At 34.2% G+C, this 72089-nt stretch overlaps 2 protein-coding genes and 2 long non-coding RNA genes across 4 annotated transcripts; all 4 read left to right on the top strand.

Annotated features, from left to right (window-relative positions):
- Positions 1-18809: 18809 nt before the first annotated feature.
- On the top strand, positions 18810-33327 carry LOC139487589 (uncharacterized). The gene is made up of 3 exons (XR_011655839.1): positions 18810-18900; positions 19621-19678; positions 32961-33327. It is a non-coding gene; the product is annotated as an uncharacterized lncRNA (long non-coding RNA).
- LOC139487588 (uncharacterized) lies at positions 22723-26889 on the top strand. Its single transcript, XR_011655838.1, has 2 exons — positions 22723-24106; positions 24545-26889. It is a non-coding gene; the product is annotated as an uncharacterized lncRNA (long non-coding RNA).
- Positions 33328-36386: 3059 nt separating the features above from the next.
- On the top strand, positions 36387-53194 carry LOC139487586 (uncharacterized). Its single transcript, XM_071272483.1, has 3 exons — positions 36387-36446; positions 49602-49697; positions 51405-53194. Exons 2-3 carry the CDS (start codon positions 49620-49622, stop codon positions 53172-53174), a joined length of 1848 nt encoding a protein of 615 aa, XP_071128584.1. The 5' UTR covers positions 36387-36446; positions 49602-49619; the 3' UTR covers positions 53175-53194.
- A 455-nt stretch (positions 53195-53649) lies between these two features.
- On the top strand, positions 53650-67361 carry LOC139487580 (uncharacterized). The gene is made up of 2 exons (XM_071272474.1): positions 53650-65523; positions 66734-67361. The coding sequence occupies exons 1-2, from the start codon at positions 53725-53727 to the stop codon at positions 66848-66850; spliced, it is 11916 nt and encodes a 3971-aa protein (XP_071128575.1). The 5' UTR covers positions 53650-53724; the 3' UTR covers positions 66851-67361.
- Positions 67362-72089: the final 4728 nt, after the last annotated feature.

Below are 72089 nucleotides of genomic sequence, written 5' to 3'. Positions count from 1 at the left end.
AAAGTTGAAAAGGGTTGCGTTACAATGTGGTCAATCAAAGAAGGATAGAAACAGTGTGCACAAAAGAAGGGAAATAAACATCTGTTCTACAATTCATATCACAGATAATTAAAGACTGAGAAAGACCAATCCCTATAACTGTGCCTATGAAATAGCTGTTTTCATTGGGGACAGCATTTTACTTAAAAATCAAGAGTTAGCATTATATTTATATAGAATGCATAAATAATATTCACTACGTGGACATCGAATATCTGACACGAGTACATATTGATTGCAACAAACAATTAATTTTCCTATATATATATAGGCGACACTGATAGCCTCTTTCAAGATGCAGATTTTAGAAGGAAAAAAATGTTTAACGAAACATTGCTCAGTTTCGTTAGAGCTAAGGAAATTTTGTCTTTAATATAATGTAGAGTGTACATAGTTTTCAATAATAAAAATAACGGTTGCACATATCGACCAATCAGGATTAGATATACTCTCTATAACTCTGAATACCATGATTGTTCCCTTAATTGTCACATACAAACCATGTATCTCTTTTGTTTGCCTGTAACTACCTTTATATGAATTCAAGTAAATTTTTCATTGATGTAGTGAGAATATCCCACCGTGGCAACTCTGCTTTTATAATGTAACTTTTGTAATGTTCACAACTAATATAATTAAGAATATATATGTAGTATGAATGCCAATGAGACAACTGTCCATCCAAGTCATAGTTTATAAAAGTTAACAATCATACTAGGTCAAAGTACGGTCTTCAACACGGAGCGTTGGCTCACACCGAACACCAAAAGGGCCACAAAAAGACTAGTGTAAAACCATTCAACAAAATTGGGTTTTGATGATGGTTATGTGTTTGTAGATCTAACTTTACTGAACATTCTTGCTGCTTACAATTATTGCTATCTAAAATTAACTTACAGTTGTCTCATTGGCAATCATACCAATTTGAAATCTTGTTTTTTATAAATTAGCCCATTAGTTTTAAATGAAAATATTTTGCAAAAATTAAACAAAAACTACAAAATGTATGATAATGGTTAAACATTGACTATAAAAGGCAATAACTCCTTAAGAGGTGAAAAAACCAGAGAAGTAGTCAAGTTAACATATATATAAATTCAATAACTTTTTTGTTATCCACAACGGAATATTCGGTATCATGTCATCCAATGAGAAGATTCCTTAACAACGTATTTGGCGGTATAAATACAAGATGAAAAATGGGTAATGGTTTAGGATGTGATATGAGAAGAAGCTCGATGTAATATTTTTACCAATTTGATCTTTCAGTCAGACTTACAAAATCACGACTAATAGTGAGTTATGATATGGAAAGCGATTTCATAATTATAGTACTCTGAACAAAATTGACATGGGGAATATTGACCACCCACCCTCTAAAAAATAGCTCCCCTACAGGTGGGGAAAATTGAACCCAATGGAAAAGGCAATCCCTGTTTATTCATTTAAGATACTTATTAGAACATAATAACATTGTACAAGTAGCTATCATGCTACTACACATTAGACTTATTACATCCGCTTTGGAGGTCAATATTATATGAAGAGGGTCAAAATACCAGATATATGAAATCATTTCAAACATACAGTTTTTTTTTAATATAAAACAGAAGATGTGGTATGATTGTCAATGAGACAACTCTCCACAAGAGACCAAATAACACAGAAATGAACAATTATATGTCACCGTACTGCCTTTAACAATGAGCAAATCCCTTACCGTATAGTCAGCTATAAGAGGCCCCAAAATTACCGTACTTTGACCTATTATTGTTAACTTTTTATAGCGGATGACCGTGAGGACATTTCGGTGTATTGCTATTGTCTATATTTCCATTACGCAATATTCGTTTTGGGATTTTTAACCGATCTATAAACATGATGAATACGAAGATATCATCAAGTGCAAACTAACATTCCTTATCGCTTGTAATGTAATAAATTCACTTTTTAAAGAAGATAAATAAATAATATTAAAATGTTTTGTTATATGTGTATACATATATAAGTAAACAATCATTATTATCGATGCACACGCATGCGGAAGAATATCTCAAGAACGGTTTGCAATCTCAAGGAACGATAACTCTGAATGGATGATTAAACATTTTTTGCCTGAAATTCGAATTCCTACTCAAATCCATTCTATTAGAAAAATCGAATTATTATAGAAGAAGAATAGAATGATATACAAATGCATGAAAATTATATATAAATGTAATTGTAATATACAAGTATCAATATTATATATAACAATAAACCAGAGTATACTGATTTGTATCACTACAATATAATAGTCATTACGGTGAGGACGAATTCCCTGTCATTAATTTATGATCTACGCAAGAACTTGTCCCAGAAAAAAATTATAACTGTACATTAACCCCACTTTCAGGTATAGAGATGTGTTTTTTTCTGGGACAAGAACTTGAGGTCATCCGATGTTCAGTACTTCTGTACTTTGATTATACATTATGACTGGGATAGAGAGTTATCACGATGGCAACCATACCACATCTTCTCATTTATTCCAGATACTTATTGGAACTTCCGTTTCTTGTGTGACAAAAATTCATTTACACCGCATTCAAAGATCTTAGTATAGGGTTGAATTGATAAATTTTATTAAGTTTCAGTACGTAAACATTGGTTGTATCTGAAAACACGATTTAACTTTTAAACAAGTTCACATCTTCGTAATAAATATGATTATGATATCCCGTTTATGATAAGGTTGCTACAGGTACAGTAAAGGTTCTGTGATGATGTCCAATCTCTACATATCAATAAAAGAAAAGGTTTTAGGTAATTTGAGTCAACGAAATCACAGCCTTAATAAATTTCCAGTTATACATAGATTACGCTCATCCAATGATTTTTCTATAAGAAATTCTTCACTAAGTTGAGAATAAGTAACAATAACCTTAAAAATAGATGGGAGTCGCTATTATAAAATTCCTAGAAAGGCCATGATAGTAATTATGTATATTGTGTCATTTGCTAATGCCCGCGTCACACTGTCCCGATTTTTACGCCGATAGCAACACGATTATGGAAATTTTCAAAATCGGGACTGATCGTATCCAGATCGGGCTATTCGTAATGCCATCTTTAACCATCGTAGAACCATCGGCGACTTTTTCTAGCCTTCGGGGAAAACTTCGGGAAGGGTTCTAAATTTTTTAACATGTTAAAAAATCCCCGAAGGTGCGTCCGATGTTGAGGGTTCGTATTGAGTTCGTATCACCATCCTCACCATCGTAATGTCACCGGGAATGCATCTTTGAACATCGTATTGCATTCGTGTTTCCATCGTTTCCATCGGGCAGTTTTGACATTACGATGTCTATACGAATGAGTCACGAAGCTACCAGAGGGTCTTACGATGGAAGCACGACTTCGTGAAGACCTCGTATTCCCGTCGTGTTGCCATCGAATACAAGTACGAAGGCGACAAGATGGAACTACGACGGCAATAAATCCAGCTAAGTGTAAGTTAAGTTTTGGCGCTAAATTATTTAAAGTGCAATGCGCGATAAAAACATGGACCTCATATCATATGATTCTATGAGAACAAGAAAGACGACAGCGTTGTTTCTATTAATTCAAATGGAACAAGAAGAGCAGCTATTACAGGCTCAGCATTTACTTTTACAAGTAAAATATTATCTTTTGTCAATTTTTCATATCAAGTAACATAATGAAAATCATAAAACGCGACTCATACACCAACACTGCATGTACACGTTTATATAGGGAAACCAACTTTTTCTTCATTATTCTGATTTTTTATGTATCGTATGAGTTGTTGTCACACGAATCTTTATTCCATAACCATTTTGTTTTCTATATGTCATATTTTGCCGCATTTGTTGCTTTCCCTACATCCTTCCTTTTGTCTATATTATTATGATATTCTACTGGAAAGAGCTCTTTTTAAATAAAAGGGATCAACGAACCCATTACCTTACTTTTAAGATAGATCAGTAAACATGGGCATAAATATGGGTGATTATTCAGACTAGTGCACACATTTTACAGTCCAAACAAGGCAATGCCGAGCGTGGCATCCCTCGTATGTAACATATTGGGGACAAATATGGACACTATATTTGTATATGACACATGCAGAAAATGGTAAATTGAATATGCATCTTTGATACATAAACTATTTAGAAATCAACCAAAACATTCAGTAACTGAAAATACCTTTTATATTGTCTTTAGAACCAGCAGGTAAAAAAATGAGCAACCAATTTCCTGTGTACTACTAGTATGCTATTTCAAGGAGAAAAAACAAGTCCATATGCATAACCTTGACATTTGGCCTTGAACGTAAAAAATGTCAGATCATTACAAGGAGGAACAATATACAAAATGTGGTTAAAATCTTTTGAAGCATATTGGTTTTAGAGTGTCCACAAGGGTGATATTGCCTTGTATGACAACTGCCACTGTGACCTTGACCTTTGAACTTTTAAGTTAATAGCGCTTAAGATATTCTTAACGAGTAACACCATACCAAGTTTTGAGCATTTTGTTTCTAGAGTGTCCATAACAACTCTATCTACACGCAACTTATATGTAGTAGGCGAGGGGATAATACACTAAGTTTTATAAGAATCGATTTTCCGCCATGCACGGCAGACTTGTACAGAAACAATATGTTGTCGAAATTCTGTTCGTATCATAAAAAAGTTCAAAACAGGTAGAACGCATTTTTAGATCGTTTGTATACTTATCGTAAGCTGTACACGACGTCTTTTATACATCGTATGGCCATCGCGCCATCATCGTAATCCATCGTGTAGCCTTCGTGATCCATCGTATCGGCTTCGGCTGAGTTATGAAGCTTAAATACCCTTCTTCGGTTAACTTTCGTATGTCCATCTTTTGCTTTCGTATATAATTTCGGCACCATCGTATAGACTTCGTTATTCATCGTATTTTCTTCGGTCACCTTTTGGTATTTTAACGAGATCGGGACCAACTTCGTACGAACTTACAATTTTCGTATTCGGGTGACCATCGTATATAAAAATCGGGACAGTGTGACGCGGGCATTATAAAAAAAAACTTCCTCCTTGAATGTAAAATCATCTCAGGTATAAATTATTTGAAAATGGTTTACCTTCTCATAATTTTTGTCTCTAACCTAAGAAACAAATCTTTACTCCTCTTTCATGGAACATGTTAAAAATATTGGATCTTTTATAAAACAGTCATTGAAACTGAGGGCAGACGTCTTATATTTATTTATTTTTTTTTGGGGGGGGGGGGGGTTGTAAAATTATAGATTTCCGGGTTAAATCTTGAAATTATACTATTTGTGGTCTACACTTTATTTATCTTAAGTAATTGACAGAACCCTTGACTATTTAAAGCAAAAATATCATGAAAAACGATGTATGTTTTAAACCTTTTTTAATCGTGGTTAAATCCACCATAGTCTACATTAAAAAAAATCAGGATATGACAGTTGTTATCCGTTCGTTTTGATCTACTTGAGCTTTTGATTTTGCCATTTAATTATGATTTTTCCGTTGTGAATTTTCCTCGGAGTTCAGTATTTTTGTGATTTTACTTTTTAGACGGATCTTCATTGAGTTTGGCCATAAGCTGTGATCCTGAACTATAGAGTTGTATTTGCGAAAAATACCAGTCAAGGGACTGGTATGTTCTATTATATACGATCACGAGATTTTTGTACTAGAAAAGTTGCATTTTTTCGTTGAAATTTTTAATATTTATATTCAAAGATTCAAAATGTCTGATATGATTTCTCTGAATGTATACCTACATTAAAATGTAATGTTAGTCAATCTCAATGACATGACGGTATATTTTCTTTGCATATTGTTAAAGTCCATATCAAATTGATTTTGTGTCAAAATGTGACGAAACTAAAACCAATTTTGGATTTGATAATTACATATTCCTTTTACTATTGATTTTGCACTGTTTACATAAGACAAAGATATTTAAACTTCTATCAGACAATCGTATAAAGATATTTCATAAATAATGTGCACAAACATAATATTTGATTAAGCACAATACAAGGAAGACCTAAAATTTCTAAAAAATGAATCTGATCTTATATATGGTCTCCTTGTGCAGTAGCATATACAAAAGACCATATAGTACTAGAATAGCTTCAATTCTAAATCTCAAAATACAACGAGTCCATGTAGATTGACTTTGCACCCTCTCCTGTGGTTTTTTTGACGACCACTGCCCCACTGAGCATACAGGACTATTACATGACGATGCTGTCAATTATTCAATAGATCCAAAGCAAATTAAAATAGATGACATCAAAACACATTTTTCCACCCATATGCCGCTCAAATTTTGATAAATTTCCGGTTAAAAATGACTTTCCTCAAATTCAACGTTGATTAACTTAGAAAAAATATTAAAAAGAAATACCTACGGTACAAACTTCATCACACAATACTGTTGGCAATGGTTTCGGCTATAATTTTGTATTCCCCACTTAAGGGCATTATGTTTTTCGGTCTGTTATTTCGTTCATCCTTCCGTCTGTCCCGCTTAAGGAAAATATTTTGGTCAAGGCATTTTTGATGAAGTTACAGTCCTATCAATTTGAAACTTAGTACACATGTTCCCTATGATGATCTTTCTAATTTTGATGTCAAATTAGAATTTGGCCTCCAATTTCACGGGCCACTGAACATGAACATGATAGTGCAACTGGGTAATCCTTGTACTATGGGCACATTCTTGTTTTAGGTTTCTTAAATACATCTTTTGATTTCAAGTTTTGAGCTTGATCAAGAAAAGTACTTTGAATGCACCAAATTTATATATAAAGTGATATTTTTTTCAGGTCTAAATCTGCATTTAGGATTATTTTATGTTTTATTTTTTAATTGAAATACTTGTAAATCAATCTACGCATATATGTTCTGAATGCCCCAATGTTGGTCATCAGGTGCAAAACGCGTCTTTTCTTTTGAACAAGAAGGCCCAGGGATACTGGTAACGGTATCCAGCTGTAGCCTGCATATAGAGTGGATCCTAATTAACAAATTGACCCCAATAGTTGTTAGGTGGGAGTGGATCTGATCTTGAGTCAATGGACGTCAAGTTGGTTACCTATTCCCTTTTCCCTATTCGTTACCTATTCCCTATTCCCTATTCGTTACCTATTCGTTACCTATTCCCTATTCCCTATTCGTTACCTATTCGTTACCTATTCCCTATTCCCTATTCGTTACCTATTCGTTACCTATTCCCTATTCCCTATTCGTTACCTATTCGTTACCTATTCCCTATTCCCTATTCGTTACCTATTCGTTACCTATTCGTTACCTATTCCCTATTCCCTATTCGTTACCTATTACCTATTCCCTATTCGTTACCTATTCGTTACTTATTTCCTATTCCTTATTCGTTACTTATTCGATTTTTATTATCCTTCCCCCTTTTTAATTAAGTCTACCAAACAAAGTTTGGAGACTTATTGTTTTTGCTCAGTTCTTCTTATTTTTATTATTCTTCTTCTTCCTCTTCTTCCTCTTCTTCTTCCTCCACTTTAAAAATGAACTTGTCCGCAGCATTTCTCCAAAACTACTTGTCAGATTTACTTAGGGTTTCATAAAATGTTAGAATAATATGTCAAGGTGAGCCATCAATCGTTCATTTGTGCATTGGGGTCTATTAAGGGGTATTTTTGGGGGCAGAAAGAAGGGAGGGGTTTACTATAGAACCCTATGGGATTTTATTCTCTAAAATTTTCAAATGAATATAACTTGAAAACTGTAAGTGATAGATACATGCAGTCTTCAGAAATGATTAAATGACAATAAAACAAATCACATGAAATATAGGGGAGTCCCTGCGGGGTCATCCCTACCCCCTTCAATTCGAGAATATGCTTTTAACTTGTAAACGGTCTAGATCCCCACCCCTAAACCATATATATTCTTGTATGGGACAATAAAACTAATCAAATGAAATTAAATAAAAGTCCCTAGGGGGTCACCCCCACCCCGTTCAATTTGAGAATGTACTATTATCTTGTAAACGGTCCAGATCCCCACCCCTAAACCATATATATTCTTGAATAGGACGATAAAACAAATCAAATGAAATTAAATGGAAGTCCCCAGGGGTCATCCCCACCCCGTTCAATTTTAGAATGTGCTATTACCTTGTAAACGGTCCAGATCCCCACCCCTAAACCATATATATTCTTGTATGGGACAATAAAACTAATCAAATGAAATTAAATAAAAGTCCCTAGGGGGTCACCCCACCCAGTTCAATTTGAAAATGTACTATTACCTTGTAAACGGTCCAGATCCCCACCCCTAAACCATATATATTCTTGTAGGGGACAATAAAACTAATCAAATGATATTAAATGGAAGTTCCTGGGGGTCACCCCCACCCCGTTCAATTTGAGAATGTACTATTATCTTGTAAATGGTCCAGATCCATCCCTAAACCATATATATTCTTGTAGGGGACAATAAAACAAATGAAATGAAATAAAAGGAAAGGAAAGTCCCTAGGGGGTCACCCCAACCCCTCATGTTTAAAAACTTATAAACGGTCAACATCCCCACCCCTAAACTATATATATTCTTGTAAGGGACAATAAAACTAATCAAATGAAATTAAATGGAAGTTCCTGGGGGTCACCCCACCCCGTTCAATTTGAGAATGTACTATTATCTTGTAAATGGTGCAGATCCCCACCCCTAAATCATATATATTCTTGTAGGGGACAATAAAACAAATGAAATGAAATAAAAGGAAAGTCCCTAGGGGGTCAGCCCACCCCCTCTTGTTTGAAAACTTGTAAACGGTCAACATCCCCACCCCTAAACTATATATTCTTGTAAGGGACAATAAAGCTAATCAAATGAAATTAAATGGAAGTTCCTTATGGTCACCCCCACCCCGTTCAATTTGAGAATGTACTATTAACTTGTAAATGGTCCAGATCCCCACCCCTAAACCATATATGTTCTTGTAGGGGACAATAAAACAAATAAAATGAGATAAAAGGGAAGTCCTGAGGGGGTCATCCCAGCCCTCTTGTTTGAAAACTTGTGAACGGTCAACATCCCCACTCCTAAACCATATATATTCTTGTAGGGGACAATAAAACAAATAAAATGAAATGTAGGTAAAGTCCCTGGGGGTCACCACCACCCCCTCCTGTCTGAATACTTGTAAATGGTGGAGATCCCCGCCAGTAAGCCATATATATTCTTGTATGGGACAAAAAATCAAATCAAATGAACATGGGACCATAGGAATTGCGAGTTATGGGAGCTTTGTTTGGGAGACTTCGTAACAGCATCCTGTTACAATTACTTCTTGTTGTTTATGCTCTTATATCTGGTAATAGTTCTAAATTTGTTGAGGTAAAATGATCTTTTTATGACCTATTTATATGTGTTTGTGCTCAACCGATCGTTTTACTTTATGTTCGATACACATTTGTTCCTTATTTGATTTTTATACGTTCTACCTTTAAACTGCTTTATGTCCGTATGTTTGAAGATGGATCTTGGTTCGAAGGGATGAAATCACCGTGTTAGCGCTTGCATAAAAAAAAAAGAAGATGTGGTATGATTGCCAATGAGACAACAACCCACAATAGACCAAAATGACACAGAAACTATCAAATATAGGGCAATGTACGGCCTTCAACAATGAGCATAGCCCAAACCGTGTAGTCACCTATAAAAGGCCCAGATATGACAATTTCAAACAACAAAACTAACGGCCGTATTTCATATACAAAAAAATTAACGGAAAACAAATATGTAACACAAAAACAAACGATAACTACTTAATTTCAGGCTCTTGTCTAGGGACAGGCACATACTAACATAATGTGGTGGGGTTAAACATGTTAACAGGGTGTACATCGTTTCGGAGCATGCTATTTCCTTGTTTAATTCGTTCCATCACTCGCTTATAATTCGCTTATTATACGTGTATCATACGTTGCACCTTTTAAACATGATTTTCAATTGTTTTGTTGTCTCTGGTGGTAGATTTGGGTTCTTAAAGGTGATATAACTCTATAAGCGCATATGTACCCGTTCCAGCGTTCGGATAATACCCTGTTAAATATTCGTTACTTATTCGCTTTTAATACGTTTCTTGTACGTTGCACCTTTTAGAAAAGGATTTTCAATTGTGTTAATATCTCTGGTGGTAATTATGTGTTCTTATAGATGAAAATCCCTATTAGCGCGTATGTACCCGTTCCAGCGCTCGGATAATACCCTGTTACTTATTCGTTCCTTTTTCGCTTTTAATGCGCGGGGTAAGTATACGTTGCACCTTGAAATAAATCGTTTTTTAATTGTGTTCATGTCTCTGGTGGTATCAATGTGTTCTTAGAGACGAAATGACCCTATTAGAGCGAATGTACCCGTTCCAGCGCTCGGTTAATACCCTGTTACCTATTCGTTACCTATTCACTTATAATACGTTTGTTGTACGTTGCACCTTTTAGAAAAGGATTTTCACTTGTGTTCATGTCTCTGGTGGTAACAATGTGTAATTAGAGATGAAATGACCCTATTAGCGTGCATGTACCCGTTCCAGCGCTCGTTTAATACCCTGTTACCTATTCGTTACTTATTCGCTTTTAATACGTTTGTTGTACGTTGCACCTTTAAAAAACGGATTTTCAATTGTGTTCATATCTTTTGTGGTAATAATGTGTTCTTATAGATGAAATACCCCTATTAGCGCATATTACCCGTTCCAGCGCTCGGATAATACCCGGTTACTTATTCGTTCCTTATTCGCTTTTAATGCGCAGGGTATACGTTGCACCTTGAAATAAATCGTTTTTTTAATTGTGTTCGTGTCTCTGGTGGTAACAATGTTTTCTTAGAGAAGAAATGACCCTATTTGCGCGCATGTACCCGTTCCAGCGCTCGGTTAATACCCTGTTACCTATTCGTTACCTATTCGTTACCTTTTCACTTATAATACGTTTGTTGTACGTTGCACCTTTTAGAAAAGGATTTTCACTTGTGTTCATGTCTCTGGTGGTAACAATGTGTAATTAAAGATGAAATGACCCTATTAGCGTGCATGTACCCGTTCCAGCGCTCGGTTAATACCCTGTTACCTATTCGTTACCTATTCGTTACTTATTCGTTTTTAATACGTTTGTTGTACGTTGCACCTTTAAGAAACGTATTTTCAATTGTGTTCATATCTCTTGTGGTAATAATGTGTTCTTATAGATGAAATACCCCTATTAACGCATATTACCCGTTCCAGCGCTCGGATAATACCCGGTTACTTATTCGTTCCTTATTCGCTTTTAATGCGCAGGGTATACGTTGCACCTTGAAATAAATCGTTTTTTAATTGTGTTCGTGTGTCTGATGGTAACAATGTGTTCTTAGAGATAAAATGACCCTATTAGCGCGCATGTACCCGTTCCAGCGCTCGGTTAATACCATGTTACCTATTCGTTACCTATTCGTTACCTATTCGTTACTTATTCACTTATAATACATTTGTTGTACGTTGCACCTTTTAGAAAAGGATTTTCACTTGTGTTCATGTCTCTTGTGGTAACAATGTGTAATTAGAGATGAAATGACCCTATTAGCGTGCATGTACCCGTTCCAGCGCTCGGTTAATACCCTGTTACCTATTCGTTACCTATTCATATTCACTTATAATACGTTTGTTGTACGTTGCACCTTTTAGAAAAGGATTTTCATTTGTGTGCATGTCTCTGGTGGTAATAATGTGTTCTTAGAGATGAAATGACCCTATTAGCGCGCATGTACCCGTTCCAGCGCTCAGTTAATATTCTGTTACCTATTCGTTACCTATTCGTTACCTAATCACTTATAATACGTTTGTTGTACGTTGCACCTTTTAGAAAAGGATTTTCAATTGTGTCCATGTCTCTGGTGGAAACAATGTCTTCTCAGAGATAAAATGACTCTATTAGCGTGCATGTACCCGTTCCAGCGGTCGGATAATACCCTGTTACTTATTCGTTCCTTATTCGCTTTTAATGCGCAGGGTAAGTATACGGTGCACCTTGAAATAAACCGTTTTTTAATTGTGTTCATGTCTCTGTTGGTAACAATATGTTCTTAGAGACGAAATGACCCTATTAGAGCGCATGTACCCGTTCCAGAGCTCGGTTAATACCCTGTTACCTATTTGTTACCTATTCGTTTTTAATACGTTTGTTGTACGTTGCACCTTTAAGAAACGGATTTTCAATTGTGTTCATATCTCTTGTGGTAATAATGTGTTCTTATAGATGAAATACCCCTATTAGCGCATATTAAGGGTAAGTATACGTTGCACCTTGAAATAGATCGTAAATGTCTTCTCAGAGATAAAATGACTCTATTAGCGTGCATGTACCCGTTCCAGCGCTCGGTTAATACCATGTTACCTATTCGTTACCTATTCGTTACCTATTCATATTCACTTACAATACGTTTGTTGTACGTTGCACATTTTAGAAAAGGATTTTAAATCGTGTCCCTGTCTCTGGTGGTAACAATGTGTTCTAAGAGATGAAATGACCCTATAAGCGCATGTACCCGTTCCAGCGCTCGGTTAATACCCCGTTACCTATTCGTTACCTATTCGTTACCTATTCACTTATAATACGTTTGTTTTACGTTGCACCTTTTTGAACAGGATTTTCAATTGTGTTCATGTCTCTGGTGGTTACAATGTGTTCTTAGAGATGAAATGACCCTATTAGCGCATATGTATCCGTTCCAGCGCTCGGTTAATACCCTGTTACCTATTCGTTACCTATTCGTTACTTATTCGCATTAAATACGTTTGTGGTACGTTGCACCTTTTAGAAAAGGATTTTCAATTGTGTTCATGTCTCTGGTGGTAACAATGTGTAATTAGAGATGAAATGACCCTATTAGCGTGCATGTACCCGTTCCAGCGCTCGGTTAATACCCTGTTACCTATTCGTTACCTATTCGTTACCTATTCGTTACCTATTCATATTCACTTATAATACGTTTGTTGTACGTTGCACCTTTTAGAAAAGGATTTTCATTTGTGTGAATGTCTCTGGTGGTAACAATGTGTTCTTAGAGATGAAATGACCCTATTAGCGCGCATGTACCCGTTCCTGCGCTCAGTTAATATCCTGTTACCTATTCGTTACCTATTCGTTACCTAATCACTTATAATACGTTTGTTGTACGTTGCACCTTTTAGAAAAGGATTTTCAATTGTGTCCATGTCTCTGGTGGAAACAATGTGGTCTCAGAGATAAAATGACTCTATTAGCGTGCATGTACCCGTTCCAGCGCTCGGTTAATACCCTGTTACCTATTCGTTACCTATTCGTTACCTATTCACTTATTATACGTTTGTTTTACGTTGCACCTTTTAGAAAAGGATTTTCAATTGTGTTCATGTTTCTGGTGGTAACAATGTGTTCTTAGAGATGAAATGACCCTATTAACGCATATGTACCCGTTCCAGCGCTCGGTTAATACCCTGTTACCTATTCGTTACCTCTTCGTTACTTATTCGCATTAAATACGTTTGTTGTAGGTGCACCTTTTAGAAAAGGATTTTCACTTGTTTTCATGTCTCTGGTGGTAACAATGTGTAATTAGAGATGAAATGACCCTATTAGCGTGCATGTACCCGTTCCAGCGCTCGGTTAATACCCTGTTACCTATTCGTTACCTATTCACTTATAATACGCGTGGTATACGTTGCACCTTCAAATAAATCGATTATCGATTGCTTTCACGTCTCTGGTGGTAATTATGTGTTCTCTGATCGGAGTTGAAAAAAACCCTATTAGCGCATATGTACCCATTTCACCGCTCAGTGATACCCTGTTACTTATTCGTTCCTTATTCGCTTTTAAAACCTGTGTAATGCGTTGCACTTTAAAAAGAAATATTTTTGTGTCTTTGGTGGTAAATGTCGGTTCTAAGAGGTGAAATAACTTTAATCGAACATATGTACCCGTTTCAGCGCTCGACTGATACCCTGTTACTTATTCATTCCTTACTCGCTTGAAATACGCGTGCTATGCGTTGCACCTTGAAATAAGAAGTAACGAATAGGTAACAAGGTATTAGCTCTGGAACGGGTACATACGCGCTAAAAGGGTTATTTCATCTCTAAGAACACATTGTTACCACCAGAGACATGAACACAAATGAATTTTTTTTTCTAAAAGGTGCAACGTACAACAAACGTATTATAAGCGAATAAGTAACGAATAGGTAACGAATATGTAACATGGTATTAACCGAGCGCTGGAACGGGAACATGCGTGCTAATAGGGTCATTTCATCTCTAAGAACACATTGTTACCACCAGAGACATGAACACAATTAAAAAACAATTTATTTCAAGGTGCAACGTATAACCTGCGCATTAAAAGCTAATAAGTAACCGGGTATTATCCGAGCGCTGGAACGGGTACATACGCGCTAATAGGGGTATTTTATCTATAAGAACACATTATTACCACCAGAGACATGAAAACAATTGAAAATCCTTTTCTGAAAGGTGCAACGTACAACAAACGTATTATAAGTGAATAGGTAACGAATAGGTAACGAATAGGTAACAGGGTATTAACCGAGCGCTGGAACGGGTACATTCACGCTAATAGAGTCATTTTATCTCTAAGAAGATATTGTTACCACCAGAGACATGGACACAATTGAAAATCCTTTTCTAAAAGGTGCAACGTACAACAAACGTATTATAAATTAATAGGTAACGAATAGGTAACGAATAAGTAACAGGGTATTAACCGAGCGCTTGAACGAGTACATGCGCGTTAATAGGGTCATTTCATCTCTAAAAACACATTGTTACCACCGGAGACATGAACACAATTAAAAAACGATTTATTTCAAGGTGCAACGAATACCCTGTGCATTAAAAGCAAATGAGGAACGAATAAGTAACCGGGTATTATCCGAGCGTTGGAACGGGTATATACGCGCTAATAGGGGTATTTCATCTATAAGAACACATTATTACAACCAGGGATATGAACACAATTGAAAATCTTTTTCTAAAAGGTGCAAGGTACAACAAACGTATTAAAAGCGAATAAGTAACGAACAGGTAACGAATAGGTAACAGGGTATTAACCGAGCGCTGGAACGGGTACATGCGCGCTAATCGGGTCATTTAATCTCTAAGAACACATTGTTACCACCAGAGACATGGACACAATTGAAAATCCTTTTCTAAAAGGTGCAACGTACAACAAACGTATTATAAGTGAATAGGTAACGAATAGGTAACGAATAGGTAACAGGGTATTAACCGAGCGCTGGAACGGGTACACGCGCGCTAATATGGTCATTTCATCTCTAAGAAGACATTGTTACCACCAGAGACACGAACACAATTAAAAAACGATTTATTTCAAGGTGCAACGTATACCCCGCGCATTAAAAGCGAATAAGGAATGAATAAGTAACCGGGTATTATCCGAGCGCTGGAACGGGTAATATGCGCTAATAGGGTATTTCATCTAAAAGAACACATTATTACCACAAGAGATATGAACACAATTGAAAATCCGTTTCTTAAAGGTGCAACGTACAACAAACGTATTAAAAGCGAATAAGTAACGAATAGGTAACGAATAGGTAACAGGGTATTAACCGAGCGCTGGAACGGGTACATGCGCTCTAATAGGGTCATTTCGTCTCTAAGAACACATTGTTACCACCAGAGACATGAACACAATTAAAAAACGATTTATTTCAAGGTGCAACGTATACTTACCCCGCGCATTAAAAGCGAATAAGGAACGAATAAGTAACAGGGTATTATCCGAGCGCTGAAACGGGTACATACGCGCTAATAGGGATATTTCATCTATAAGAACACATTATTACCACCAGAGATATGAACACAATTGAAAATTCTTTTCTAAAAGGTGCAACGTACAAGAAACGTATTGAAAGCGAAGAAGTAACGAATATTTAACAGGGTATTATCCGAACGCTGGAACGGGTATATATGCGCTTATAGAGTTATATCACCTATAAGAACCCAAATCTACCACCAGAGACAACAAAACAATTGAAAATCATGTTTTAAAAGGTGCAACGTATGATACAAGTATTATAAGCGAATTATAAGCGAGTGATGGAACGAATTAAACAAGGTAATAGCATGCTCCGAAACGATGTACACCCTGCTAACATGTTTTACCCCACCACATTATGTTAGTATGTGCCTGTCCCTAGACAAGAGCCTGAAATTAAGTAGTTATCGTTTGTTTTTGTGTTACATATTTGTTTTCCGTTTATTTTTTTGTATATGAAATACGGCGGTTAGTTTTGTTGTTTGAATTGTTTGAAATTGTCATATCTGGGCCTTTTATAGGTGACTACACGGTTTTGGCTATGCTCATTGTTGAAGGCCGTACATTGACCTATAGTTGATAGTTTCTGTGTCATTTTGGTCTATTGTGGGTTGTTGTCTCATTGGCAATCATACCACATCTTTTTTTTATGCAAGCGCTAACACGGTGATTTCATTCCTTTGAACCAAGATCCATCTTCAAACATACGGACGTAAAGCAGTTAAAAGGTAGAACGTATAAAAATCAAATAAGGAACAAATGAGTATCGAACATAAAGTAAAAGGATCGGTTGAGCACAAACACATATAAATAGGTCATAAAAAGATCATTTTACCTCAACAAATTTAGAACTATTACCAGATATAAGAGTATAAACAACAAGAAGTAATTGTAACAGGATGCTGTTACGAAGTCTCCCAAACAAAGCTCCCATAACTCGCAATTCATATGGTCCCATGTTCATTTGATTTGATTTGTTGTCCCATACAAGAATATATATGGCTTACTGGTGGGGATCTCCACCATTTACAAGTATTCAGACAGGAGGGGGTGGTAGTGACCCCCAGGGACTTTACCTACATTTCATTTTATTTGTTTTATTGTCCCCTACAAGAATATATATGGTTTAGGGGTGGGGATGTTGACCGTTTACAAGTTTTCAAACAAGAGGGGTTGGACTGACTCCCTAGGGACTTTCCTTTTATTTCATTTCATTTGTTTTATTGTCCCCTACAAGAATATATATGGTTTAGGGCTGGGGATCTGGACCATTTACAAGATAATAGTACATTCTCAAATTGAACGGGGTGGGGGTGACCCCCAGGAACTTTTATTTAATTTCATTTGATTAGTTTTATTGTCCCATACAAGAATATATATGGTTTAGGGATGGGGATCTAGACCGTTTACAAGTTAAAAGCATATTCTCGAATTGAAGGGAGTAGGGATGACTCTCCAGGGACTCCCCTATATTTCATGTGATTTGTTTTATTGTCCTTTAATCATTTCTGAAGACTGCATGTATCTATCACTTACAGTTTTCAAGTTATATTCATTTGAAAATTTTAGAAAATAAAATCCCATAGGGTTCTATAGTAAACCCCTCCCTTCTTTCTGCCCCCAAAAATACCCCTTAATAGACCCCAATGCACAAATGAACGATTGATGGCTCACTTAAACATATTATTCTAACATTTTATGAAACCCTAAGTAAATCTGACAAGCAGTTTTGGAGAAATGCTGCGGACAAGTTCATTTTTAAAGTGGCGGAAGAAGAAGAGGAAGAAGAAGAATAATAAAAATAATAAGAACTGAGCAAAAACAATAAGTCTCCAAACTTTGTTTGGGAGACTTAAAATTAAAAAGGGGGAAGGATATTAAAAATCTAATAAGTAATGAATAAGGAATAGGGAATAAGTAACTAATAGGTAACGATAGGGAATAGGGAATAATTTAAGTAACGAATAGGTAACGAATAGGGAATAGGGAATAGGTAACGAATAGGGAATAGGTAACGAATAGGTAACGAATAGGTAACGAATAGGGAATAGGTAACGAATAGGGAATAGGGAATAGGTAACGAATAGGTAACGAATAGGGAATAGGTAACGAATAGGTAACGAATAGGGAATAGGGAATAGGTAACGAATAGGGAATAGGGAATAGGTAACCAACTAGACGTCCATCTTGGGTCGGTAGTCTACAGAAGGTCATTTGGACCAAAATTTCACGATTTTTTTCCGATTTTTGACTTCAAATGGACCCGAAACCGGAAGTAGTCGTTTCCTATGCGTATTTCAATAATAATAACGATCAGTAGTTATATGGCCGTGGGTTTAAAGTTGTATTATATTTTACACAAAAGACTAAAACGAACAACAATTACTACTAATTATTTGTTTCATATAATTTAAGATTTTATCTGATGTTTAGGATTTTACACAAGGGTAAATGAATACAACGTAACTGTTATTGACTTTATTATGCACCCGTCATGTCTACACACATTATTATGCATTTGAGAATTCTTTATTTGACACAATACCCGGATTATCGAATGATTGCCTTACAAAAGTGTAATTTTACCTTACAAAATTTCATGTATTTTAAATAAATTTAGCTAATTTAAACTTTCGTGTTTTCCTTCGTCAAATAAACCTCAAATTCAAAGGATATGTATATACAAAAAACAAGTCCGAACTCTAGATCAAGACGCATGTTGTTTTTTGAAAAGGTAAAAATCGGAAGCAAATATAATGAATTGCTATAACTGAGAAAAACTATGAGTGTTGAAGAATAGGAAAAGCAATTCAGAATATCAAATGTCGTTGTTAAAAACTATACACTGTGACCTATTATAAGAAAATCAATCTATATTTTATGTTTTAGATGAAGATGACAGACCAGGTACGGTGGCAAACAAGAAAGAGAGAATATACATGTGCTAAACAATCACATGTAGCTTCCGCTATTCTTTGGTAAGTATTAGATGGTTAGAATTTGGTGGAGTGAAAATCATACAAAAAGCAGGTGCAATACTGGATTCTAATTGATCGAATTTTTGAAAATTTTCTCCGACAAAATTAAAATTAAGTTCTTTGAAAACTTTTTTGAAATAATCATGATAGTAAGATTTGATTTTGAAAAGTTTCTTCAGTTTTTGATATTATAATGGCATTCAAGGCGGTTACAGTGCCTCTTGTATGTTCGTTTGAACGATTTTTATAAAGATTTAGAGTCTCTTACATTTATAAAAGACTTCAGGTTTATATAATAGATACTGTATTCAAAATTAAAGAACTACTTGAGTACATTCCATGACTTTCACCTTCTTTAAAAGTAAATAAAATGGGGGAAAAACACAAACATGTTGTGCTATATGTTAAAAGGCATTTTGAATGGTTCAACAAATGTATAATACAAAATAAAAAATAAAAAATGGGGTGTTTCCATGAACTCCAAAAAGGTTTTTAAGTGGCTGATGTCGTGTTGCTCATGCAGAAATGTTACAATCGAGAAAGACAGTACGACATCGATTGAGCTACGACAAATGTTAAACTACATATTCAAAGTCATCTGCGACACAGATGGTATCCGTCAACTCGTATTGAATTGAAGATTTTAAAATACATGCTATAGAATCAATATTATGTTGCTAAATGTTAATTGTTGGTTTTTTTTTGTTTGTTTTTTTTCAGAAATGAAGGATGGCGACCAAACATAACATTATGGAGACTAGAAAGGATGCAAAAGCGTGTACGTCTTTTGTCTTCATATATTTTTTTTATGTTTAATTGATTTATACAATTTTAAACCAAAATATTAAAAATTATTAAATACCTATTTCTTTTAAAAAAAGATCAACAAATATAAACATATTTAACAGAAATTTCTCTTTTCTTTTCTCGTTTGTTGGTGAAGTCTTTAACATTTAATAGCTTTTACTTGATCTTCAAAAAGAAATAATTACCTTTTTTTCAAAAGCAATTTTATAGAATTTGCAATTATAATAGCATCAATGATCATATTTACAAATGTTTTACAATTAAAGAAAAGTTTAAATCCCTAAATAATCAGCAGCTGCGGATAATGACAACAATTAAAATACTAAAAAGGAAACATGAGCATTATATTATGAAAACGAATCTTATTTGCTAAATGAAATATATGAATAACGAATCTTATTAGCTAAATAAAAGAATCGACCTAGATTGTCAAACTCTCTGTTGTTATGGAAAAAAAACTATACTTTTATTTCAACTAGTATTTACATTCCAACAATTTATTTAACATCATTATTCAACTAAAAGTTGGCACCGTTTCAGTTTGCCTATGATATCATGATCAGACTCATGATGGTGTAGTTGAAAGCAGTCATGTTCATACACACTCGTCTTGATCTAAGTTACATTTCCCACTGGGCTTTAAACACACATCAATTATCATCTTCAAAGATAAATCAAAACAAATGCTAGACGCGATCGATGACAAGTAAATTTAAGCATAATATTGTAGTGAACAATTCAACATGTATCTAACACAATGGAATTGAAAGATAACTATAACTTTTTGCTGTAAAACATACGATGGTATACATTTTCAGTATTTCCTAATCACGGGTGTCATTCGGTTTATCGAGAGAAATGATCGTGAAAGAATATCTAACGGCGGTCAAGTATTGAGAGACGATCGTGAAAGTTCTGGTAACGGATCGTGAAAGTTCTGATAACGGATCGTGAAAGACATTTAATCGAGAAGACATATGAAAGGTCAATACATATTCTAATTTAATTAATTACACAGACAAATTTACGACAAAATAAAACTGTCTGTCAAAATGGTTCAACATTATGATCAGTATTTGAGAATATCCAGTTTTAAAAGTACATAGTTATTACAAAACAACAAAAGGCAGATTGCTTCTCGACATTTCAATGACATAAAAAATGTAAACAAACATGATTTTTTCACAAATTCGACTAGAAAAACTACTTTAATACGAATAAGGGCATTCTATTTGAATTAATCAAATGGTTTCATAGTTATTTTGTATAAACATAATATTAAACTTGGTCAATAAAGAACTATTTACACAAAAATTTATTTTTCGGATCGTGAAAGATCACGTACCGCATTTTTGAAGATCGTGAAAAGGATCGTGAAAGATCTGATTCTACGAAGACGTTCAAATTATTCTTCAATTATATCATAATTAATATTTGTTATTGGTATTGAGAAAAGCTATATAGGTCAACATCCTCAATAGGTTTAAGCTTTTCAAAGTATTAATATTTTCAGAAAATGAAATGTAAAATAGTTGGATGATTGTAGGATGAAGCTTTTTATTGTCATGTAAAATACTCACTTATCACGAGTTATAGGATACCCACATTTTGTATATTGGATCCTATAAACTACATGTCCGTCAGACAGGATTCACCTGACCCCGAATTTTCCTTATTTCATGGATGAAGATTAATTTTTGTGGTCAAGTCCGTATCGCGGATTCGTTAAGCTTTTGGATAACTGTCTGTTGTTATGATTGTGAGGTGTACATTTTCGACTTCTGCAAGGTTTCAAATAACATCGAACTCATTATCATGCATCATTTGGCAGGCAATGTTCGTTTTATGTTGTCTAGCCTTTTGGATATATACCTGTATGCTATAGCGCCATGGTATTTCGTGTATGGTGTACATATCTGTCTGCATGTTTCATATATGACCATGATGACGTCAATTGCATTTGATATATTGAATGATAGTAAGATGTCTATGTCTGGCTTCGGGTTCATATACTTTTGACCTTATGTTTCGAATTAATTGGCCAAGCATAACTTTTACATTTGTCAGTTTCTAAGGCACTGTAAGGATCGGAACACATTTATTTGGTCTACGGGATATTTGTAGAGATCTGTATGTCAAGGTTCATCTGACCTTGCACTCTTTTTATGAACCATTGACAATCATGATTTAAAAAAAGATGTGGTATGATTGCCAAAGAGACAACTATCCACAAGAGACCAAAATAACACAGACATTAACAACTTTAGGTCAACGTACGGCCTTCAACAATGAGCAAAGCCCATACCGCATAGTCAGCTATAAAAGGCCCTGATATGACAATGTAAAACAATTCAAACGAGAAAACTAACGGCCTTATTTGCATAAAAAAAATGAACGAAAAACAAATATGTAACACATAAACAAACGACAACCACTGAATTACAGGCTCCTGACTTTGGACAGGCACATAGATAAATAATGTGGCGGGGTTAGACATGTTGGCGGGATCCCAACCCTTTCCCTAACCTGAGACAGTGGTATAACAGTACAACATACATTTGTGTAAGAACAAACTATAAAAATCAATTGAAAAGGCTTAACTCATCAGATGGACAAAAATACATTAAGCGCATTTGACATTTTTAGTAAAACCCTTGATATTATAGATGTTCCAAAAATTAACTATCATAAGTAAAGCAGACGAATCATTACAGAATTTGCGCTCTGGTATTCTATAGTCTGTAGTATATAGTTAAATAAATCCACTTCTGCGTTGTATATACAGAACTTAAGAAAGTACTGTTGCACAAAATGTTTGGTTATCGTTCAATCTCAAATTACTCATGAAAGATGCTGTTTTGCTGTAATTTTTTTGTTTGACGGATATCATTTGGGTTTAAACGTTGCATATCCATACTATTGGCTAAATAGTGTCGGTCTGTCTGAATTGCACCTGACCGATACTCAGAGCTGAATCTTTCAAACTTATTTAGAGACGTTTTAAGTTGTTGTTTTTAAAGGCAGTGCTTTAAGGCCTGACTTTCAAGTCATGAGGTTCATCTTTTCTTACTCAAATCTTTGCTGGGGGTCATTTTGCAAGAAATAGATCCGGAAATGTTTAAATTTCTCCTCTACTTTTAGTGGTATGAAATGGTTTTTGTTCCCTTCATTTACATTGGGAAATAAAGAAACGATCAGTGTGTATTGTTCGTTTTAAAAATCTGTTTATTAATGTGTCTTTTGCATTATAAGCAGTCAATCTGATTACAAACTATCATTATTAGAATTCCGTGTGGAAAGAGGTCCGTTCAATTTCGAGAACTATTTGCGATGTAAAGATATATTAAAATCATTTCACTCGTTGATATAACATGATATTACAATTAAAAGTCGACTGACCGTGAGTTATATTGCATTATATACAATTTAAAGTATTTCTGTACGTGAAGCCCTATGACGTTATAGTTATTTCGGTCTCATTTATGTAAAGTATGAAATTATCGTTCCTGAATAGGGTTCCACTAATTAAAGACAAGAAGCGTCAAAAAGTGATAAGTCGCGACAATAAAAATTAATATAGGGATAAGAAGCGACAATACAATTAATTTAGCGAGAAGAAGCGTCAAAAAGACTATATAGGGACTATACTTAAATAAAAAAAAACGTCATTACAACAACTTATTCCCAATAGACATTAAAAAAAAAACATGCATTATTTTTTATTATAGGGCTATTATAAAAAAAAATTGTATTACTGTACGTACATTGATAGATAAAAACATGTTTTTATTAAGAAGAAAGGGATTGTCTAGTTTTATTAGATATAAAAAAAAATATGTTTTATGCACACGCTAAAAATTGGCCATCAAAACAAAAAAAAACAATTTCCTTTTAAAGAATTTATTGAATCAAAACCATCCAATATCATTTCCTTTCTAACAGTGAAATTCTTCTTTTTCATAGGGACATATTTGATAGGTGTAGCTTCACCCTATCACAACAAATGAGAATAGCCTCGTGAGAGAATTACGATTCGCTTGTCCCTTGTTAGTTATTGTCGCTTCGTCACTAAATTAATCTTCTTGTCGCTGTTTGTCTCTAAAATTCTTCTTGTCTCTTATTAGTGAGACCATTCAGTTCCGTCCTTTACTTCCGGTTTTGCACTGCAAAACAACCACACACTATTAACGATGCCTAGTCCTTGTTTGTGTGTAACTGAGTGTCATTTAAGAGGAAGACATGCATTTCTAAATGACTTAATAAGAAGGAAAAGTTGGATCAACGCCATGGCTCAAACGTAGATTGTCACGTGCGATGCATTCGTAGAGCCCATATCAATCAGCTGTTGTTTGCAAGGCACATTTTACTGAAAACGACTACGTTCAGGAAACTATTCATGGTAAAACTTTATTTTCTTTAAGAAATATATACTGTTATTTATATAATCGCCATGCAAGTAAACCAAAGTATGTTTGCAACCGCAATTATCGTTTTAGAATAAAAAGGGGGTGAATTCAAGACGTCATAATTTTTGGGATTACGATTCAATATCATCGGTTTGACATTTTTTGTTTATTACTACAATTGTATGGTTTTCCTACAAGAGATATATTATACTGAAAATTATTTTGGCAGTAATTATGTTAATTTAGGTTGTAATGACAAGAATTCATGAGCTATGCCTCTGGCTTTCTTGAAAAATATCAATGACAATGTAAACAGGAAAAAACATTGACATGAATGATGCTCTCCACCTATGTTATAGTTATTTAGGTATGTGTGTTGCACAAGTCTTTCACAAGTTTCAAAAAAGCTAATGTTATAAAACTTTTTTCAGGGCACAAACCCACTTTAAAGAGACTTGTCTACTGCCATTCCCATCCTATTTTCATGCCGCGTGACCATTTGTAAGCAAGAGACTGAATGGTTTGCAAAATTAAAAATCAGGGCAGTGTCCCGCTAAACCAAAAGAACTAAACTGGATGAATATTGTAGGAGAAATCTAGGAAAAGTTTTGATTTGTGAAATTGGTTTTCCTGAACAGACATTCATCCTGCAGGAAAGATTTATAACTGTCTACCACCAACTGACGAGCTAATGTTGAGCTTCACAGATGGAATTACTCAAACACCATCAATGCCTATGTTTTCAGCACAGATTTCACAAATCATGACACAGCTGTGCATTTTTTATACCTGTTAAAAGTCGAAAAATAAATTTCATTTTTATATAAATAAACATATATTGTGTCATTTGAGAACTAACTTGTATTTTGCCAAAGGAAGCATGAATGAAAGTTTTGAAATTCATTTTGCTTTGATATATAGATTACAATTGTTCATGTTATTGTAATGCATATAAAAATAAGGAGATGTGGCACAATGTAAATATATGATATTCTGTGAGTTTATCAAACTAAAGGGAATAAGAAATGGGTGTAAGCAGTTACAGGTACTACTGTACAATCTCCAACAATGAGAAAAACTCATACTGTAAAGAGAATTTCATATTTAAGAATTGAATGCTTCTTTTTGTAAATTTATTGGGGTGTAAAAGCGTTGACCGAAGTACATTTTGTATGAAGCGCGGAAGCGCTTCATACTAAAAATGTGCGCACGGTCAACGCTTTTACAACCCTATAAAGTTACAAAAAGAAGCATTCAATACTTATAATTACATTCTTTAGCTATGATCATGAAAAAACGAATTTTATAAATTTTGTATATTATTCACCTGTGCACTTTATTGTGGGACCACGTGCTATCATGAATAAAAAGTTTTATTGAGTGATGCAATTGCTTACGGAATAACAAGTGATGTGCCGTTAGCCAATCAAAATAAAGTATTATAATGAAATATACATCTAATGTAATTATTTACAAGTAAGTTTTGTTTTTGCATTGAATAATTTTTTTCTATTGTCTTAAAAGCAAATATGGGAAGTGGTTAAAATGCTAATGAGACAGCTATTATGGCCACCAGGCCTTGAAGGCATAAAACTTTGCTCAGTGCTCGGAGCACAAAAATCGTGCTCAAAACATGAAATCCAGCAATTTAATTGGTTGATTTTTGAGTCTGAGTACAAAAATCATGCTCGAAAGTTTTATGACCGTGAGGCCAGATGTCATTGCTACCTTGATTAAAAACTCCTTTTTAGCTCACCTGACCTGACTCATCACTTGATTTCGTTGTCCTTAAACTTTAACCAAAAATCTTCTCTGAAACTACTGTGCCAAATTTAACCAAACTTAGCCAAAATCATCATTGCGGTATCTAATTTAAAAAATGTGTGGTTTGAACCGGTCAACCAACCAAGATGACCACCATGGCTAAAATAGAACATACGGGTAAAATGTAGATTTTGGCTTATAACTCTGAAACCAAAGCCTTTAGAGCAAATCTGACATAGGGTGAAATTGTCTCTTGAGTGAAGATCTATATCTGCCCAGGAATTTTCAGACAAATCTGACAACCCGTTGATGGATTGCTGCCCCCAAATTAGTAATTTGAAGGAAATTTTGCAGAGTTTGGTTATTATCTTAAATAGTATTATAGATAGAGATAAACTGTAAACAGCACTAATGTTCTGCAAAGTAAGATCTACAAATAAGTCAACATGACCAAAATTGTAAGTTGACCCCTTAAAGAGTTATTGTCCTTTATAGTCAATTTTTAACAATTTTCATAAATTTTTGTATTTTTTGTTAATTTTTAAAAAATATTTTCAATTGTAAATACTGGGCCATGTTTATTATAGATAGAGATAATTGTAGCACCAAGAATGTTCAGTAAAGAAAGATCTACAAACACATCCCCATCACCAAAAACACAATTTTGTCATTTTATATGTGTCCATTGTTTAATATGCACATAGACCGTCCAAGGTGAGCGACACAGGCTCTTGTGAGTCTCTAGGTCATTAATACCGGTAGATTACTTTATCATGTTTATACTGAAAAATAATTTTGCTTGGAGGGAGAATTTAAAAAAAGTTCTGTCTTCAAAAGAGTTGATATGTTACTATGTACATTTACCATTATGTTACTTGATGTTCTAGTAATACACACAGTACGGAGACTAGTCAATCTTTGAAAATTATTTTTCATAGGATAGGAGTAATTGAATATGTGTATATAATCAATAATTAAAAATAGTTTTATTTACATTAAAAAGGGAAAGTTCTTATGTCTTAAAAATGCATTTCATGGCGAGGTACAGAAAATATACTGTAAACAGTAGACTTTAGATATAGGTGAACTAGGTACAAGAGAACTCTAAATCTTAATTACTACAAACCACCTCTGTTCTATGGAAGATAATGATATAACTGGACTAGAAATACACACAATCTGTAATTGACTGCCTTTACAGCGCTTTCGCGCTTTGATTTAACTTTCGAGGTAAAGTGTTGAATAAAAAAAAAAACTTTAATGTTCATCCTTATCAAAATAGTTACAGGCTTCAACCAGTTGCAGGTTTATCAAATGGTAAAAGAAATACTGATTTCTGATTACTATTAATAAGTCGGGTCACGCATTATCTTTCACGATCAAAATAATGCGTTGCCTGATCTTTCACGATCAAGTTTGATGGATATTCAACAAATTCAAGGTTTTCATATACAAATTAATGCTTTTAAGAGAAGAACATACCTTAATTTTACTGTACTATCAGATACACCAAAGATTAAATTTCAAATATATCACGATAAACTGATATATGACCATTATAGGTACAAAAAGCGTGTTATTTGTAATTAATTCCATAGACATGCATTGCGCTTTTTGTGTTTTTTTCATAAAGTACTGCATATTTTCTCTATCTTATTTCACAGTTATGTTGAGGAAGTTAAACCATTTTGACAGACATATTTTTTTGTTAGGATTTGTTCCGCGTTTTGAAAATTAAGCGATTTTTTCAAAGATTCTGAACTAGAATGTACATAAAATGTCTTTCACGATCCGTTACCAGAACTTTCACGATCGTCTCTCAATACTTGACCCCCGTTAGATATTCTGTCACGATCATTTCTCTCGATAAACCGAATGACACCCGTGCTAATACATATCAGTTCAAATGTATGGAATTTTGCAAATATAATGGCACGTAGTGAAACCGTTCCAAAAGTCTGTGTAAGCTTCTTTTAGTAAAGGAATTTTGTTAAAGTACTGCAAGGTGCATTTTCATCCTTACAAAAAATATCAACCTTACTGTTTACTATCATTATATACACCCTTGCATTAAATAAATAATTGAAACTTACTCTTTTCACAGAAATGCTGGTACTCAAACTAAAACGTACAAAACGAACGAGATTTTTTCGAACGATTTATTGCGAAAATAATTTCTTTATCTACAAATCTCTGTTAACAATTTTGGATTATAAATTAACAAAAAAAAGCTATACAATAAACATACTTCAGTCAAAAAATAAAAGGACACATATATGTAAAATTAGGGAGAGTTTCTCATTGGCAATTATACCACATCTTCTTATTTTTTATGCACTACCTACGATAGTAAAGGGGCATTATGTTTTCTGGACTATGCATTCATTCGTTCGTCCATCCGTCCGTCTGTCCCGCTTCAGGCTAAATTTTTTGGTCAAGGTAGTTTTTGATGAAGTTGAAGTCCAATCAACTGGAAACTTAGTACATATGTTCCTCATGATATAATCTTTCTAATTGTAATGCCAAATTTAAGTTTTGACCCGAAATTCACGGTCCACTGAACATAGAAAATGATAGTGCAAAGTTCTGGTTCAAGGTAGTTTTTGATGAAGTTGGTGTCCAATCACCTTGAAACTTAGTACACATGTTCCGTATGATATGATATTTGTAATGTAAATGCCAAATTAAAGTTTTTACCCCAATTTCACAGTCCACTGGACATGGGAAATAATAGTGCGAGTGGGGCATCCGTGTACTATGGACACATTCTTGTTATATTTACTACAGTGTTTGTTACTCGGGCCCTGTGGATTCAGTTACGTTTTTTTTTGCCTGTGAGTTAGCAGTGTACATATAATATTTTATAATACCTCAGTTATCATTTTCTATATGAAATAAGTACACAATATTTTCACTATTTTTTTTCAAATTGCAAGCGTTGAACTATTGGACCGGTCAATAGCTTCCAACTATTAGACCTCGATGAAACTATGACCGCAAGCGTCAGAACATTTGTGGAATTTTTAACGCACCTACGGGATTGGAGTATTTTGAAAATACCGCGGCAGTAACGACGTCGCGTTTTACCGATGGTATCTAGGGTTGCCGTCGGTGCAAGACGTAGCTTTGGCATTTCCGAATATCTATAAAGTAAACGCTATGGTTGGGTTTCTGCTTTTTATATTACGTTTGTCACAGGGAAAATGGGACACCAATATATCGCCGACCTGGAAGAAGATTAAGTAACCATAAACCACAAAGACGTTAGGCGTGGTATTAAGTGCGGGCCAGTTTGTCGCTGGAAAAATGGGACACTAAACCAAGTTTACAATGTGTTCCAACAAATATGAACAATATGTATGACTGAAATATTCGCTTTATCCTGACATTTACTAATACTAGTATACCAAAATGTATGGAAAGCCAACGGGGTCAAAATTCTTAATTCGTAACTTGTCAATTTGTAACTTGTAACTGTGTGATTTGTCAATTTGTATATTGATGTTTTGTATTTTAATAACTTGCCGATTCGTTAAATGTCGATTTGTAAATTGGCTATTTGTTTATTGATGTTTTGTAACATGTCGATTCGTAAATTGTCTTGTATATTGATGTTTTGTAACATGTCGATTCGTAAATTGTCGATTTGTATATTGATTATTTGTAACATGTCGATTCGTAAATTGTCAATTTGTTTTTGATGTTTTGTAACTTGTCGATTCGTAAATTGTCGATTTGTATATTGATGTTTTGTAACTTGTCGATTCGTAAAATGTCGATTTGTATATTGATGTTTTGTAACATGTCGATTCGTAAATTGTCAATTTGTATATTGATGTTTTGTAACTTGTCGATTCGTTAAATGTCAATGTGTGAAATGTCATCGTTGTATTATGCTAACGATCATTATGAATGCGGCCTTCAAACCAAACCGAAATCTATATATTTGAAATACTAGAATAACTTTACTTTAATTGAAACATTTAAACATGACTAAAAGAATAAATAAAGTTACAAGTACCTGCAGCGGCTACTCTCGTCTTCCGCCCTTCCTGTATGTTATTTTGACCAGTGACTAACTCGAAAAGTGCTTATATTAGTATGTATATGGTTAATATTGCCGCGCTTTGAGTTAATGCATAACTCATGCCATTTGAATATAAATATATATCATTTAAATAAATATAAAGAATCGCATCAACTTTCTATTGTACTAACTTAGATATTCAGTATGTAAAGCCAAACATAGCGTACAAAGAAATAATTTGTTTCAAAATACGCAGCGCAAAACTATTTGTCGTCAATCGTCCAGAAATATGAAGATGAAATATGAATATGATATGATAAATAAAGCAACAGTAGTATACCGCTGTTCGAAATTCATAAATCGATTGAGAAAAAACAAATCTGGGTTACAAACTAAAACTGAGGGAAACACATCGAATACAAGAGAAGAACTACGACACAACAGAAACACAACATAAAAATGTAACACGCACAGAAACCATGGAAACGAACTATGAAATAACAATGGCCATTTTCCTGACTTGGTACAGGACATTTTAATAATAAAAAAAAAATGGGTTTGTGTCATGCCAAACCTACCGCTTTCATGGCAATGTTGAATATAACATTAAAATGACAACATTACATGATAGGACTACAATACAAATAAATGGAGAATTAATATTAACATAATATGCTTAATAATGAAACAAAATGGATAGATATATCCGGTGACACGTTAATTAATTTATCACCGCCATTTATTGTCTGTTGTCTTTTTCGATCGATATAATAAAACACTCACTGACTGGATATTTGTGGAATAGTAAGTTTATTTACCCCTCGGATACAATTATTGCCCTCGGCTACGACTCAGGACAATAGCTGCACCTCGGGGACAATAAACTTGCTATTCCACTCATACCCACATGGGCGGATCCAGCCATTTTAAAAAGGGGGTCCCAAACCCAGGATAAAAAGGGGGGTTCCAACCACATGTCCCCATTCAAATGCATTGATTGTCCCCAAAAAAGGGGGTTCCAACCCCTGAAACCCCCTTGTATCCGCCACTATACCCAGTCAATAAGTATACATCAAAAAAACGTTTTTTTTCTAAAGTGAACATTGATTGGTTAAATATTTCTCAGTCATGTCCTGTTTTTGAATTTGTTTGTTAGCTTTTTGGTCATGCATGTTTGTCTCTAATATTTAATTAACTGTGCATTTGTATTCAGATATCGCAGATCAAATTTATTCGTTCATTGTTTAATCATACGTTTTTTGATTGAGTTAAGTCTGCCAATTGATATTTTATCGTATGTTTTTCTTTGTTGTGATGTTATGCTATTGTTTCAGAAAAAGGGAGAAGGTTTGGATCCATTAAAACGTTTAATCCCGCTGCAAATGTTTGCACCTGTCCTAAGTCAGGAATCTGATGTACAGTAGTTGTCGTTTGTTTATGTAATATATACGTGTTTCTCGTTTCTCGTTTTGTTTATATAGATTAGACCGTTGGTTTTCCCGTTTGAATGGTTTTACACTAGTAATTTTGGGGCCCTTTATAGCTTGTTGTTCGGTGTGAGCTAAGGCTCCGTGTTGAAGGCCGTACTTTAACCTATAATGGTTTACTTTTTAAATTGTTATTTGTATGGAGAGTTGTCTCATTGGCACTCACACCACATCTTCCTATATCTATCAAGTCAGTGTTATTATACCGAAAGACCGGTGCTTTAGCCTTTGCGCCAATTGGCATTTCATTTGCGCCAAAAATATCTTTCATTTGCGCCACAAACAATATTTAATTTGTGCCACAAATAATATTTCATTTGCGCCAAAATAAAACCTTTTAATTGCGCCAATATTACAGGTAAATGCAGGTAAATAGTATACAACATATATTTTAAAAAAGACTTTTGATAGTAAAGTTTTTGTTTGCAAAATTAAATATATTCCTCAGAAATCAGTCGACATTAAACTACACAAGTAATGTTAAAACCTTAATCAAACACAGTTCTGTTATAAATAAACGTGATCATAACACCTAATATGAAACATGAAAGAAAACAGTTTATACTGGAGTTATTCTAAGCATGATACACTATTGTAAAGATATACGTCTACCCTGGCACCAAACTTGTAAGCGACGGCCCGGATGTAATCATGTCTGGAAAATTCCTCCTCTCAAGTGCATACCATATTGATAAAAAAGATAGTCCGTTTTTTCATGAACTGCAGTCCATTTCAGTTGTTATACTGGCTTTGCAAGGTTTTATTTATTTGGGGTACCAATAAACGACTTGGTCTCCATTTTTCAGAACGTATGATCTGATAATAAACTAAAAGTGTGGTCATCAAATATTACACACTTAATTCTCCTGTTTTATGTCTAAATTGAAAATGTCCATCTTGACACCTCGAACATGTGAACACTATATATAATTATAAACCTTGGTTACTCTCGGCTTCAGAAATGAGTGTGGCATTGAACTCACCCCATTATCCAGAGAAATACTGTAAAGACAAACCTTTTAGAGCAATGAATATTTAACGCTTCCGTTATTGCTTGCCTGAATTACCTGTAAAATGGCGCAAATGCAGTTTTTATTTTTTGGCGCAAATGAAATATAACCTTGTGGCGCAAATGAAAGATTGTAATTTTCAAAAATTGGCGCAAATGCAATGCGCCCCGAAAGACACATCAGACAAAAAATGTCGGGGCTTAATCAAGTATCGTAATGTAAGGTGCAGAAACACAATCCAATTGTTTTATGTTTACTTCATATGAATTCTGAATGGTAAGGCTTCGTTCTGCACTGATCGGACAACTCTAGATCATACAAGAGGTAAAACGCGACGTTGTTACTCCCGCGTCGTTCTCAAATTCAGCCAATCCCATTGCTGTTTCACGTTGACTCACATATAATATTTTGAATTCTTAGGCTACGTCCCGCACTAACGTCAATCCTTGATACAATAGGTAAAACCAGACGTCGTAACTCCCGCATCACAAGTCTACTGATCATCCTGCTTCCTATAAAAAAAATATAGACGAATATACATCTTTTTAATTCATTTTAGGTTGTTATCTATCTGTTAGGCCAGTTATTGAAACACCTGATGAAGGACCGACACGCAGTCCTGAAATCAAAGAAGCAGTAAATAGAATATTTAAAACCAACGGTGCTCACCTGCTTGCTTATTTAAAGAAAGCGTTTGAAGATGACTGTAAAATTAGAAATATCATTACAACTATTCAGTATGATAATGATGGAGACATGTTTTTTCATTGCACATTTTCTAACGACAGTGATCTACAGAAATTCCTCCTGTATGTTGATAATGGACAGTTAACAAAAATCTTCACAACTTTTGGCGAGTCTATAGGCATAGCTCATGACATGGGACTTGATAAAAAAGCAGATGTCACTTTATGTGTCAGTCCTGTTGGAAGGTATAAATATTTTTAACAAATAATATTAACAATTAAAATGTACAGCGGGACATAGAGAAAATGGACGAGAGTAGGGTTTTAATGTATTGCAATACATTAAAGCACATGTTGTGAATTAACCAACTGCACATGGAATCATATTAACGATGATTTAAGTCATTTGCCATGATACTATATATGCATCAAAATTACGATATATTCCATGCTAGCTTATACTGGTTTGTATTTGCATTGGGAAAAGGCAAAGGTTTTTTCTTAGAACATGTATATTTTTCTGTTGTTAACATTCTTTCCTATTTTAACTTATTTTTACTTATTAAATATATTCTTGTCCTTATCCATAGATATTCAAACGGTCCGTCATGATAAAGCCAATTGTGCTATTTTAATACATGCGATGAGAACGCCTTAGATGGCATTGTACATTAGGCGAAACGTATTCAATAGCGGATTAATCGCTAAATGGTCGTAGCTTTACCTTTCTCAAGAAAGTTTGTTTTTTTAAAGTCCTATACCATGATTGTCTTACAATATCAAAATATTGCTCATGTTATAACAGGAGATCTTAACATCGTTCAAGACCGAGAGTTAAAATCATTCCTCAGTAAAGGACCTCAATTATTAATTGGAATGAGTGTCGTAATATCATCCACGACTCACTCCATGCATACTTACTGTATGAAATGGATAAAACGGGAAAAAGCTGACAAAAAATCTTTGGACTCTTTTTTTTTTAATTCAGTAATGAAGATAGTTGATATACGTATTCAACATTTTAAAGAACATTTTACTATTAACAATAACCACAATAAACCTATTTCTCGTATCAAACATAAACTAAATGAACTAGCCAAGAAATTTGTTTTTGTCCCGGCCGATAAAGCTGCTAATAATATTATTATTGTTTGACGTAATTTTACATTGAGGTTCTGAAAAAAGAAATCACCAATTCACCAACATTCCAACTGACTCCATTTTCAGAAAACGACATCTGTAACAAACATAAACTTTTAGCTACCGCTTTACAAGCAGAGCCAAATACAATGAAAGTCTCAACTACATGTATGTATTGGCTTCCGAAGCTACACAAAACACCTTACAAATATAGATTTATTTCGTCTTCAAGCCATTGTTCCACTACTAAATTGTCTTTTCTTCTTACCAGCACACTTGGTACAATTAAAAACCTGATAATAAATTGTTCAAATAAGGCTTTCGAAAATAGTGGAATAAATTACTTTTGGAGTGTCGAGAACTCGTTGGAAGTACTTGATAAATTGCATGCTTATATTGGTGATTTTGAATCTGTTCAAAGTTTTGATTTTTCTACCCTGTATACCACATTGCCTCACATTCTCATTAAGAAAAAATTCACACACCTCAAAAGTCAGAATGTGAATATATATGTTCAAACTCTTTTAGGTCATTTTTAGTAGCAATAAACAAAAAAACTATGCCAATTGGACATGCTTTGATACTATATATGCACTAGAATTTTTACTAGATAACATTTGTGTTCGCTTTGGGGATTCTGTGTATCGTCAGATTATCGGATTTCCAATTGGGACTAACTGTGCACCACTTATTGCGGACCTGTTTTTGTATTGCTATGAGTTACAATTTATGACAAAAATAAGCAAAGACCCATCGATTGGAAACAACATCTGATAAATAAATTTAATAATACTTTTAGATATTTGGATGATATTTTTGCTCTCAATAATGACGACTTCAGTATGTATATTAAAGAAATTTATCCTGTTGAACTTACTTTAAATAAAGCTAATACTAACAATGACCACTGCCCTTTCCTCGATCTTGATATCTATATCACTAACGGAAAGCTGAATACTAAAATTTATGATAAAAGAGATGAATTTTCATTTCCTATCGTTAATTATCCATTTTTAGATGGTGACGTTCCCTTGTCACCATCTTACGGTGTTTATATATCTCAACTTGTACGATTCGCTCGTGTATGTAACAATGTTTTAGATTTTAATGAGAGAAATTTATGTATTACTGAAAAATTATTACACCAGGGTTTTCGATATCACAAACTAGTCAAAACATATACTAAATTTTATCATCGGTATAAGGACATCATTCGTAAATATAGCTCAACATGCAGACTTCTTATACGTTCAGGTATTTCACATCCATTTTTTTTATGGAAATATTCTTTATAAAGCACAAAGGTGTCAGTATTTACCTCAAAAACTAACAAAACCTTTGAATAGACTTATTAAGAAGGGATATAGTTACGATACTGTTGTCAGGTCATTAAAGATTGCATATTTTGGCGTTAATATTGAGTCACTTATAGGGTCTTTGCATCGGAACTAAACACATTTATTAAAAAACCAGTTGTTGGCATGACACGGGTTATGTTCTTCTCATATATGTTATGATGGCATGATACTAAACCCCTAACGGGAAGGATTGTGCCTGATGTTCATATGATGAAATCATAATCTTTCAGTCAGTTTAATTGAAGTCTGGAGCTGGCATGTCAGTTAACTGCTAGTAGTCTGTTGTTATTTATGTATTATTGTCATTTTGTTTATTTTCTTTGGTTACATCTTCTGACATCAGACTCGGACTTCTCTTAACTGAATTTTAATGTGCGTATTGTTATGCGTTTACTTTTCTACATTGGCTAGAGGTATAGGGGGAGGGTTGAGATCACACAAACATGTTTAACCCCGCCGCATTTTTGCGCCTGTCCCAAGTAGGGAGCCTCTGGCCTTTGTTAGTCTTGTATTATTTTGATTTTAGTTTCTTGTGTACAATTTGGAAATTAGTATGGCGTTCATTATTACTGAACTAGTATATGTTTGTTTAGGGGCCAGCTGAAGTACGCCTCCGGGTGCGGGAATTTTTCGCTACATTGAAGATCTGTTGGTGACCTTCTGCTGTTATGTTTTTTTCTATGGTTGGGTTGTTTTCTCTTTGGCACATTCCCCATTTCCATTCTCAATTTTATCTCATTTCGAGTGTCGTCTGTGATAACATACGTTTTATAATATTCGCTATTGTTATTTAACAGAAAATCAACAATATATACCGATGAAGAAGAAGTGACCAAGTCTAACACAGATGAAAGCAAACAGGTATTTAAAGATGAGCATTAATGCATATGTTATGACGTTTCCGATAATCAATGTAGCTAATACATATCACATGCAGATTAATTAGTAAATTATGCCTGATTTCCAGTCTACTGCATCTTCGCGATCGCTAGCCAAGGGTTTCTATCCCCTCCCCTCCTGGATCGTAACCCTTGGCTAGCAAAGATGAGTCTACTGAGGACAATTCTATTTGTATTATGTTTCACATTCTTACTTTTCGGAAATCAAATCACCAATTCGACCTCCCTCTTGGGTGTTTGATGGTGTGTTTTTTTTTTTCAATAATTTACAAATATTTAGCCTGTTCTTTGTTACAAGTAACTACCATTAAGTACAAGAAACAGTATTAATTGATTGTTCGCGCTTTGTTGGTTATATGCTCATTGGCTAGAATGTATCACTCATGCTCATCATAAGACTGGGCATATTTTAAAATGGGGAAAAAATCAAGTCAGAAAAGAATGGACTGACAGAAGGAAGAATTGTACTTCACTATAAAAAAGAGAACGTCATATTTAGAACTTCTAGAAATGAAAAAAAAATATGCCGTTCAAGAGATGGCGATATGAAGTTTTTTCAAGGGAAAGAAAATAAAAACAACTCGACTTCAACATTTTGTATGAATTAAAAGTGATACGAAGTGTATATCATTATGTAGTTGAGACATCAGCTTCACAGCAGGAACAAAAAACGAAAAGATTCTTCAAACAAATGCAGCATCAAAGTAAACCGTGGTACGAAATCGAAAAGCATAGTATCAGTCTAAACAAAACAAATAAATTCGTTAGAAGACCATATCGTGATTCAAGAGTTAATGTGTTAAGGGCGATAACTCAGCAATGTTCGTGATGCACTTAAAAAAAGGTATGAAAGCATTTGGCTATAATTATTCATAAGATCCATTTTTAAAGATGACTTTCAAGGAAATATTTAACAATATATATAAAAAGAGAGTATGAATTGCATCTAGTGTTTAAATCTTTTGTGACTTTGCCTGATTGGACCCATATTGAAAGACAGAACTAATGAACTGATTTTGCTCATTGGAATTCATACCACATCTTTTTATATTTTGTATTTGGACAGTAAGTTTCCCACTCGATTAAATAAAGATAACCCATCACAATCAGGAAATACAGAAATAATAATGATATAAACTAGATGTGTCAGGACTTCTAAGATGGGAGTCTACCATCTTGGCTGGATAAATGAAAAATTTTGCGGTCGTATATTGCTATCAGATCATCTTTTGTGGCGGCGGCGACACCGGCGCCGGTTTCCGGACAATAAATTTGGTTTAAGTGTAAGGATCTCTATGAAAAATCAAACGGTTCAACACCACAAAAGGAAGGTTGGGATTGTTTTTGGGGGTGGTGGTCCAAATAGTTTAGGAATAAGGGAAGAGAAGTATTTTTATAGTTTCGGGACAATAACTTTACAATGTGTATACGTAGTTTGATAGTTCTTAAATTGTACCACGGGGTTCAATACCACAAATAGTAGGTTGGTATTCATTTTTGGGGTAATAGCCCAAACCGTTTAGGAATCAGGGCCAAAAAGGGTCTTAAACAAACATTTTTTCTATTTTTCAGACATTCATAATTTGTGGTTAAGGAGGCTCGAGGGTATAAAAATTTCAGGAAACAAATTTTATGTATTACCTTTTGTAGTTGTTATTTTATCATATGGTACAAAAATCATTCAAAAGAATCAATTCGTGTTGGCCCAAGATGACTTTTAAAATGTATACATCATTGAAAAAGTTCCAAATTATCTCCCTTTGGTGAAAAAATGCCATTTTTTGGCTTTAAAATTGAAATATCTTTTTTTAACTTATCGGTGACCTATATTTTTTAATATAATTTCCATATAAGCTGTACTTAAACTAAATTATAGTAAAATTTGAGCAAGTTCTGTAATAAATTTCCTTTTTTTATTTCGATATTATCTTTATTTCTCCTATTACTTCAACAGAAAAAAAACACCTTTACAAAAATGTATGCTTCTTGGGGGTTAATCTTTTGTTCCTCAAGATTAAAGAAATTGTCAATTTTCCAAAGAAAAATCAGGAGTCGAACATTTTTTTGCTAATTCTTTAATTTAAGCATATTACGGGTGTATATGTCATAATTATAATATTACATATAAATACAATAATACAAAAATACAAAGGGATTCGGAAACAAGATTTCCCTTATATAAATCGCTGTCAAAAAGAAAAAGGGAAATAAACTCATAAGGTGTGGTTATTTTCTTCGTCAGATCTTCAGAGTATGTACCGGTGGCGGTGTGTTTCTAGGACTTTGTCAAGATTGTCTCACCCAAAACGGGATCCTTGCCATAAATGACGCTATAGGCCAAATCGCTTTGAATCTACTTAAAATTGTTGAACTTATTTAAACACGCGACAGTTTTCTTTCAAGTCTTGACTGAAAATAATGATGCCAAACAGGAATGTCTTTATATTCTATAGGAACGGATTATTTTCTATCGTACGTTTTCTAACAAGGGAGAAATTATTACTCTCAATTGACTCAACCAAAAAATGCTTACTGCTCTCGATTCTGCCTCAAGTACAGTTTTTTAATCTCTACAAGATTTCTCTTTTAATGTTCATTTAGACTACTGTAATTCATCCGAAGTCTTGCATGATGTACTTGTCCCTTCCTTTCTCCATAGAATGATGAATTGGTATTTTACTTACGTTTTGATTTCGGTAACGTTTAAGTGTACATATAAACTAAGATGGACTTAATCCGATATCATCCGGAATAGCATTCCAGGATCAAATAACTGATCATGGAAGAAACGATTTATGATAAAACGATGTTCTACAGTTTATATGTTGTGTGTCATTGGTTCGTTCGTCTTGTGTCATAGTTATGAATACTTAACAATTATTGAGGGATAATACCTCTTAAATAAACAGGGGTTTTATTATGAAACATTTCATGAAATTTTAGAATTTTGTGTTTTTGCGTCTTTCTGATAGTAACTTTTATCCCGTTTCGTCGTACAATTTGTTTTTGGATGATTACTTGGTACCAACAGTAACTATTCTAGCCGCTTCAACTTGCATATTTTCTAGTTGGTCACTTAATCCCGAGTCATACAGTGAGGTTTCGGACTATCCTGTTTTGCTACGTTTTAAAAACGCAGGGAAACGGAAATATATCGTACTATAAACACTAGGTATTACGGTTTAGTACGTATCTATCACGTTTGATCGGGTTTCTGTACGGTATTGCACGCTTCATTGTACGCATTACGAGGTGTCATTACGTTTTTTAACCGGATTTTTGTGACAAAAATGTCGGGTATTGATTCGGGGATGTACGGCGGTCAGGCGGTCGGGCGGCAACCAAATGTTGTCCGTGCATTTACTCATGAACTGTTCAACCAAAGCTTTTAAAATTTTAATATGTTGTTACTGACAACAAAATAAAGGTCAAGTTCAATAATGTCGGTTTTGACTTTTACCGTTCAGGAGTTATGGTTCTTGAAAGATTGAAAAATGGCGTTTCCAGTCGTGTCCGTGTATTTTAGCATGAACTGTTCAACCAAAGCTTCCCAAATTTTAATATGTTGTTACTGATGACAAAATGGAGGTTAAGTTCAATAATGACGATTTTGACTTTTACCGTTCAGGAGTTATGGTTCTTGAAAGATTGAAAAATAGTGTTTGCAGTCGTGTCCGTGCATTTACTCATGAATTGTTCCACCAAAGCTTTTCAAATTTTAATATGTTGTTACTGATGACAAAATGGAGGTCAAGTACAATAATGACGATTTTGACTTTTACCGTTCAGGAGTTTTGGTACTTGAAAGATTGAAAAATGGTGTTTCCAGTCGTGTCCGTGCATTTACTCATGAACTGTTCTACCAAAGCTTTTCAAATTTTAATATGTTGGTACTGATGGCAAAATGGAGGTCAAATTTGATATTAACGATTTTCACTTTCACCGTTCATCCGTTATGCCCGCGTCACACTGTCCCGATTTTTATATACGATGGTCACCCGAATACGAAAATTGTAAGTTCGTACGAAGTTGGTCCCGATCTCGTTAAAATACCAAAAGGTGACAGAAGAAAATACGATGAATAACGAAGTCTATACGATGGTGCCGAAATTATATACGAAAGCAAAAGATGGACATACGAAAGTTAACCGAAGAAGGGTATTTAAGCTTCATAACTCAGCCGAAGCCGATACGATGGATCACGAAGGCTACACGATGGATTACGATGATGGCGCGATGGCCATACGATGTATAAAAGACGTCGTGTACAGCTTACGATAAGTATACAAACGATCTAAAAATGCGTTCTACCTGTTTTGAACTTTTTTATGATACGAACAGAATTTCGACAACATATTGTTTCTGTACAAGTCTGCCGTGCATGGCGGAAAATCGATTCTTATAAAACTTAGTGTATTATCCCCTCGCCTACTACATATAAGTTGCGTGTAGATAGAGTTGTTATGGACACTCTAGAAACAAAATGCTCAAAACTTGGTATGGTGTTACTCGTTAAGAATATCTTAAGCGCTATTAACTTAAAAGTTCAAAGGTCAAGGTCACAGTGGCAGTTGTCATACAAGGCAATATCACCCTTGTGGACACTCTAAAACCAATATGCTTCAAAAGATTTTAACCACATTTTGTATATTGTTCCTCCTTGTAATGATCTGACATTTTTTACGTTCAAGGCCAAAGGTCAAGGTTATGCATATGGACTTGTTTTTTTCTCCTTGAAATAGCATACTAGTAGTACACAGGAAATTGGTTGCTCATTTTTTTACCTGCTGGTTCTAAAGACAATATAAAAGGTATTTTCAGTTACTGAATGTTTTGGTTGATTTCTAAATAGTTTATGTATCAAAGATGCATATTCAATTTACCATTTTCTGCATGTGTCATATACAAATATAGTGTCCATATTTGTCCCCAATATGTTACATACGAGGGATGCCACGCTCGGCATTGCCTTGTTTGGACTGTAAAATGTGTGCACTAGTCTGAATAATCACCCATATTTATGCCCATGTTTACTGATCTATCTTAAAAGTAAGGTAATGGGTTCGTTGATCCCTTTTATTTAAAAAGAGCTCTTTCCAGTAGAATATCATAATAATATAGACAAAAGGAAGGATGTAGGGAAAGCAACAAATGCGGCAAAATATGACATATAGAAAACAAAATGGTTATGGAATAAAGATTCGTGTGACAACAACTCATACGATACATAAAAAATCAGAATAATGAAGAAAAAGTTGGTTTCCCTATATAAACGTGTACATGCAGTGTTGGTGTATGAGTCGCGTTTTATGATTTTCATTATGTTACTTGATATGAAAAATTGACAAAAGATAATATTTTACTTGTAAAAGTAAATGCTGAGCCTGTAATAGCTGCTCTTCTTGTTCCATTTGAATTAATAGAAACAACGCTGTCGTCTTTCTTGTTCTCATAGAATCATATGATATGAGGTCCATGTTTTTATCGCGCATTGCACTTTAAATAATTTAGCGCCAAAACTTAACTTACACTTAGCTGGATGCCGTCGTAGTTCCATCTTGTCGCCTTCGTACTTGTATTCGATGGCAACACGACGGGAATACGAGGTCTTCACGAAGTCGTGCTTCCATCGTAAGACCCTCTGGTAGCTTCGTGACTCATTCGTATAGACATCGTAATGTCAAAACTGCCCGATGGAAACCATGGAAACACGAATGCAATACGATGTTCAAAGATGCATTCCCGGTGACATTACGATGGTGAGGATGGTGATACGAACTCAATACGAACCCTCAACATCGGACGCACCTTCGGGGATTTTTTAACATGTTAAAAAATTTAGAACCCTTCCCGAAGTTTTCCCCGAAGGCTAGAAAAAGTCGCCGATGGTTCTACGATGGTTAAAGATGGCATTACGAATAGCCCGATCTGGATACGATCAGTCCCGATTTTGAAAATTTCCATAATCGTGTTGCTATCGGCGTAAAAATCGGGACAGTGTGACGCGGGCATTATGGTTTTTGTGATATTGCCAGGACACAAATAATATATGTTATTCAGGTCTCAGACAGGGTATATACTGTGACATTTCGGCGAAGGGGATATAAGCCCTAAGCCGGGAATGTCACAGTATATACCCTTTCTGAGACCTGAATTACACATATATTACAGATTACCCCTGACTTAATGTTATTATTTTTCCAGTGCAGGTATTTGTTGACAACACATATATAAGTTGAAAAACCCAACCTGATATGTTCGGCATACGTGAAGGATTTTCTAATTTGCTGTGAACATAATTTTATCGTGTATGTAATAATTTATAATAACAGCTTTAACATCAAATTTAAGTATTAAAAGTGTAAATTGCGGGATTTTGTGTCAAAAATGTATTATTGACTGAAGCACGTCATTATTTTCCCTCTGTGAGCCTCTGTCAGTCTGATAGCTCTTGACTACGTCATATAGTTAAAGAGGGACGAAAGATACCAAAGGGACAGTCAAACTCATAAATCTAAAACAAACTGACAACGCCATGGCTAAAAATAAAAAAAGACAAACAGAAAAACAATAGTACACACGACACAACATAGAAAACTAATGCCCGCGTCACACTGTCCCGATTTTTATATACGATGGTCACCCTAATACGAAAATTGTAAGTTCGTACGAAGTTGGTCCCGATCTCGTTAAAATACCAAAAGGTGACCGAAGAAAATACGATGAATAACGAAGTCTATACGATGGTGCCGAAATTATATACGAAAGCAAAAGATGGACATACGAAAGTTAACCGAAGAAGGGTATTTAAGCTTCATAACTCAGCCGAAGCCGATACGATGGATCACGAAGGCTACACGATGGATTACGATGATGGCGCGATGGCCATACGATGTATAAAAGACGTCGTGTACAGCTTACGATAAGTATACAAACGATCTAAAAATGCGTTCTACCTGTTTTGAACTTTTTTATGATACGAACAGAATTTCGACAACATATTGTTTCTGTACAAGTCTGCCGTGCATGGCGGAAAATCGATTCTTATAAAACTTAGTGTATTATCCCCTCGCCTACTACATATAAGTTGCCTGTAGATAGAGTTGTTATGGACACTCTAGAAACAAAATGCTCAAAACTTGGTATGGTGTTACTCGTTAAGAATATCTTAAGCGCTATTAACTTAAAAGTTCAAAGGTCAAGGTCACAGTGGCAGTTGTCATACAAGGCAATATCACCCTTGTGGACACTCTAAAACCAATATGCTTCAAAAGATTTTAACCACATTTTGTATATTGTTCCTCCTTGTAATGATCTGACATTTTTTACGTTCAAGGCCAAAGGTCAAGGTTATGCATATGGACTTGTTTTTTCTCCTTGAAATAGCATACTAGTAGTACACAGGAAATTGGTTGCTCATTTTTTTACCTGCTGGTTCTAAAGACAATATAAAAGGTATTTTCAGTTACTGAATGTTTTGGTTGATTTCTAAATAGTTTATGTATCAAAGATGCATATTCAATTTACCATTTTCTGCATGTGTCATATACAAATATAGTGTCCATATTTGTCCCCAATATGTTACATACGAGGGATGCCACGCTCGGCATTGCCTTGTTTGGACTGTAAAATGTGTGCACTAGTCTGAATAATCATCATATTTATGCCCATGTTTACTGATCTATCTTAAAAGTAAGGTAATGGGTTCGTTGATCCCTTTTATTTAAAAAGAGCTCTTTCCAGTAGAATATCATAATAATATAGACAAAAGGAAGGATGTAGGGAAAGCAACAAATGCGGCAAAATATGACATATAGAAAACAAAATGGTTATGGAATAAAGATTCGTGTGACAACAACTCATACGATACATAAAAAATCAGAATAATGAAGAAAAAGTTGGTTTCCCTATATAAACGTGTACATGCAGTGTTGGTGTATGAGTCGCGTTTTATGATTTTCATTATGTTACTTGATATGAAAAATTGACAAAAGATAATATTTTACTTGTAAAAGTAAATGCTGAGCCTGTAATAGCTGCTCTTCTTGTTCCATTTGAATTAATAGAAACAACGCTGTCGTCTTTCTTGTTCTCATAGAATCATATGATATGAGGTCCATGTTTTTATCGCGCATTGCACTTTAAATAATTTAGCGCCAAAACTTAACTTACACTTAGCTGGATTTATTGCCGTCGTAGTCCCATCTTGTCGCCTTCGTACTTGTATTCGATGGCAACACGACGGGAATACGAGGTCTTCACGAAGTCGTGCTTCCATCGTAAGACCCTCTGGTAGCTTCGTGACTCATTCGTATAGACATCGTAATGTCAAAACTGCCCGATGGAAACGATGGAAACACGAATGCAATACGATGTTCAAAGATGCATTCCCGGTGACATTACGATAGTGAGGATGGTGATACGAACTCAATACGAACCCTCAACATCGGACGCACCTTCGGGGATATTTTAACATGTTAAAAAATTTAGAACCCTTCCCGAAGTTTTCCCCGAAGGCTAGAAAAGTCGCCGATGGTTCTACGATGGTTAAAGATGGCATTACGAATAGCCCGATCTGGATACGATCAGTCCCGATTTTGAAAATTTCCATAATCGTGTTGCTATCGGCGTAAAAATCGGGACAGTGTGACGCGGGCATAAAGAATAAACAACACGAACCCCACCAAAAACTAGGGGTGATCTCAGGTGCTCCGGAAGGGTAAGCAGATCCTGCTCCACATGTGGCACCCGTCGTGTTGCTTAAGTGATTACAAATCCGGTAAATAGTCTAATTCGGTAGGTCATATTCATGAAAGGGAAGGGGATTGTAGTTACGACGTAAGGAACATATCCGATATCATTTGTGAAACGGTTATTCCATAACGGTCAACCAACTCGTGATGGCGTCCGTAAAATTTACGAAGGGATGATTTCAACTTCACCATTTGGAACTCTTGGTTTAATAGCTTCCTTGTGAGCAGCAAACCTCTATCAAGAAAATCATGATAGGAAATGCAAGCACGGGAATATCGTATCAATTGGGAGATATATACCCCGTATGCAGGTGCTGCTGGAATGTTGCTACTTAGAAATGGAAAGTTCACAATTGGAAAGCTGAAATCATCTCTTTTGTCGTAAAGTTTTGTTTTCAACCGACCCTCATTGTCAATTTCTAGATGTAAGTCAAGATATGAAGCCGACTTAACTGTATCTGTAGTATCCTTTATCTCTAGTTCGATTGGATAGATGCGTTCCACATAGTCACCAAATTTTGAATTGTTTAGTGAAAGAACATCATCTATATAGCGGAAAGTAGAGTTAAAGGATATTGCTAACTTCTTATCTTTCTTCCTAAGAAGTTCCTGCATGAAGTCAGCCTCATAATAATAAAGAAACAAGTCGGCGAGTAGAGGGGCACAGTTTGTTCCCATTGCAATGCCGACAGTCTGTTGAAAAACACGTCCTCCGAACGTAACAAATATGTTGTCAATCAAGAAATCAAGCATCTTGATAATATCAGTTTCAGAGAATTTTTTGTTTGAATCAGAGTGATTCTTTACAAAGTAGGATTTACCTCTCCCTAAGACAAGATACTTGTATCTACGTTGGCCATTCTTTTTTATGAAGCAAAGTAATATCAACTCTTTCAATTTGTCTTTTAGTTTGGAATGTGGAATACTTGTGTACAGGGTAGAAAAGTCAAATGTTTTAATACTGTTACAAGATGAAAGAGAGTAACCGGTGTTATGATGACGTTTTGAGGTTCCAATTGGGGATAAAAACGTCGTATATAACCCGGCAGTTTCCTGAATATATACTGACATCTCTATGTTGTTATCCAATCACAAACCTCGACACATTTGTAATCCGTAATATATGTTAATAAATCCGGTTTTCTGTCGTTGTGACAGCCTCTTGTTAGTCATTATTACAAATCGATGCGTATTACTACGCATGTTTATCTTGTTCTACGTAAATTCAGACCTGTATACGTTTCCCTCAGTTTTAATTGTTAACCGCGATCTAAAATAAATTTAAATCGTGGTGAGGTCGCGGTATGAGCGGCATAAAAATGTATATTTTCGTTGCCTCCATGATGCTACCACGCCCTCATTATGCTTCTACAACGACCCCGCTACGATTATACCACGTTTTCACCGCGCTTATTCTACGACCTCACTACGCTTATGGAGATCTTTCAACGCTCATCACGTTCTCACTACGACCATACCACGAGTTATCCGATTGCAATACGATCTTACCGCGCTTCTACACGTTCTTTCCACGATTTTACTACGTCCATACCGCAATCTTATCACGTTCACAGCAATAACGCCAACATTGTGTTCCATATTAATACGATTCCATTCTTTCTATTTCTGGTTAATACGTAGATTTCTCGGAAATAGCATGTTATGTCACCAAAATATACAAGAACACTTGAGAGTGGTTGTACGGTGAGAGAGGCAGAGGTAGCTTTATATATAACGAATCCTGATCCAGCATAGATGTCGGACCGACCAATCCAACCTGAATCACAACCTGTTGCTAGTCCATCAAGCTCAAATGATGGTGTGTTAGTAAACGATAGCAGAGATAACACAGATATGTCAGGCATGGTCGATCCGTTAGAGAAGAGGACAAGAGGTCCATATTACATACAGACAAACAACACCTGGAGAGCTTTAAATTTATATATTTTATGTGACAATAAAAAAGAGCATGATGGTCGTAGTATGAACGTAGTCAGGTCGTAAGAAGAGCGTGACGAGGACGGCATGGGCGTGCTAGAATCGTACTATGATCTTTAACAGCGTGGTGTGAACGTGCCAAAGTCGTAGTGGAAGCGTAGTTAGGTCGCAGTGAGAACGTGACGGTTGTAGTGAGGTCGTTACAACATCGCTGTGAGATCGTAGCACAGTCTCTCCGAATCGAATCACGCTTTCACTACGCTCTCGCTACGATGGTATGTAGCGATCTTAGCATGACCTTACTGCGCTTTCACTACGCTTCTTCTACGACCTGATTTCGCCAAGACCGTACCACGATTGTTTTGAACATGTTCAAAGTTGGCCACGCCCATCACAATCTTGAAGACCTCACCACGACCGTGATACGACCTTACTGCGATCTACACGATCGCACTACGATCGTCAATTTTTTTTTTCACAGATCGTAGTGCGATCGTGGCCTAGTGGGAGGGGCTGCGGTATTATCGATTTATGAATTTCGAACAGCGGTATACAGTATACTACTGTTGCCTTCATTTATCAAACTTGAATATTGTGTCCATTTTTACCCCAACTGTTTAGGGTTGGACGGTCGTATCCAGCTGCGCACTGTGAAACACCCATTTATGTCTTATGATGCATGATGCATTAACCTTGCAATTTGATTGGTTAATTACTCGGGTGTAAATAACACCAAAGCCATGTTAATTGAATTGTTTTTTTTTTTTTTTTTTATAGAATATTAGAAATATTAAAAAAATACAAAAAATACAAAAATTATAATTTTCGCCAAAAAATTTTAAAACAAAATATTTCCCTAGTATTTGGCAATGCACAGCAACTTCTGTTTTACAAAACGTGTGTGGAAGTTCTTTTTACGAAATTTTCAATTTTTAAATCCCGATATAAAAACGAGTAAAAAATGGAGGAAAAAAACACTTTATAGATTTCGTAAATGAACGCTTCCTAAGAAATAAATTCGTTATCTAGGTGAAATAAGGGATGCGCCTCAGGATGTATAAATAAATTATTAACACCGGTGTAAAATTATGTACACCCCTTATCACAAAACTTCAATGTAAAAACTTCCCTTATGAAGTATGAACAATTTAGTTCGTTAATGTCATGTGAGTCTGAAAATGGAAATATGTCAGTGACAGTGTCAAGATTTATAAGTGCTTGTTTTGAAATAAGAGAAAATTTACATTCCAAGTAATAAATATATCTGTAATAGTGATGTAGTTTATTTTAATTTTTAATTTTTTGTGTATTAGAGAGACAAAATAATTCAACCGCTATGTAAATGAGAATAGGGTGTGAACGGACACAAGGGGCGAACGTGTATGATGATGTGTTTTGTAGCGAACGCACAAGATACTGTCGACGTCGTAAATGTCAGCATTTATATATATATATTTTTTTTATGTTATGCTTAAATCATGAATATGTCTATCCTTTTAAACTTTTATGTGAAAAATGAAGAAATCACTTTGAATTTCAGACCGTATGTATTTCCTGTTTTGAAGAACGTTATAGTATCGTTTGTTTACATCGTAAAGGGTGCTCTCGTACACGCCCGCGTTCCAATGTCGACAAAGCTATTTTTGAGAAGATCCCTTAAATGCGTTTAAATATGCACAGTCACTTTTAAAGGGCCGAGCCACCGTATAAAGTCGTATATTGAAACCTTCCATCTAATCGCTCTTGTGGTAAATGGTAGTATTAGTTACACAGTGTACAATTGTCCTAATACGAGAATTTATAGGGTCAATAAAATACATATCGGGTGAGGCGAACCCAAACCCGATATGAATTTTATTGACCCGATGAATTCCGTATTAGGACAATTGCACACTGTGTAACGAATTTATCCTGATTTTGTTATATTACATATTATTATATTCAAATTCAATATAGGGACAATATCAACCAAATATATTTTGGATATTTAAATCTAAAACTGTGAAAAATTAAAAATATTACGACTATAAAGCAACCCATTTTTTTCCTTTTTTATATTAGGTCAACGTGATAAGGGAGATAATTCTTATTGACGCAATAAAAAAATGTGCAGACATTTATTAGGACAATATCAGCCAATCAAATTGCGAGAAATTACACTAAATCAGGATAATAATAGTTATCGCTTAATGTTGAGCGTTTATCAGTCATTCAATAAAAAAAAAACCCATAAAATTCACGCTGAAAGAAAAAAAATAATTCATTAAATTATATATAAAACGGTGTTTGGTATTAAAAAGGCTCTTTCCCTTCAGACAATTTCACACTATTTAGTAAGTTGTGTGCATGCATTCCTGGTTAATCTGTTTTACTTTGATAATTGTCCTATTGAGTTATAGTATTGTAACAGCTAATTGTTTTCTTAGGGTACGGAACATACTAGCATGGAACAAAAGTCAGAATTTTCATCACTACATTTGTTATTGAATCAAAAGCAAGCAAACCAAGTGGAAGATGAAACGGTAAGGTATCTTCATACTTATGTAATATGTAATAACAACAAAATAAAAAAAGATTTTTTTAAACTTCACAAATTAGTCGCTGAATGATAGACCACGTTTATATTCTAATGTTCACCTTGAATTCTAGATCAAATTATTTTGAATTGAACAGTTATGATCAAACTCTCTCCACTTGAGCCTTTAGTGTATGGCTAATATCAAACATATCGCTATTAAATTTGAATACAGCAAATTGTTTGTTATTCAAATGTCGATTTAATATAAAGTTATACAATAATATGAACATAATGTGTCTGTAAAAGGAGTAGGCCCAGTTAGACCCGTATTTGGCCCTAAAATAAAGCAGTTTTACAAAATTGTTAAAATGTAAGCTTTTAGCATTTTATTGGAAAGTAGATTACTTCTGTTACATAAATATGGGCTGTTTTTGACAATACAATGCACATGTATAGGGTACTAGCATCATTAAGTCATGCTAAATGACCTTTATGGAATAACCGTTTCACAAATGATATCGGATATGTTCCTTACGTCGTAACTACAATCCCCTTCCCTTTAATGAATGTGACCTACCGAATTAGACTATTTACCGGATTTGTTATCACATAAGCAACACGACAGGTGCCACATGTGAAGCAGGATCTGCTAACCCTTCCGAAGCACCTGAGATCACCCCTAGTTTTTGGTGGGGTTCGTGTTGCTTATTCTTTAGTTTTCTATGTTGTGTCATGTGTACTATTATTTGTCCTTTTCATTTGTAGCCATGGCGTTGTCAGTTTATTTTCGATTATGAGTTTGACTGTCCCTCTGGTATCTTTCGTCCCTCTTTTACTGAAATCTTCGAAATTTTGCATTTTGGTTAATTTTAAGACGGTTTCTGTCTGAAAGAGGGAAACGGATGTGGCCGCATTTGTGTTCATTCTAAATATTTTAATGTAAGTTGTATTTGATGATTATACATAACATACATAAAGGTTGAGAATAATTATGGATGCGGCCACTTTCACTTTTGTCAAAAACCATCTGAAATGTGACATATTATTGCATAGATTTGATAGATTTTTCATATTTAAGCTTTAATTTGAGCGTCTATAATGACTAAATCAATTCAAATCTATCACATACAGTAATTGAATCGACTGAAGTAGACACTTTTAAAAGTGTTTTAAAAGTGTCACAAATCTTTCATGCAATATGAAAATCAACAAAAGAAAAATATTTCTTATTTTAAAAAAAAGAATGATAATTTTCTTATTTTGGTGTTTGGTCATTTGTAAACAAATATCTATAAATAAAGTAATGTACAATTTATGAAGTGTTTAAGTCATTTAACTTAAGTTGAAACCGTAATTATAATCTCAAGAAGACAATTGCAATCGAGACTTTTCCGTTTATTCTAAGATGTAAACCTAAATGAGTTCGACCAGATTGTGGGATATTAAATTGAATGTAAGAAATGAAAGCCAAGTAATCATAAATAGTCAATGTAACAATTAATGTAAACTCATCAACGACACCAGGCTTATAATATGTACGCCATAAGCATGTTTCGTGTACATACTACTTATTAGTGGCGTTCGAATCACAACAGTTGTAATGCCAAACCAAATACGAAGTAAAATGTATACTTGTGTATTCATAGTAATATGTCCAATTTTGGAATTCCTGCAAATATTAGGATTTTTATTGTATCTTTGGTTTTTGCAGTTGCAGAATAAACGCTTTCGTGTTTATATACCTTCCGGACGACAAAGTATATCTGTGACCCGTGTGAATCTTATCTACAAACAGCAAACTTATACTATGAGTAATATAAAGCAAACTGATTTATGGGAGGTTAACATAAATCTATATTCATCTGGATACCGTTTTGAATTTTCAATTGAAGTATATTACAGTCAAACAATTATTTTGGGAATCGTTAAGCAAAAACATATCATATCAGACATTTATTATGAATTCTCGTTCAATAACTACATATGCCTTGCACTGCAGCTTTCAACAACACAGATAGGATATTTGGATAGGTTACGCGAATGTTTATGTCATATTGTGAATATTGTATCAACGGAAAACGTAATTGAAGGACTTCAGCAACTAGATGCTTTGACTAAAAGGACCGATCTACCCAAAGATAGAGCTATTTTTATAGATCGTTGGCTCATTAGCCTTGACGGCGCCAAATTTCTTTTTCATGACATCGTGGTAAACGAGAAAAATGTTGTAGCATGTTGTTATTTATTAAACCTCATACTTAATGAACTTCATGTTCTCAGCAGAGAGGTGATTATGGACAGTAGAAAAGCTCTACAAATTCTACGTTCATGTCGTAAAACATCCATAGAGAATGTCCCTTCCACCTATATCAAACGTGTTGGATATACCATGCAATATTTATGCAAGTCAGTATTCAAGGAGGAGGCGTCTTTGTTAATTTTGCTTGAATATTCACACGAATTACTGGTAAGTGAAGTATTTCTTGAACTCATAGAAAGCTTTCTCGATAGACGGAGAAGCGTCCTTCCTTTATATCTGCCAACTAAACAGTTTGATTTCACGGATCTCTTAGTTAGGCTGTATAGCTTTGCATTGGCAAACGAGGGAACTGTTCGTCTTATTGAACGGATATTTCGTCATTTACCATATCCCCAACATGTTGCTTTTGTTACCGAGATGAGGCAATATGAGAAGAAAGAAGATTTGATGAATACTATTATGGAATCGTTATCATATAAACCGGGTGTTCAAATGATGACTTATGGGCGTGAAGGAAATCTAGAAAGTCTCTTGGGAACATGGAATGGCTTTATTGAGTTATGTCCAAATAGTTCAAAAAGTTTAAATGAGTTTGGTGAAAGGGCAATTCTTACTTGGATGACAGTTGCAGATAAAACCATTTCAGTCAATGCGGTGAATGACTTATTTCAATTAGTAAGAAAAACAGATATATTCACAACAACATCTCAGCAACTTACCCTTTTTAATTCATTGTCACACAATAAGAACCATGATTTACTCAATATGGCAATTGATTTATTGAATCTTAAAAAATATTGCAACCTAGAAAAACAAAAAATGGGTGACATCATATCAGTCTTATTTGTGCATCTTCTACAAGATTGTAGAGATAGAGCAAGCGCGAACGAGAAAGATGCAATAATGACATCATACCAATACTTTGATCAGATAACTTCTTCAGCCTATGTAAAACAACATGAAGATATTCATAAAAAACTTGAAGAAATCATTGTTAAATACATACAGAATCATGAAGTCAAAACGATGATTGAGATTATTCCGGAAATTGAATACAGCGCAAAGTGGGTAGAGATTTATGTCACCCATATCACTTCTTTCATAATTGAAAGCTATCCTGGAAGAAGGTTTGATGAGATCATAAAGGATATATGTGGAACATCAAAACTTACAGTTAGTTCGAGGCAAGTAATGTTTGAATTTAAAGCAACAGTAATCTAATGATGAAAAAATAAATCGATTATGAAGGCAAATCAATTCAATAAACATAAAAAGTGGCTACGACTTATTACAGTTTGCCCATGCTGAACAAGAAATAATCGAAATATTGAAAAATATAAGCTTGGTAAAATAATATTCGTGCATTATGATTCAAGTACTAAAGTATTTCTTGATTCTGTTTAATAACGGTAATATAGAATTATCTTTTTGACAATATCTTTCATATAATCATACCAATCCATATTAAGTCTTTCATAATTCGGTCATTTGAATGAAAATGCACAAAAACCTTTCAATCCACATTTGAATGTAAATAAAATATTGATGGACTTTATGAAAATCGCACTGGATTTGAATTGGCCTCGTTTGATTTTATTCAATTCTACCACTTTTGTAGATTGATTTGATAGCTTGACATTTTATTTTGTGTATTGTGTTATTCATTCAAAATATTTCTTTTGATAGGTATGTTGCTGGTATCTTTAAAACTATCTTGGACATTGTTTATATATCGGACAAAGATTCATTGTCAAAAAGATTTGAAAATGTGATGGATTTCAGCCAGTTCTGGATAGCAGTATTAACCGCAGACGGTTCAAATGGTGATGATATCAAGCAACATCCAAAAACAAAATTAGCTGATCAGACAATAAAAGATACCATCATTTGCATCAAGCAACTTAGTATTTCTTGCCAGACCTTAAAGGAGTTTGGCAAAAAAGAAACCGAGAGAAACCACATTTTGAAGAATATGACTGCAGACGTGTTAGGATTGGAGAATGAAATAAATTGTTCTCTTTTAAAGCTTTCTGAGTATCTAAATTATTTGAAAGTTATCATCGAATCTTTTAGAATCCTGAAAGGAATCCCAGTCCTGAGGCTTCAGACTACGGTCAAAGAAATTTTGAAATTTGTTAGCGATAAGGAAAATTACTGTCAAAGTCAGATGACTGTAAAGGAGTTGTACAATCCATCATCCGATTTTAAAGAAATAAAGGAAATGGCCGAATGTTGCAAAAACATTGACACTATTATTTTGAGTGGTGTATTTAGGAATATCATACGACAATACTTTGAAAACAAATCTGAAATAGATGAATTATATGATAGTTCAAATGTAGATATTAAAGAGGAAGTGTCATTACCTCATCTTTTAAAAGTCGATTTATCGAGAAAAGAAAAAGAGGTTAAACCAAAATCTGCACTACAAATAGGACACACTATTGCAAAAGAATGTTTTGAGCGATATAAAAGACAATGGTTTTATTGTGAAAAGGAAACTGATTTCAGTTTACATGAATTACGAACCATGTTTGTTGGAGTTGAAAGCATGATGGCTGAGCTAGAACGAGCAGAAAAAGTTCTCAACATACATATTCATTTGAAAACTAGACATATCTTAATAGAGTTTGCCAAAATCCCGCTATACAATAATGCAATCGAATCTATTAAAGTAGCTTCGAACATATTTAAGTGTGATAGCAAGCAATGTTCTTTAAATAGTGAAACAATACATAAATATGAACAGTTGACAAGCAAAAAATCACCAGATGTCAAAATGAAAGATTTAATTCCTATAATGCACCAGGTTGATGGTATTCGTGGATTTATCAGCTCAGATTTGCAAGATATCATACTTGCAGTAAAGAATTCATCAGAGTTGCTCGAATTCTTGCGTGAAGTAATGCATGGTGATATTCGCTTTTTGATTGATGCTGTAGAAGAACACTCGGAACAATACGTCAGGGAATCGACGGTGTCGGATCTTATTGAACTGAAACGATTCTTTCATCCTGTTTTGAAAGGGCATTCTATAGCTTCTCTTGGTAGTCTTTTCGATTTGTTGCAGAAGCAGATTGACCATAGTGGTCTCGTAAAAATACCGGAAAAAATCTATATGTGTCGAGAAAACCTTCATTCTTTAAAAGCTCTGTACCGAAATGTTGCAAACAGAGGGGAACGTACCATTGAAGTGATAGAAAACATAATGCAATACGGATCATTTCATTTTTTAATGACTTTCAGAACGTGTGAAGTCTCTGTAGAGTACGAACAAACAAAAAAAGAATACAGACATTCTGATGCTGATTTGAGTGACCTCCGTAGTAGAGCTCTTCTACTTATGAATACAGAAGACAGAGAAAGAAACAGAACGAGGAGCATTCGAAGAGAAGAATTAGAAAAATTTGTTAAAATTATTGACAAAGCTTTCGAAGTGACACATATTTGTATGCAATTGAAACAAGCAGGACATTTCGACTTTGCAAAATACGAGGACAACTGCAATCGGGATAATCTGACAGATCTCAGTTTTCGTTTAAATCAGCAATTTGAGCAGTGGATAGCAAATCTAGAGAAGTGCAGACGAAACTTCTATTATTTGAACTTTTTATATGCTGACCAACTTTATGAACTTTATTCGTTTTTACAGAAGAACTTGGGGAATAGTACAGCCACTTTGGCAATTCTCAGATTTATTAACCCTTTAACAGAGGACCTAACACAGATTCGCAAAATCTATAAAACATTTCCCCTTGTTTCAATTGGCGATCACAAGACTGTTCTTGAAAATATTGGTCAGACATTTGATCAGTTATTCTTGGGATTAAAAAGGATTTCCTCAAAATTCCTTGACAATGGCAATCCTATCAAAATAACTGATAAAGTGCATCCTGGTACTCCTTATATAGCATCACTATCAGAAGGGAGTTCGTTAGTTATTAGGGTATTACTCGCGTTATATCAGAATACAACTGGGATATTTCCACAAGCTCACCAAGTTCTTTTTTGTAGAAGAGATACTACTTTTGATGAAATATCTCTGTTGTTGAATCGATGCTTGAAAAGTCCAATTGATGTATCCCTCTATTCAATCGTAAATATTGAAATGCTACCCATAGATTTACAGTTTCTACTTCACGATGAAATTCAACAATTACCAAAATTAGGCAATTTCTTGCTTTGTTGTATCTGTCGAGAGCACGAAGGCCAGCCATTTTTGGACCAGTTTTCATGTGTACTTTCAAGACCAAATCCTCTATCAGATCTGGCTTTGAAAAACTGTTTAAATGAGCATTGGAAACAGGTTACAGTTGTTACATCAGACACGCCCGGGCTAGGAAAAACTGAATTTATACAAAGAAAAGCAATTTTAGCAAAAAAGAGATCTCTATGCATCCATATTAGTGGACCGTTAAATAGAATATCGATAATTGAAGGTTTAACGAGTCTGTCACTAAAAAGTTATCATGTTTTGCATCTTGATATCGGTGATGTTTCAGACCCTGTTGAATTAGATTTATTCCTATTCGAATTGATTGTTTTGAGATATGTTTCTTCAGGGTCAACTGCTTATGCACTGTCATGCAATGATATATACATTGAAATTGCTAATACTGTCAACGACACATTGTGCAACTCCCTTCAGACAATAACTTGTTTTCAGAGAAAACATTTACAGTGGATGTCGTACGATGATTTGCATGTCAGTTCGGAAATTAAAAGTCCTATGCAGGTCGTTTGTCATTATTTGAAATCCTTAAATGATGGAATAGTTGATACTGAAGACTTATATTTTAGTGGACCGAGAGAATTGAAGCCGTTAAAAAGTGAACACTGTAAACAGATATTAGAAAAGCATTTTGAAACGGTAACAGATATGTCATTTACAATGATGAATAATTTTTTGAACGTTTTAGCGGATCAACTTAAAAGACTGTCTTCCAGTGTATTTTTCAGGTGTTCTAACCTAATTGCAATAACGAAGGAAGGCCAGGACTCATCTGTAAAATCGAGCCTTGTGAAAACCCTAATAGATGTTTCAAACGACTTTGCACTGCGATCAGTGAATGCTTGTAGATCTGTTCAAACTGCTTCTATGTTAGGAAACCTGAACAAAACCTCATCAGCAGATATTTTGGCAGAAAGATTATCGGGAATGATACGATGGGAGGATAATAATCATTTGGTAGTTCTTTTTCATCAAAATTTCCAGACTGTATCAGCTTTATACAGAAATGTGCAAGAAGTACCTGAATCAATAAAAGAATTATTCGAATGTCAAATGAATTGTGAGTTAACAGATTACGGAATTAAATCACCTGATGAATTAATGAATCTATTGCTGATGCTTGCTAGAAAATCAGACGTTCCAATGAAAAGTGAACTCCTGCAAGAGTTAATGAAAAATTATGCATTAACACCTGACAATTTATTAAAAATGATTCTTATTTCAATGAGAGTGAACGCAAATGTACCTATCTTGATCATGGGAGAAACTGGTTGTGGGAAAACATCTTTAATCAGGTTTTTAGCGAATGTTTGTAGCGTGAAATTCGATGTATTTAGTTTACATGCAGGTATAGAAGAGTCCGATATCATCAACAAAATCAGAAAGTTAAATGATGCTGCATTTTTAAACAGAGAGGAGATATATTGGCTGTTCCTGGACGAAATAAATACATGTGACTACTTAGGTTTGATATCAAATTCCATTTGCCATCGTATGTTATGTGGAAAGGATCTAGCACCTAATCTGGTTCTGTTGTCTGCTTGTAACCCGTACAGACTAAGAGGTGAAGACGAGATATTGACACATGGATTACAAGGCAAAATTAAAACAGACGAACTTTCGAAGCTAGTGTATAGGGTTCACCCTCTTCCAGAAACCTTAATTGATTATGTATGGGACTATGGGAGTTTAAATGCAAGAGATGAGGCTTCTTATATTAAAAAAATGGTCGAACACGTATTCGATGAAAAATTTCTGACAAAGTTATTATCAGATATACTAATTATGTCGCAGCAATATGTTAGAACAGCGGAAATGAATGATTATTGTGTCAGCTTAAGAGACGTGGACCGTTGCAGAAATCTCGTGATATGGTTTTACAAATTCTTAGAAAAGAAAAATGGCAAAATGCGAAAAAAAGATCGTGTACTTCGATGCATTATTTTAGGAACGTCAATTTGTTATCACAGTAGATTTTCACATGGACCAACGAGACAAAATTATCGTAAACAGTTACAGAAGTGTATATCTTCTTCCTTGTCCTACCGAATATCTGAACAAAACATTTTAGACGTTATCTTATATGAACAAAAAGATATCCTTGATAGAATGACAGAACTTCCAGCTGGTACAGCTTTGAATGCAGCCTTGCAAGAAAATGTGTTTACACTTCTTGTATGTATTCTAAACAAATTACCAATTTTTCTTGTTGGAAAACCAGGATGTAGCAAATCTTTGTCAATGCAGCTTATACGGAGTAATTTACGTGGTAAAGACTCTTCTGATCCTTTATTCCAAGAAATGCCACAGTTATTTTGTGTTTCTTTTCAAGGTTCAGAATCATCAACATCAGATGGAATAGTCAAAGTTTTTGAGAAAGCAAAGAAATACCAAATGCATAATGATGAACGCGATGTTTTGTCAGTTGTCATATTGGACGAAATAGGTCTGGCAGAAATATCAAAATTCAACCCGTTAAAGATACTTCATAAACTTTTAGAACAAAATAAAGATGAACTGAAATTAGCAGTTGTAGGGATTTCTAATTGGGCATTAGATGCAGCAAAGATGAATAGAGCTATTCATTTGTCAAGACCAGATATGGATTTAAATGAACTTATATATACAGGGAAGTCATTAAGTACAAGTATGATGTCTTTTCCAGTATGTGCGGGTAATGATCAGGATTTTCCCAGAGTTGATCCATTCATACAGCAAATCATCAAAAGACGAACTGGATTGCTTGAAAGAATAGCAAATGCATACTACGAATATTGCACTCATGATCAAAAATTTCCTAACTTTCATGGACTGCGAGATTTCTATTCACTTACTAAATATTTAGCACAACATTTAGATAGCAATAGTCTGGCGGAGGACAACGAATTGCAAGACATTATCTTAGTAGGTATCTTACGAAATTTTGGAGGTTTACCAACTGAAAGACAAAGAATTTTAGATACATTTAGAAGATACATTCCAGAGATAAAGTCGAAGCAGATACCTGTGACTAGACTTATTCTTGGAAATATACAAGACAATACATGTCGTCATTTAATGCTGATCACAAACGGAGATGCTGTAATTAATGTACTAGAAAATCAACTTAAAGACCTAAAGGTGCCATTCGAAATAATATTAGGTAGCAGGTTTGAGAATGATTTAAGCAATGATTACAACTATCGCATTCTTAGTCGAATAATTCTTTGTATGGAACAAGGTATGGTGTTAATATTGAAAGACCTTGAATCAATATATGGAAGTCTTTATGATATGCTAAATCAAAATTATACTGTTGTAGGGAAAAAGAAAAATTGTAGAGTAGCATTAGGGCATTATAGCAATCCCATGTGTCATGTGCATGATAATTTTAAATGCATTGTTCTAGTCGAGGAATCTAAGCTAGATTACTCAGATCCACCATTTTTGAGCAGGTTTGAAAAACAGCTGTTTGAGTTTTCGGATTTACTCGAGAATAATGAACTTATAGAAGCAGTTCATCAAATCAAAAGTGATTTTGTGGATTTTTGCCAAATTCCAAGTCATACGTTTGCACCATATGAGGTAATACCATCATATAGCCAAAATTTACTTGTGTCGTTGATAGTTTTTTCACAACACCAGCTTGGAACCGATGCTACCGTTGAAAATATCAAAAAGTTTGCTTTTGAATCTTTGTTGTGGCTTATACCTCCGGAAGTTGTGATTCGTTCGAATGAAAGCCTATTCTCTGAAACAAAGAATACAAATGAAGTCAGTCAAATCATAAACATACATATGAAATTACCAATTCATGACGGAATATGTACCTACCTGCAGAGTTTACATCTGATGTCGAATGAGAAAGTCTACAATGAAATTCGTGATGAATTTACACTTGGAGAAAATATGTCAAAAATGACATTAGATGGTTATCCAATACATTGGGATGGGTTCAATGATTTAGTTGATAACAATACTTTCGGTGACGAAGCCATAGAAGCTTCAGGGTCAACACAACATACATTTTTCGATGAAACGACTATCGATAACGTTGATATTGTAAATACAACAGTAGGAGATTCAAGTGATCAGGAGAAATTACAAGACACAGTTCCAAGAAATTTCTATTTATCAGATTCTTTAATAAAAAAGAACCAACCATTAATCCGAAATCAGACGAAGAAGACCGCTTCTCATGAACGATTGTGTTTTATATACACATTTTCTGGGATAAATTCAATCATGGAAACCAACTTAAATGTAATGAAAATTCAACGAGAAAAATTGGCAGTATTTAAATCAGAAAAGGCGTTTTCCCTTAAAATTGAAGCGTTCTTTCATTCTGATAGTAAAATATTTTTGCTGCAGTGTCTTGGAAAAAACGACAGCCGACAGATGTTATTGGTTAAAATCATTATAGAGCGGTATATTCGAGTAAACAAGGTTGACATGTCCGCAGCAGGAAAACAGATATGCATAGTTATACATTTAGAAAGGAATGGGTTGTTTGATTTACCATTTAATTTCTTGTCAGGATGGAAGTTAATGTTTCTTGATAGTATTCAAAAACCAGAAACTAATTTGAAACATTTCTTAGAGCTGGATAGATTTCAAATTGTAAAAGAAAGAATTCCATTTGAGGTTTTCATAACTGAAAAGATGTTCTGGGCATTTTCAAGAATACAATTTGTACCTAACAGCTATTCCATGAGCCATCTCGATGATTCGTTGAAACAAATGCAAAATAGTTCTTTGTTAACAAAAACTCTTCAAACATGCATTTTGTCCTGGACAGAGAAAACTCAAAGTCATATCAATGTTACAACAGATTTCGATTCTAACGATTTATGGTGCACTGAAGTTGCAAAAGATGCGCATGCAATTTTACAAACTGGAACATTTATTGGCGCATTAGAAATCAACATCCAAAATATGATGAAGGTTCCTCTTGCAATTTATATGTTTTTCCTTCATGAACATAATTTATTAAGTTGTCTGTTTGTCGAAGACGAATATATGTCAGCTAGAGGAGAGGTGCTTGCGCAGATGCTATTATCAGACCAATATGCTAATATCGACACCATTCCTGAACCATCTGGACCAGAATGTTATTACTGCTCGAGCGATTACCTAAATTTCCACATGCCATTTAGTCAAATTATTCTAAGACAAATACATTCCCGGAAAGAAGAATATTTGGATTTTATCTGGAGACTCCGAATTGCTGCCGATATTGATACAGATGAAGAAATGCCAAAAGAACTTTTTGAAAAGGCCACAATTGATTGTGTAGATTTAATATGCTATGAAGTTGTTCGTATGTCAGAGAACTTGTTATATCCGAACAAAAACGATGATTTCATTCGTGATTTCTGTTACTTCTACTCCCTTCGCTCGCTTGATGGTATGAATGAACAGAAAAGAATATCGATATTCCAGTGGGCTTTGTCAAATTTTATTGACATAGACAAAATACGATATGCGGAATTCTTTCTGGTGGCAGCTTACCTCCATGCTTGTTTATGGGTATATGGTCAAACAATAAATGCAATATGCGAGATAGTTAAATTATCAATCGACTTTGTCGGTATTTCTCCTGTCAACGGGTTGACCGATTTTAAAGAGGATGATACCGTATTAAAGTTAAGCCGTTCAAATACCACCACATATGAAGGAATAGATGGTACCGATAAAAAGGTAAAAGACGATGAGTTAACAGAAAGTACTACTCCACCATCTGAAATTACAGAACCGGACAGCAAAGAATCAAATCAATTTACAGACCATCATGTTTTGGATTTATCGAAATATGAAACCAAATCAGAGGATTCTATATCGCGGATGAAATCAACAGATGATGTAACTGAAAAAAGCATTGTTCGCATGTCCATAACAGAATTTGTTAAAACCTTGTGTTTCTCCATTTTTCCGACAAGAAAATTGATTGAGAAACATCCAATATACGAATGGCAGATTCTTGTTAGCAAGTTTTTACCACTTGCAAGCATAGTAAATGATGACTGTCCGGAACGAACAGCTCTTCAATTTTGTCGGGAAATGGTTGAAATTCTCTGTGTAGCAGATTGTCTACCTTCTGGATATATAACAGACCTAGGCCAATGTATAACTGAATGTTTTGGCAAATTAGACTCTATGCTCGTATGTGAATGCCTGTATAATATATTAAAGAAACTTCAAAATGAAAATTACGTGAAGCCAAGTATACTGCAAAGACTCTTTTGTTCATATGTTTCAAAATGCATAATTTCAAATCAAGGCAATACCGGACCATTAGCATTTGCACTTAATAAAATTAGTGGAAGTGCGATCTTTGACAATACCTTGACATTCTTTGGACAGGTTGTCAAATTTGCAGTTATGATTGATTTGACAGAAGATGAATATGTGTATCTGAATATACTACAAGACATAAATGAATCCAATGAACATTTCGCCAGGTGCTTTGACAATTATTTAGTAGATATGGACATCACAAGCATCAATAACATGTCATTACCAATGTTGTTAGTGGATGCACTTGAACAGTACGCATTTGATGATAGTTTGACAATACTTCATCTTGAATCAATAAAAAGTAGTTCTGATGAAACACTTCAATGTCTGTCGTGCTCATTCCGAATTGTCGAAACAGGTATTATTTCGCTAAAGTTTACCATTGCAATAGCTTTCATTAGAAAGTTTATAGCGCTTTTTTCTAAATTGCTTCAGGCAAATAAGTACGACGGCAGTACCATACAACTTCTTGCACAGCATGTGAATTCAAAAATGGTCAAAACTACTAATGATAAGTATAGCGCCTTCATATCCACTGAAATACTTCATTTATTTTTCAAGCATATCGATCAAAGTATAGGACATCAAAATATTAATCGAATATGTAGAAAAATGGAGCCATACATTCCAGTTTTGAAGAAAGTTATGTGGACGGATACCTTTGTAGAGCAATCAGCAGTCTTCAATCCTTTATTTCTTTATCTAGACAAGGATAACTTTAACTTGATTTACACTCAGTTAGTGAGTGCAGACAAGAAAAACAACAAATTAGCTGATATCTTGATCGAGAAAAAAGATGTGGTTACTTGTCTCGGAGTAATAGCACAAACTTTCTTTATGAGTAGATGTTTGAAAGAAAAAGACGATAGCGAGATACGGTTAGCTTCACGGATAGCCAACATTATAGACAAAATTAAAATTACAAAGGAAATTAAATGCATCATTAGCAGTCTGCTCGGAATAACAGATTTCAAGCATAATTTGTTCGACTTATCTATAATGATTGAATCACCGCAGCCACAAATAGTATCAGTGATGCTTCATCTAACTTGCATTATAGGAGTGTCATCTCCCATTAATAACTATTGGCACCGAATAGTTATGATGCCTCTTTCTTTGGAAAAATGTTATTTACCACTTACAACTTTTGATAAATGCAAGAACAAAGATGGATCGTCGAACGGATTTGATGATATTTCAGAAGTGACATATGATATCATGCAATTGTTTCTGCACAGTTGCGTTGTTATATCATTAGAGTTAGATGCAACATCCCCTGAGGTAGTCATGAATTGTATAGATATCGCTGATAACAATGCACATTCTCACCTTATGTTGCAGATTCAACAATACTGGCAGAGTTTGCAACAACTTCTACAGATCAACTGTAATGATTTATGCATTCTGCTGCATACTATATTATTTAAGACACAACAATTGTTCACATCCACACACAATCTCAATGAAGAGGATGATACAACGACATACCTACTGAAACATGCATCAGTTATAGATAAGTTGTTGCCAAATAGATTTTACATGATACAAGAATCGAAACAGCATAATGCATCACTCTCAGACACAAGTTCTGAAATATCGATGGAAAATTGCGTAACAGAAGTAAAACCATGCCACTACGACGAACATGTAAACTTTGTAACTCGTTTATTTAGAGTATATAGAAACCCAACAAAAGACACACTACTTGCAAATTTCAAGATCTCATCATTGAAACAAGCTGTTCCTTTTCTTCACTTGACGCTTCAGAATATAGATAAGCTATGTTTGCCGCAAAAAATGCTGTCAATTTTAAAATGGCATTTATCATTAGTAGCAGGTGCTAGTTACAAATTTCGCAAAGTCGATTTTAAAGATTTGACTGTGGCAATGGTTATTGCCGAAGAACATGACGAAAGAAGGAGAGTTTTGTTAGAAAAAACATTTGAATTATTCAAAAACGATTGGAATGAAGTTTGCAGCTATGAATTGAACCATGTATCCTGTAGTAAACATAGCGACTCGTCCGAATTTATAAATACAAAAACTAAAATGAAAGATATCTCAGCTGAGGATGAACACTCGCCAATACAAAATATCCTGAAAAAACTGATTGCTATACAAAACAATTTCCTGATTGAGGCATGCGAGTCAAAGTCTCTAAATGAAAAACCTAGGTCTGTTACTGTTTTAGATATCAGAAAGAAAGACTTACTTAAATTTGAATGGGATGACCGTTTTCTAACGTTTTCGCAGTGCGATACAGGACAAGGCTTCGCTCAAAAAATCGATTTTGATTACGAAAAAATAGAACAAGAAATGAAAGCAGAAATATTATTTGGAAAATGCTTTGTAACGATGGAAAATCTCCCAAAAATATTTTTTACTGACGACTTATTCCAGAATAGTGTTGATCTCCTAAAAGAAATACAAGTGGCTGTTCGTCAACAACAACTAACCTCTGAAATAAAAACAGAAATAGAAAAGAAAATGGAGAGAAATGTATCACAGATAACAAATCTGCTGACGTACACAGGAATGGTTCTTTCGCTTATTAGGAAAACAGGAGCTCAACCTGACCAGCCCATTGCTGAATATCTTAAAAAATGGGAAAGTGTCACTGGAAAATCATCTTGGGAATCGAAACATCTTTATTCTGAAAATATACAAATTTGTCATTCTGTCTCTCTTTATCAATGGTTGGAAGAATTGAACGGAGAACATGTTGCAAATTCTCTAGATAACACTTACAGATCACCATTACCCAAAGCGGGAAAGGATAGTTTGATGAAAGCCTCAAAAGTGAACATTGTACATATTGAAAAGCTAGACCATGCGGTGAAAGTGTTTGTCCATAGATGTTTATCGTCCAGCACTAATGCTTTGCGGTTAGACCAGCCTTTAATTGACTACTTGTGTTGTGAACACTTTTGGTGGAATAAGGACTATGATAATGGTATGATTGTATGTGATGAAAGCAAAGTTCCACTGGAAAACCTGTTGTTACAAATGATTCAAGTAGAACATGTATGTGACATATTACTGTGCACTAAAGAATTAATTGAGGTAACGTATGATTATGTATTTTTGAAATTTATATTTAACGGCCTAATTTTTGTTAGATTTAATGTACAGAAACCAAACAAATCAAAAGGTTTAGGACAATAGACAACTTTTAAAAGTTACTATTTTGACAACAATGTTCAAGCAACAAAATAGTTTGCAAGCTGTTCCAACAGATTTAAACTTAAAATAAAAAAGAAACTGTATATGCATATATCGCGGGTCCGTGACTAAATTTAAGTACAAATGTACCTACATCTTATTGTACCCTGATTTTTTTATTCGTATTGCTGTGTGATAAAGGCATGATGATTATAAGGGAGACATTTTCTTTTTGCTTTCTAAATCTTTCTTTTTTGAACACGTCCTGGTTTTCTTACTACGACTGGCATCTACATGTGACATATAATGTTTTCTTTTTCGTTCCCATGGCATTCGTGTGGCATCCAGGGTGGCCTCTTCTCTTATTTTGTATATATCTTGCGCTCTATATTTTGAGAATGAGAATTCATATGAGTGGGTGTGTTCGAATGTTTTATTTCATTATATTTATTCATGTTTTGGGGATGGGCAACTTTCTCGAATAAATCCGTCACGGCCAGGCAAGGGGAACTTGGTAGGCAAATGCTCGGAATAAATATGTGCCGATGCCAACCCAGTGTGCTAAATGGCGTCCTTTTCACCATAACCAATGGTTCTGTTCCTAATGAAACAAAAATCTTAAACGTATAGTTTTTGGTATCGATATAAGATTCCACAATGGACTTGTTATTGTATTGGTAATAATGATTCTACCGAAAATAAAAAAAAAGGCCTGAAATGGTTGTTTTAACGCCATGCCAAATTACAAATTGGACCTCGTTATATTAGTAGTACGGACATCTCCTTCACATAGTAGTATAAAATATTTCAAGATCAATTATGCGACATATAAAATGGAACACAATATTTTGCGATATTTTTTGCGATATCACAATAAATAATTCTCATACATCATGGTATCTTAATATATTTTTATTTTATAGTTAATTGCATGTGCTTACGTGATAGACGTACACTGTGTTAGACATACTGGATGCATTTAAGATAAGCTTCCAAAAACAACATTAATCTTTCAAACTTACTTTTAGTGGCAGTGAAGATTAATTTTTCAATTGTTCTCATTATCAATTTTTTTATTGAGTTGTTGAAACGTACTGTTGTGTCATTTCAGGAATCGAAACAGACACATTCACGTATATCTGAAATAACATCTGCATACCAGAATGTTAAACGAAATGAAGCCCCGAAACGTGCAAGAAGCAAAGCTTCGAAATTAATGAGAACTTAAAGAATGCATGTGAGATAGAATTTGAAGAAAGAAGAAAAAATTGTCAAATTGTCAATAGAATACCTTTAATTTTATATTCATTCTCATTGTTTTATTATACCTTGTATATATTTAACTGTCTCTTTTGCCTGGTATGCGACATCCTTTTCGTGTATACGTGGCTAGATCACAGTCCTATAGATTATTGCAAATGTTCACATCCACTTGTATATGTGTGTACGGAATAATTAGCGGATAGTTGTCTCAATGGCAATCGTACAACATTTCCTTATTTTTTTATATGTCGAGTATACCGCATTGACACAGTGTACTTGTATGTGTGTGAGTGAGATTTTAAATGCGTTTGATCTTTTGTTATATTCAGAACAGTATTCGTATTGGGTAGTCTAGCTGTTTTATACACAATTTCTTTGTTTTTGTTGAAGTATTTTTTGTAAATTCTTGATCATTGTATACTATGAAAAGTTTGGGTAAACATGACTTCTCAATAGTCATTTTGTCTACATGCTACTTATAGAAAAAAAATGGCTGAACTATTTTTTATTTCCTTTAAAAGTCTTCTGCAATCAGAATGCTTGTCTCATCCTTGGAATGACATTTTACTATATACTATATATACTGACTACTGAAATACAGTTTTGAGTGTGTTTTTAGACAAATCTGTTGTGGGTTTTTTTTCATTTAACAAAAAAATGATAGAAAATCCCTTACATTATTTCAAATCACGTAAGGTCGATAATGTTTTACTGTGTTTGAAATGAGTAAAATGGTGAATATTTCAATAAACAATCCATTTTGTAATATATTTAGATCATGCAATATATGAAGTACCCATTATTTCATTATATTAAAATAAGCATAGATACTGTATATATTAATCCTTGTCGTTTTAATAGTACTACTTTCTAAATATATATTTTAATATGTTTTGTTTACCTACATAAAATTGAGAAAGGAAATGGGGAATGTGTCAAAGCGACAACAACCCGACCATAGAGCAGACAACATGCATGTATCCACGATGATTTTTGCAAGTTAACAACAGTGTATGGCCCCTTCTGTGGGTCCGTTTATGACGACATTTTCAAAGAGTAAAACTATCATAACAGCAAAGATACTTAATAAAGGAGCTGTGACGTGCCATTTTGAACCTATTCTAAAGGAAAGTGTCAGTCATAAGTTTGCTTTATTTTGCAAATGTTTGCGTTAAACGCAAACATAGGAAGAAATATTAAAAAAAAGTTGTGTGGCGCTAATACGCTTCCATAGTTTTTTGCTGCATAGGTTGGTTTTGTTTTGGATGACTCTGTAATTTGACGAGTTGTTTCTCTTGTGAGGAACATACATTTTCAATCGCAATAAAGAGCTAGAAAAAAGGCTAATTTATCTGTTTGTCATGTGTGTATTATTGCAGATTTTCGAAACTTTAAGTTATGTATAATCTTTGCTAATATATAAGCTTTTGAAATGAGTAGTTATTATTTTTCCTTTTATCAAAAATCACTCAGTTCAACTTGTTATGCTTGACATTGACAGCTACTATGTATGTTTGCTTTATATCTAGTCTACATTTGGTAATTTGAAAGTGTGAAATAACAAAATCAAACTGGTGATTGGCAAAATTGAACTATTTGTGATCACTTTTCCCATCCAGTGTAAGACATATTTGCAGATACATTGTGTACATTATAATAACCTTTTTGACTTACTTATATTATTGTTCAATTCATTTTATGTTTAAAAAGCCATTATTTTATTAGAAATTATATTTGCCTGGCTCAAGTCAGGAGCCTGTAATTCAAAGGTGTCTAGTGATATTTGTTTTCCTTTATAGTTTTTTTCTTCAGTTTGTTGCAGTTCGCTTTCATCCATTTTATTTTTCTTTTTGAAAAATGCAACCCTCCCCTGTGTAACTATATAAGAGGAATCAGATGTTGTGTTCATATTGTTTTTCCTTTGAGGAAAAACGTGGCTGTAGTTTCCACATAAGTTTCGCTTTAATGTTTGGATTTTACAAAAAAATATAAGAATGTCTTCTAGAGCAACCTATTTTAACTCAGTGTGGACAAACAAAGATCAGTAACCATACGACGGAAAAAAAGAAAATGGCATTCAAATACAAACTGATGGTGTGTGTTTCTTCATACGGAAAGGCACATATATACATCCATGGTTTTTTTTCTAAATTAGGTCGAAATAAAAGATTTTACTACATTTTAGAGGGATTTTTTTGGTAAAAATTGACATTCAATGTACTAGTAATCTTGTGGTGGAGTTCAAACTGCCTTTTCACCTTGAACTTAAAAAGATGAATATGAAGTGATGACCATGTTATAAATTGATGTTACTTGTATTTTATAGTTATTATAGTATAATAAATATGCATTTCAATTTAGACTTTCTTAGTAGCTACTAGTATCTCACATAATTATGAAGATTATAATCCTGTATTTCATTTTTTGTTCGAGATAAGTTGTTTTCTTTTTTCTTTAATTTTATTGTCTCAATGTTAATTTCTAGTACATGATATATCAATTGTTTAAAAAAAAATTTGTGCTTTTCACTAGCCTTTGTTTTAAGAAAATGATTATTATATATGTATCGTTGCATGTGAGAATAAATCATATACTAGCATAACCTTTTGTTATAACCAGTTGCTTATGAAGTGCAAGATTATTTTTTGTCTTGTTTGCGACAATTGCGTCTAGTGCAAATACAAAATTTCAATCCTGGTTTCCATGATGAGTTTAGTTGCAAGACATGGGATGCCATTCGCCCGCAACATCATCTCTTTCTTGAAGAAATTAATTCTTCATATCTCAAATGTATGCATGGTTCAGCAACTACATAAACACACACACTTTTTATTGTTGTTTTTTTTCACTTTCTTTGAGTAAATAACACATGAACTTGTGTACATATATTCGTTGCAAGGAACAATATTAATGCATATTCAACATAAGACAGGCTTTATGTGATCTTCACTTTCGGTGGAAAAAAAATTAATTGAAATGTCATTCTCAAATTCAGAAATCAATCAATCAGTAAACCGAATTGAACATAATTTTTTTCTCCGAGTACGGGGTTAAATTTTATGACTGACAGGACCTTATGCCGTCTTAAACTTGCAGTGAAGTAAGAGTTTGTTTTCCTTTAATATTTCAAGTTTTTTAGGGTTTTGTTTTGTTTTTGCTCCGTGTAGAAGTCTTCACTGTGACTTTGAGACGAGGAACAGCAATAAAAGCACTGTTCCCGTGCTGTTCGTGTGTTCCTGCTGAGCATGTACTGATTTTGTTTCATGGATGGATATCTTTGAGGTTTTGTTTATTATCTCTAAAATCAGTGATCCACAAATACTTTTTCGTTCTTAGATCTGTTTCTCTGATATAGTAAAGTGAATATGACCATCTGGCAGGGTTCATTTTTCATTTGACCTTTACATCATTTTCATTGTTCAATGGTCAACTATACGTTTTCGTCATCAGCATAAAAATGCAAATGAGCCATCTCTCCGCTAGAAGCCATTGTCTGGCTTTCAACCATGATCAAAACAAATAAATATATAAATTGACAAATATGGCCATGTATATACACCACAAACTTTACTCTTCAGTTCAGAATAAACTGTTGACACAGAGATGTGTGTCGGCTGTCAACAGAAAATTCAAAACAATAAGATGGAAAGGAACATTACTAATTGCTTCAAGTCGCTGGTTTATAGTCCAGGGGGCATGGCTTCGAGTTTGTTGTCAAACTTATACGTATGAATAGTAATGCAACTTTTAGAAAATATCATTGATCTATCAAAAAGTATCTGTAAGGTGGTATGGGAGTCTAAAATAAAAATTATTGAGTTTGTTCATACTTTGCAGAAACGTAAAATATATTGTTAAATGTTCAAAAATATATTTTAAAAAAAGAATGATAGGTCACCGCGCATTTTCTGAAGCTATAGGTTGTGACATAATGACACATTTTGATTGGACTATAATCAATTCTTTATTTACACTCAGACACAAAATATGTGTTACATGAGGACAAATTACAAATCAAATACAATAAATGACAGAATAGACAGGTAACTATTAACAAAAGTGTAATTTCTAAAGATAATAAAACTTGTAAGATACATGCATCTTTCTAAATGAAGGTAGACAGTTTCTTAATAAATATAGCTAGATTATACAATAACTGACAGTGACACAATGACAGCATATTTTGCATTTTCAGTACAGATGGGTATGTTGTATAATATTTCGGTATATATTTCTTCCGAAGTTCAGTAATAGAACTATTATTACATACATATAAATAATGATATTCATCACCAATACATGATTCATTACATAAGGTACATATGCGATCTGTTCTAGCGATGTTGTACCATCTGCCAGTTTCCATAGGAATTTTTAGGTTACATGTTCTCAGTTTTGAAATCCAGATTCTTTTATCCTCTGGAAGACGTAATAGATAATTTTCCAGACCAAACTGAGATTTAAATAACTTATAACATTCGCCACGAGACGAGTTATCAATATTACTGGACCACTTTTGAAGAAACTGATCTTGAAGAATCTGTTTTATAACGGGTTTGATAGTTGAATAATCAATGTATTGGTTATAACCTAATCATGAGTTGTCAAATATAGATTTTACAAATGACACCCATTTAAATTCACAAATACCATCAGCATGTAATTTGAAAATAAGCTTATACATAGAACTACTAAGTTTGTTTTCATTTTTAGCCATTCTACTCCAAAACGATAACATTCTTAATTTTACTTTAATTTCTAGTGGAAACCTTCCTAATTCTCCATATACCATAACATTTGGAGTACTTGATCTCACATTTAAAATTCTCTTGCAAAATTGTAGATGAACTTTTTCAATTATATCAATGTTTTCAAATCCCCATATTTCTGATCCATACAATAAAATAGGTTCGACAAGATAATCAAACAATTTAAGTTGTAGGTCAATAGGTAAATGTAAATTTCTAATCTTTGTATAAACAGCAAAAACTTATACGTATGAATAGTAATGCAACTTTTAGAAAATATCATTGATCTATCAAAAAGTATCTGTAAGGTGGTATGGGAGTCTAAAATAAAAATTATTGAGTTTGTTCATACTTTGCAGAAACGTAAAATATATTGTTAAATGTTCAAAAATATATTTTAAAAAAAGAATGATAGGTCACCGCGCATTTTCTGAAGCTATAGGTTGTGACATAATG

The sequence above is a fragment of the Mytilus edulis genome, chromosome 9, assembly GCF_963676685.1.
Source record: "Mytilus edulis chromosome 9, xbMytEdul2.2, whole genome shotgun sequence".
Lineage (NCBI taxonomy): Eukaryota > Metazoa > Mollusca > Bivalvia > Mytilida > Mytilidae > Mytilus > Mytilus edulis.
The sequence above is the reverse complement of the archived record's forward strand: the minus strand, read 5'-3'. Positions and strand labels throughout refer to the sequence as shown.

Excerpts from the sequence above, each read along its gene's own strand:
- LOC139487586 (XM_071272483.1), top strand. The coding sequence starts at position 49,620 with ATGGAACAAAAGTCAGAATTTTCATCACTACATTTGTTATTGAATCAA. Across the intron at positions 49,698-51,404 it reads ACCAAGTGGAAGATGAAACG|TTGCAGAATAAACGCTTTCG; the intron begins GTAAGGTATCTT and ends TGGTTTTTGCAG.
- LOC139487580 (XM_071272474.1), top strand. The coding sequence starts at position 53,725 with ATGGATTTCAGCCAGTTCTGGATAGCAGTATTAACCGCAGACGGTTCA. Across the intron at positions 65,524-66,733 it reads GCACTAAAGAATTAATTGAG|GAATCGAAACAGACACATTC; the intron begins GTAACGTATGAT and ends GTGTCATTTCAG.